Source organism: Sinohyriopsis cumingii, chromosome 4 (genome assembly GCF_028554795.1).
Source record: "Sinohyriopsis cumingii isolate HCF-2022 chromosome 4, ASM2855479v2, whole genome shotgun sequence".
NCBI lineage: Eukaryota > Metazoa > Mollusca > Bivalvia > Unionida > Unionidae > Sinohyriopsis > Sinohyriopsis cumingii.
Window position 1 is genome coordinate 38,132,029 of NC_142964.1, and position 67,751 is coordinate 38,199,779.

At 36.5% G+C, this 67,751-nt stretch overlaps 1 protein-coding gene across 1 annotated transcript; it reads right to left on the minus strand.

The window, feature by feature from the left end:
• Positions 1-10,107: 10,107 nt before the first annotated feature.
• On the minus strand, positions 10,108-57,837 carry LOC149800947 (COP9 signalosome complex subunit 2). Its single transcript, XM_089955021.1, has 13 exons — positions 57,684-57,837; positions 49,177-49,290; positions 40,307-40,387; positions 36,080-36,205; positions 31,080-31,247; positions 29,976-30,080; positions 27,005-27,074; positions 22,325-22,424; positions 19,037-19,168; positions 17,568-17,665; positions 14,291-14,373; positions 13,265-13,323; positions 10,108-11,123 (listed from the first exon to the last, which is right to left on the minus strand). The coding sequence occupies exons 1-13, from the start codon at positions 57,729-57,731 to the stop codon at positions 10,979-10,981; spliced, it is 1,329 nt and encodes a 442-aa protein (XP_089811147.1). The 5' UTR covers positions 57,732-57,837; the 3' UTR covers positions 10,108-10,978.
• Positions 57,838-67,751: the final 9,914 nt, after the last annotated feature.

Below are 67,751 nucleotides of genomic sequence, written 5' to 3' on the forward strand. Positions count from 1 at the left end.
GTGAATTAAATCCAAAATAATCCTAAACGTTCTATCACAAGCCCAAACTTATTGAACGTTCCGAATTATTTCCAATAATCTTGAACGTCCTGATGAACCGAAAGTCTTGTATGTCCTTATGTACCACAATGATATAATCCAGAGTGTCTTTGAATGAATTCGCAATAATCCCAAAGTAGTATTTTGGTCTAAAACTTAAATGAGCAATAATTCCTCTCAAATATAAACTCTGATAATAGATTCCCAAAGATTGATATAAAACAATATTGAAAAATTGTTACCTAATCTCCTTTATATATATATATATATATATATATATATATATATATATATATATATATATATATATATATATATATATATATATCACTTTATCTATGTCACAACAGAGTGCTCTGGAAAAACTGATCATCTTCGCGGAAAATTACTGGGCCTAGTCTTATTGTAAAGAGACTGACCTTTAACTCGTGTTATGTAAACATTTTGTTTCATACTTACAATGATGACAAAAGTCAGGTAGAAATTAATTCCATTTACAACTTTCAATTACGACCACGACAAAAGTCACAATATAAATTAAATGTTCATAACATTTTGTATGTGATTCTTACGTTCTACGGGTCCTAGCCACCCAAAATGTTGGCCAGCTGACTCTAAATTGGTGGATGCTTTGCTTACTTATAAATGCTGTCCATGAATAAACTCCAGTCCAGTTATCGATCGTACTACTTGAAATTAGTTTATCTTTGCATAAATTGTTTATCGTTCCGTACTCATGAATTTCTTCTTTTTCTTTTTATTTGTCTTCCCCCTAAGATGAACCGTGCACATATTCAGTCAAAACTGTTTATACAGGTTTGCAATCAAATGGACCTTTTGCCAAATCTTTTTTAAATGTGGAGAATTTTAGCGAGTTTCTCTTTGTTTACATTGTGTGTGTGTGATCTGGATCTTGAATGTACCTTTAAAAATGTTTCAACCATATCTCTATGATGTCTGCTGTGTGGCAGTGTATAGTAATGTCTAGCACGGGGGCATCATGCCGCAGACATATAGCATCATGTTCCACCTAGTCACATTATCCTGACACAAGGCCGACCAGTCCTAACACTAACCACTTATGCTGGGCGCCAAGCAAGGCAGATGCTAGTACCATTGTTATAAGTCTTTGATATTACTCAGCCGGGTTCGAACCCGCGACCTCCCGCATTCGATACTTTGTTTACTTTGTAAACAGCTACAAAGGCTAGCATGCTAGGTGACAGGGTGACATGAGGTCATTGCTAGTCTAATGGCATCAGGAATCGGGACAACTGTCAAATAAAATTAAAAGATGTTTGTTCGCACTTCCCATAAACATTAGTTAGAAAGTAAATTTGTGTGGGCCAGTATAACAGTAGTAATCTTCGAAACCTAAGGTAGGAGTGTGATTGTCACTGTCTGAGAAATACATAGAGGTTTTGGCGAAGTGAAATAAAATTTCAGAAGCGCTTGTCAGCTCAAGCGGGAATCGACCAATATTTCGAACACTTAACATCTGAAGGAAACAAAAAGAACTTAGCTGCACTGTTCGGTTTGCTACAATATATTGGATACAAAGTATATCTGGCTGCTCTAGTTAGTGAACTGACATGTTTTATTCAGTTGTCATGGAATAGTTTCACTTACTTTGAACACTAGATATACCATTCACTACCCAAGTTTTCATGCTTTCTTTAAACACCTGACAAATCATTCCAAATGCAAATGTTCATGCTTTCCTTGAAAACTTGGTAAATCATTCCCCGTGCAAACGTTTCATACTTACTTTAGACAAACCATTCTGCGTGCAGGATTTGCATACTAACTTTAGACAAACCCCACCAATGTAAAACTGATAGAAAATGATCTTTTAAAGATTCAGCCTGAGGACAATGGACTGCAAAGGACTCAAACATGGCATTCGTGTTCCTGGTATCTGTCATTAAAATTGACTCTGACGGTCACTGACAAACCTAAAGTAGATATTAATGTTTTGGGTGCTCCTCTCCTTATGACCAAAAATTTTAAGTTCTTTAACTCAAAATCCGAGTCTTCTTAATTAATTAAGCAAGTTCGAGACATTTTTCAAATTCAGTTTCTTCTTTACTAAATAAACAAGTTCTTTCTATTTAAAAATCAGTTTTTTTTTCTTTACGAAATGAGCAATTTCAAGTTATATTTCAAAATCAGTTTCTTCTTTGCTAAGATAAGAATTCTTTATTTCAGACTTCATGGTCTTTACATCTAAATGTATTTTAAGCATCAAAGATCATACAAGACACATATGGTTCTAAAGAATGTGCCCGTCATTTTTAAGGACAAATATTTTTTTAGACATTTAAATAGTAATTTATTATATCTATAGACAGAGCATTAAAACAAAATATCATAATTCCACAGAGATTTCAAGACGCAATTCGTACAATTAAATGTTCTTGTCTTCATTGAAAACACATACTTAATCATGAATTCTTCAAAATTAAATACATTATAGTTTACAAACATGGCTTAGGTGATGTTCCATTTTGGAAGGCCTGATAGTTACCGAAGATTGTTGGTAAAACCAACTACTAATTTTCTCTTTATACACTCACTAGAGTTTGTCTACAGTACATTGTGCAGCAATAAGATCTGAATAACCTAATTTTTATATTTAAAGAACAATTTCTAACTTTGCATGAGGGTTTATTCGTTCAAGTACACGAAACATTTTCAGGCTGCTGTTTGCCTGTCAGAAGAGCTCAATATTCATGGCATATGGATCGAATTTAGGATGCTCTTTTTTAAACCGACTTTACAGGAATAGCAGAATGAATGTACTTGTCCCTTTGAACTAGAGTACAACCAGTGCTATTCCTGTGTTCATTCATCACGGAATTTGGTGCGATATTTTGGTTCCTTAGGTTTGGGCGTTTAAGCATTGTAAGATAACGTACGCTTAGAATCTCAAGCACATTTTAAATAAATAAGACAAACCGACCTGCTTTATGGCACTAGATCTCTTTAGTGTTAAGTAATCCAACCATAATCAATTAATGTTTTAATCGACTATGTTTCGAATCATTTCTAATTGTACATAGTATACTCCATCTGTAGAAACATTAATGACCGAAGCAAAACTTACCCTGCCGAAAGAATCCAAGTAGTGTTGATATTTTATACTGCTTGAGGTGTTTTGATTCATTCATAATCCATTTTAGTCTTTAATCCTGTCTGAATTACTGCTGATCATACTGATTATAATTCAAGGACTACTTTCTGGTTAGTGTCTGTCAAATTAGCAATTAAAGTAACATGCGGGTAACCCAGTTCAGTCACGTGTTCACAGGATGTCCTTACCATAAATAAGCAGCACTGAAAGGGGGGCGCGCTCACCAGTTATTACATATTTTTGAGAGTCACGTATGTAAGGTGAAGTTGTTTGTATTTGAAACATGCACAGTGGAGAGAATGTTGGCATACCTCTATACTACTTTGATGTAATGTGGCTGACATTTCTTTGTAAATTATACTTTTGGAAGCTGTAAAGAAGCCAAGCACACTGCTACCTAAAATGTCTCCTCCCTTGTGCTCCAAAAATCAGCCAGAATTTGTCTGAAGTACACTACCCTTAGCAGCTATTAAAACAAAGAAAATGAATTATGCCAGACTAGACAATACCAGCTTCTGAAAGTGCAATGAATTAATTACCAAATTTATAAAATGTAAAAAAAAGTTATTGGCTCTCTTTTTTACAATTTACCTCTGAAGTTTAGGAAGTGAAAATGACCAAGTGAAGCTAGCATTTTTTTTAAAGGTCACATCTGGAGTAAGGCCAAGGTGTATGCTCCATAACCCGTATTACACCCATCAATCATACACCAAAATAAAGGGAATTGAAGGTTCTTTGAACAATACCTAAATTATACAAGGTCTTTTCTAAATAGCCAGTATAATCAGTGAGGAAACTCGAGTAAATTCTTTTTCTTTAAAATAACCGTATGCAAAATACGAAACTGTTGAGCGCCACCAAATTAAAGTGTAAATAAACGGATAAATTTCTGTTCTGAACGTTTCTAAATAACCATTTTGAGTATGAGGGAGACTGTAATGAGGGATGGAAGACATCCCTCATTTAGGAAGGAAAACCTTCCCAGCTCGGAGGTTCACATTCACGACTATGTTTTTCTGATATGACACCCATGCTTATCACAAAATTGGTGAAGTTGGCATTCCAATCTCCTAATAAATACACATTTGGTGCACTAATATTTTCTAGAACATAATTAATTTTACCCAAGTCATCGACAATTTCTCGCAAACTTTCACCTAGATCACAAGATAAATATAAATTTACAAAATACAAAGAGGAATCACGTGTCTTATTAGTAATACCTATTAATCTGGGATAATCTAGGTATTGTACTTCTATAATATTTACAAGAGATCTATGGTGCAATACACCAAGAGGAAGGTCTACATATTTTTATGTGAATGTCTTTCAGAAATTGAATCCGTGATGCACCTGATCCATAAAAATCTTTATTCACTGACAAATGTCAGATATATCACACAATGGTCATACATCTGGAATATTTCTAATTGCAATGGTCTACAATTTTTTATAAGTCGTCTGCTTCAGAGATAAAATGTGCTATTTATTGTGGATTTTGATGTGCTGAACTCAAATATGACAATTAAAACAAATGACTGGCTACTGTTTCCAAGATATTTAATTTTTACATTTTATGTCTATGTAGTTTGTGTAGATAGTAGAGTTTTAATCATAAATTGTAAACCTAGGTCTTTTCATGTGTTTATGGTTATGGTTTACATAATATTTCACCTGTCATGTTTATGTAACACTTTAAAAAACAGCAAAGGGTTATATAAATAAAATTTATTATGAAACAAAAGTCAAAGACTATATATATATATATATATATATATATATATATATATATATATATATATATATATATATATATAAGTACACAGTTTAGTCTTTATTCGGTTATCTACTTGGTGCTTCTTGGCTTGTCTCTTGTATTCATTAAATGGAGCATCTCTTGTAACTGTCCAGCAATAGTCTGCAAGCACTAATGGGCTCCGTTTGCCATGATAGTATTTCTACATTGTTGCAATGTCCTGGTGAAATTGATCGATGTGCTCGTCGCTCACTGCTCCCCAGTTCAGTGGGATTAAAACTAGATGAGAGTGTAAAATATGTATCTTTAATGATATGTTACAACCAATGCTTTTGTATGCCTTCAGGAGGTTTTCCATCAACTTCAAGTAGCTGTCTGCCTTGTTTGTTTCAGAGAAATTTTGTTGCCACTAACTGGAAGGCTTTACATGCTGTCTTTTCCTTGTCACACAATACGCCGTCAAATGCATCAAATCTTCCTTGATTCAACTATTGGTGGACGCTTAACAATTTTCCTCCCAGGCTCCAATGACTGTTGGAGTGGTCAATCTCTCTTGCTGTAGTGGTAATCTATTGCACGATTATCCCATTCACAGAAAAAACAGCAGTACTTTGCATATCCAGTCTGTGGACCAAGCAAGAGAGCAACAACCTTCAAATCACAACAAAGCTGCCACTGATGTTGGTTATAATTTATGTACCTCAAAAGTTGTTTCATGTTTTTATAGGTTACCTTCATATGGACTTCATGAACAAATGGAATTGATGGCAAAACATTGCCATTATGCAGCAAAACAGATCTAAGACTCGTCTTTGATGAATCAATGAACAGTCTGCACTCATCTGGATCATGAAGAATGTTGAGGGCTGACATCACACCATAGATGTTGTTGAAGCCTACAAGATCAACCTTCCATGAAGAAGAATGGGACAAGATCCTTTTGACAGTCACGGAACATGGAAACCCTAACATCACCTGTCAGTAGATTTTTTTGTTGTTCTAGGGTTTAACACCATTTTTCAGCACAAGATAGGCTACACATGGCAGCCAGTGTAACTGGTGGAGGAAGAACCCTGGAAAACCCAGGGAAGAACCACCGACCCACGAGAAGATAATGACAGGCTTTCGGACATATCCACGCTAGCCGATCCTTGGACTCAAACCCACGTAGACAGAGGTGAGATGGCAGTGATCCGGAACAGTGAGCGCTTTAGACCACTCAGCCACTCGGGGGCCCACCTGTCTGTAGATTCCACTGATGTAGTCTGGAGCCCAACAGCTCTGCCTTACTCTTGGATAGTTCCAAATCCCTGACAAGGCCATTCAGTTTGCTTTGTGTTATGAGGTGTGGTTTAGAGGAGGAAGATGGGTGAAAATATGGGTCATGTGATATTTATAATACAGGACTAGAAGTTTCATCCTCTTCTTCATCTGACTCAAGTGAGAATGATTCTGATGCAGTAGGAACTAGCAGTCCTCTGTGGGGTACTGAGTGTATAGCTGATGGAATGTTTGGATAATGCACAGTCCACTTTTCTTCGACACACCTTTCACAACTGTAGGCACCAAGCAGAAGTATCAATTGCTGGTATGATCTGTTGGCTCTCTCCAAAACATTGGCACTGCAAAAGGCAAAAATTTCCTTTTCCTGTTCAACCACTGGTGAAGATACTGACCCAGTATCATATTTTTAAAACTATAGCCAATCAACAACTTTAAGCATCATTTTCATTCTCAGTTACCCAGAATTAGTCAAGTTTGACTACATTTATTCCTGAAGCATTCTGGCTGTAGACCAGCATAATAGAAAGGCAGTAGCAGAAAGGAAATGAGTAAAGTAGCCATTATATGTACAGCTGAACTGAAAGTATAATTCAGAATATTACAATTTGATTCGAACTCAACAGTATTCCATAACCATCATAATTCTTGGCCTTCCATCCAAGTTCATTATAAAACTGGGAATAAGGTAATCACAGGTGATTTTTAAGCTAGCATTAGTATCATATTTTGTATGTAGCTTCCCAACCTTGGTTGGCTTAATTCCCTTATAAAGCAATGAGAGAAAATTATTGATTCTAGAGTTTCAGGGGCATCTCTTGTCACAAATATAAATGTCTAAGCTGTATTTCAAAATCAGTTTCTTCTTTACTAAATGAGTAAGTCCTTGTTCATATTTCAAAATCAATAATTCTGGAAAAGTCTTACTTATACCAAACTTTTCAATCCAAAGACAGTGGGAAAGTGAAGATGACTTAACAAATAGTGATTTAAACATGGTGTAATTCTTTTGTGAGCTGATATAAATCTTTTATTACAAATAACTGCCCATATTTTCCTCTAGTTCTTAATCATTTTAAACATCTAGACCTTAGACAAAAATATATAGAAATCACCTAAAAATTAAAAGCCTTATGTTAAACCTTTACATGTTCCCAATTAATAAAATGTAAGCACAAAAAATAAATACACCATCTGTTTTCACAATAAAAATTTACAACAGTAAAAACAAGCTCACTGTGATTACTTCAGCTCACCCTGTAATCTCTCCAAGCTCAACCTATGATTACTTCAGCTCACCCTACAATCTCTCCAAGCTCACCTTATGATTACTTCAGCTCACCCTACAATCTCTCCAAGCTCACCCGATGATTACTTCAGCTCACCCTACAATCTCTCCAAGTTCACCCTATGATTACTTCAGCTCTTCCTACAATCTCTCCAAGCTCACCCTATGATTACTTCAGCTCACCCTACAATCTCTCTATGCTCACCCTATGATTACTCCAGCTCACCCTACAATCCCTCCAAGTTCACCCTATGATTACTTCAGCTCACCCTACAATCTCTCCAAGCTCACACTATAATTACTTCAGCTCACCCTACAATCTCTCCAAGCTCACCCTATGATTACTTTCAGCTCACCCTACAATCTCTCCATGCTCATCCTATGATTACTTCAGCTCACCCTACAATCTCTCCAAGTTCACCCTATGATTACTTCAGCTCACCTGACAATCACTCCAAGCTCACCCTATGATTACTTCAGCTCACCCTACAATCTCCCCAAGCTCACCCTATGATTACTTCAGCTCACCCTACAATCTCTCCACACTCATTCCATGATTATTTCAGCTCACTTACAATCTCTCCAAGCTCACCCTATAACTCCAGCTCACACCATGATTTCACACTATGATATCTCCAAATCACCTTCTCCAGCTCACCCTATGATTACTCCAGGTCACCCTACAATCGCTCCAGCTCTTTCATTTTGAACGATAGGGCAAGCAATACACACCATTTACTTTGGTCTTGATGGTCAAAACATATTTTGACACACAGCATTAAAGACGGTAATCTTACTAAGGCTATAATGTTGACGAAGATTCTAGACAAGAACAAGCTACTAAGTAACCTGTCTCTACTGTTAAAAAAAGCTCTGACAATATGTAAGAGCTGATCCATTTAAGCATACATTATACAGAATGAAGTCGCTGTTTAAAAAAATATATGCCATGGTACTCTGATTATTCAAAGAGTTCACATGAAAATGATACATCGATGGGTGACTACTCTACATTAAAAGTACCTTCCCTACATCCTAAGTATATCTTGCTCAAACAGCTCCAAAGGTAAAGTCAGTCTAATCATAGTCTGCAATTATTGTAAAACGTGCTCTTTTTTATTCAAGTGTACTAGTGTACAGCAATTGGCAAAGTCTATGTTATACATGTTTACTAGTAGAGCTGGAAACAGAGAAAAATGTTGTATTGCGGTATTTCTGAACATACTGTAATACAAGCCATGGTATACCACAATTATATTAGGGACCAACAATTCAGCATTCTGGGGCTGGGACCTGACACTCCTATGTGTCATCAGTTGGAAAATTATTTTGCTCTGATTCATATGTATGTTAAATACATTGTGCTGACTTTTGAGAGCCAACTGATAAAAATCAAAAGTATTGATAATGAAGCAGAGCATTTATTAGCAAAACCTATGCAAATATAGTTGAAAACTGACACGTAAGTACTGTAAAGATAGGGATAATACAACCTTAAATATCAAGTCTAACCCAATTCAGTGATGAATTGAATATAAAAATAACAGCGATCTTGCAATAAATATGTCAGAGTGAACCACCTTTGGTACATCAGTTTAATAAAAACATACTTTTGGTACATTAATGTAATAAGTATGTCACAGTGACGTACTATTGGTCCATCAGTGGAAAGTTCCTCAAGATGACTGCCTGTACTGTATGAAGTATGATATCAGCTGAGTTAAGAATGTGTCAATAACAGTCCTTGATAACAAAATATTAATTTGCTAATGTTAAGGGCAATACTTTTTTTAAACTGTGATTATTGTTTTGTTGTTGTTCTAGGGTCTAATGCCAGTTTTCAACATAAGATAGGCTATACATCGCAGCCAGTATAACTGGTGGAGGAAGAACCCTGGAAAACCCAGGGAAGAACCACCAACCCACGACAAGCTACTGACAGGCTTTCCCACATACCCATGCTAGCTGAGCCTTGGACTCGAACCCATGCAGACAGAGGTGAGATGGCAGTGATCTGGAACGGTGAGCGATTTAGACCACTCGGGGTACCTGTGGAAAGTTTCAATTTTCATTGTTCCCACTCCATATAACATACCACTTCTAGCATGGCAAAACACCTTCTGTATGTAATATATTACTTAAAACACAATGGAACACTTTAATACTCTGTGTTTGTAATACACAACTAATAAACTTATGTACCAATTTTATTTGTAGTTAACCATCTTCTGTGTGGTGGAACACATTTGGCAATGTGAAGATGCAGTACCTTTGGGTGTGTTGTTACACCATCTATGTGGTATAAACACTGCAAGAACATTTGATATTCCACTTCCAGAATAACGAGTCAATTTTTTTTTTTTTGCATAACCTCCACAATGTATCAAGACTAAATGGTTTTAATGCTGCTAACTCCAAATCAAAGTCAGAGGAAAGAAATGTGTGCAGGACTATGCTAAAGTGATTGCAATTAATTTGCTTTAGTTGATATAGCAACAAAAATATCATCTTTGATTTAGCAAATCTGTCAAAGACAGCATCAGTTGGAAAAAGTGATACTTAGGTTTCTGGTCAACAGCATGAGGAAAATATAAGTTAAAAAAAGAGAAATAATGTGGAAAAAGCTTGGATTTATTCTCCTCGATAACATCAATGACTGTATATACTGACACCTTATTTTTAGGTTTTAGTTTCACAAAATAATTTCAGTTTCAGTAAATAGCAACATCCAAAGTCTGTGCTTGTTAACTGCATGTATCTCTGAGATTCTCTAAGAGAGAAAACTGTTGAAAATTAAAGGCAATTAGCACTTTTTCACCAAACAAGCAGGTAAAGTTGCATAATCTCTCCCTTACCTCCATTTTATTCTAAAAACCTATTTGATCTTATATAACAGCATATTATGATGCTAGAGGTTGAAAGTAATAAAAGAAACCAAATTTTGTCTTCACACTAGGGTGAATATTAGTTATATATCTATTTTTGGAGGCTACCAATTTTTGGAGATTTTATGGCTGCTACAAACCATGAATGTCATGTCCCTCTAAAGAACAAACAATCCTTCTGTGGAAGAAATTGAACCTTTCTTTAATCCACAATGTTATGTACAGACAAAATAATCAATTTCTGCATATACAAGAAACTTTCTACAACAAATAAAATTCACAGTCCTTTAGAACTAGTACTGAATGAATTTTATGGGAAAAGGATGTCTCTTATTACTGACTTAATGAATACTGTATAAATTATTCTATAATCTTATTTTTAAAACAATCACATAAGTAGGCAGATTCAACTGTGGTGAATATTCCAATGCAAGAATACTTTTTTCAATTCTGTATCATCAGATCCATCTTTATTTTTTATAAAGTCTCTTGGATACAAGCACTTGAGTTACTGGAGTACCAAAAGAACTAAACACTGAAAGCTGTTAAGCCCACAGACAGTATACATTTCTGATCAGACTCAGTCCATATTGTCTTCATGCAATCTTGTTGACCACTGCTTGTTGTAAGGACTGAAGCTGGCATGTCCATTTGTCTAGGGCATTATAGCGTGCAATACCAAGTGCCTCTCTGTTAAGCTCTAGAACCTGATTCACCTGGTCTATACGCCCATGGATTGTGCTGAAACAACAAGCATAATCAACAAAGTGTAGTACAATTTCTGATATAGCCACAAACTGGGTTTCATAAAATTATTTCATACATATTTGTATTATCATCTTTTCTTATCAGAGGTCTCACTCGAATTTTAAAACCAGGAGTCCCACAAGCAAAAGATGCAGTCTTCTCCCAGAAGCATGTTGGGCACACTTAAGTTGCTAAATGTCCAGATTAGAAGAACCAGTGGTTGCCACTGAGTTTAATTTTTCACATTCTTTACACCACTGACATATAGTAGGGGATAACCAATGATTTTTTAAACTTTTGAACAAATAAAAAATAATTTGCACCATATAAAACTTTAACAAGGTTGATTGCAAAAAAAGAAGTAATTTGGGCAGTATGACTTCATGCCAGTGGTCAATCCCCCCTCCATAAATATGTTAAATGTGGGATTTTTTTCTTTTTTAAAAACTTATTATCATTCCTTTCAGTTCAGTAAGCAAAGACTTATTTTTGAAGCACATTCTCAAAAGTTTTAAAACGTACAGTACCCCTCCCTCCTACATGGTACATACACACACAACAAACAAATAACGCTTAATTATGTCTAATTTGGCTTCATTGCTCATGCATAGCAAAAATTAATTCCTGATCCTTTTCCTTCAAAAAAGTTTAATCTTTTTTTTTCAGAATAATTAAAATAAATAACAAATACAACTTGCCTACAACTAAAATATTCCTCCTATTGACAGAAGTAGTAGATGGTTTCCTAACTGTTGTACTTGCCTGAATATAAACTCAACTTCACTACAATTGGTCATGTATTAATCTGATCTCAAAATGAATTAATATGGAAAAAAATAAATTGACTAAATACAAGCTGACAGAAAACTCTCAGAATGGGGAAAAATGAAAGACAAGGTTTACATGGGGGCAGCAATACTGAAACTTCGCACTTTTGGTTTTGTCACAGGCATCACCCTATGTGTATCATTTTACTAATTACTGGTTTCTCTCTCAAGTAAATTAAATTTTAAACTAAAGATCTTGATTGATATACTTCTGTTGTTACAAAAATTAGGACTTGTTGATATAACTTGCATATATTTAAGTTTAAAATGTTTGGAATATTTTGTTTTTGTGAGAAATTAATGTCTCAGCAACAGAATCAAGAATGAATTGAAGATATATTAAGAGTTTGTCTCAAGCTTCACCATTGGTTGTTATTTTTGATGTCCAATCAAAAGTTTTGATACAAGAGAATGTAGAAGAAGGGAAGTGTTTCAGCATAAATTATACCCCCCAAAAATGGCAGTGATATATTTGCTACTAAAAGTAGTCTCCCCCTATTGGTTATTGCAACATATAGCTGTTGTTTTTCCACAAGACTGAATTTTGTCAATCTATGGAAAGATCTTATTCCAAACACTAAGCCAGGCAAAACATGCTTTCTTACACTTGGCTACTTTCCCATCCAAACTATCAGTTCTAGCAACTTTAGCACTCTCTGAATCTCATTACAATCTCTGTCCATTTGCAATATAACCCCAAAATATATATATCCAAATCTGCAAACAACATTTGGTCAAAGTCTCAATGTGTCTCGATTTAAAGATCACTTGCACTACTTACTCAGCTACACTCAGAAATTAACACAATAATGAAAGTCAAAGTTGTTCAATTCATGTACTCTTATAACGACCACATGTACATCACTGGGCCTTTCTGTCTCTAAATTTAGTCACTGTATATACAGTTGCTACAGTGTCTATTAATATGGGCGTCTTTTAACTTCTTTCCAAGTCCATATACATATGTGTGTGTGTGATCATCTTTTTTGCAGGTCAAAGTTAATTCATTTATTTATACAACCAGCTTTCTCTCTTTGACCTTTACCCTGTCCATGATTCATAACTCAAAAATTGTTCATTGCCCCACCCTAACAGTACATACACTTATGAAAATGTTTTGTATTTTATTGTACTACTACTGATCATCCAATCACTCAGTATAACTCAACAATTAGTTTATCTCTATATATATAAATTACAGACTGGTTCTTTTGGTTGACAAACAAGTGTAAATTAGAGACTGGTGTATCTCAACATAAGGGTATTTTTGTGGTGGTTCATGGCTAATGATGAGCTTTTGAAACTTACTTGTCTAAAATACAGGATACCAGGAGATTTTCTACTTCAACCGGTTCTATATTCAGTTCCTGTAATAAAATATATGTATTGCAGATGTGAGTACAGTCAAACTGGCTAAAACTTTTGCATGTACAGGGTTCATACAGAATGCTGAATGATAAAAGACTTTTCCCAAACTTTCAAAGACCACAAACAGATTTCCAAGACCAATTTTTGCCAACATTTTGTATATAAGTTATGTTATATGAGAAAACAACGAATACAAAATACTATAATATTGTTTAATGATGAAATTTAAACTATAATTAATCTCCTAAAATTGCTTTATAATGATCTGGAAGATAGGTTAACCTTCATATTTATTTCAGAAATGTGTAATTTAATGCATCAGATTTAACACAAAATAAATTGTTCTCTTAACAGACATCAGCAGTGCTTTAAACGCATTATTACAGTTGCTGTTTTAAACAATGTTTGGGTTCATTTCAATTTTCAAAGACTTTTAAAGACCTCTGTTTAATCTGCCTGATTTTCCCAAACTTTCAAGGCCTTGAAAATACTAACTCATTTTTCCCAAACTGTCAAAGACCTTCAAAGACCATAAGAACCCTGATGTAAATACCATCCTTTTACTAAGATAAGGGACTAACTGTGCCATTATTACAAAAGATAGCATCAGCTTTTATTTAACAGCTAGTTCAGAAAGTGTCAACCAGAAAGTCCTTTGAATGGCAAATATCGACAGATTGATCTAAATATCTAATAGACACTTAATAGGATGGCAGTACAGGATCTATCTCGTTTGCAGTTGGCCTTGACATAAAAGCATGTATAGATAATATTGCTAGCTGTCAAGAAATATTAGCTATAAAGTATAGATTTGACAGACAACAGATACACTCTTTAATAAACATAAAGACATAATCAAAATATTAAAGTGCATCTGAAACTATTATATCCTATTTTTTCTACAAGCTTTGCTAAATACAGTATCTGCGCTTCAGAAGTCAACAGCCCAGAGGTGTAGGTACTTACTTTAGAAATAAAAGGGATATGTATCCTTGTGTAAGGTTTGATTAACTTGATCAGTACTTGGGTCCTTATGTTTCTTAACAAATCTGAAACATAGAGAAAGGCATTTCATGTAAATAACAAGGTCCCTGCATGATTTTATTATGATGCTAAATGTGATGTCTCCCCTTTAGAACTGGTGAATCAGATCCTAAATCTGTAATAACTATTGGTGTCAGCATACTGATAAATAATTGAACTCTAATTATTGTTTTACAAGAATACAAAAGGATTTCAAGTAAATTAATGAACATTACCATCCTACAACAAATTGCATAATTCTTCAAACACGACACTGCAAATAGCTTGACATCTACATCACACTGCATGATCATACAACACGACATTATACAAGCTTGGCTTCCACATCACACTAGACATTCTTACAACATGACACCACAGTAGCTTGACTTCAATATTGCCCTAAATGATTCTACAACATGACACAATGGTAACTTGTCTTCTGCACTGTAATGCACAATTCTTCAACATGACACCATAGTACCCTGGCTTCTACAATATACTAGATCATTTCTTTAAAATGACACTTAAGTAGCTTGGAATCATTCCTCAACATGACACCACAGTAACTTGCCTCAAACATCTACTGAACCATTCTTCAGTATGACACTATGGTAACTCAACTTTTACAATGCACTGCACCATTCTTCAACAAGACATTAATGTAAATTGGCTTCTATATTGTACTACATGATGCTTCAACAAGACACCAAAGTCACTTGGCTATTATACTGTATTATATGATTCTTCAACAAGATACCAGTGTAACATGGCTTCTACATTACACGATTCTTCAACAAGACAGCAACGTAACATGACTTCTATATTGTACTACATGATTTTTCAACAAAACACCAGTGTAACACGGCTTCTACACTGCACTACATGATGCTTCAACATGATGCTGAAAATGTAGTCATTTTCATTGGTGAGGGGACATGGTATTGAGAATTCAGGTAATTGGTATTTTGGATAATCAGAATGGAATTGTGAAGATTTCAAATCATAAGCATAAAAGAACTGATTTTTTATATATAGCAGCAACAGTTTAGTCACTTGCATCTGGAACATACTAGTATGGTCAGATAATTATAAAATAGAAATCTTTCTGCTGCATCTTAAGAACTATAAATTCACATTTTTTGTGATTGGCTTATCATGGGTTGTATGTTCCTGAATTTCTACACTTACATTTAACTCAAAAAGAGATACTGCAAATCATGATAAATGATGATCAATTTAGAAAGCTTTGGAAAAGTAATTCTTTTCCTATTACTGTCCATGCTCACTTATAAGTCAAGTCTAACTGCAAATGCACAGACCCAGATCTGTTATCACATAATATGCCAGTTGATCTGGATATATAGTTTTTTTTTTTTTGGGAGGGGCCAATCAGGAGAACAACAACATAAACCCTGATCTGCTAGTGCATTATGTGATGGCAGATTAGGGTCTGTTGCTTTCTGTTGGACTTATAAATGAGTATATACATTGCTATCATTCTGGGACACACATCACTCACAAATTCTATATTACAGACATGATTTTGGTCTTCCATAATAAAAGCTGAAAAATATTTAAGGGTGGTTGGGGGTTCTCCTTTAATGGGGTCTCAAGGGGCTGCACCCCCGATCTGGGGATCTAAAGTCCCCCTGCTTAAAACACATTTTACACTCATAAAAAACTGCTGCTGGTGGAACTTATGATCATAAAATCAACAAAAACAATCATCTGAAAAACTAATAAACTTACAAAATTGTACAACTTGACTTCAATAATTTCACAATATTTATAGTCACATGAATTTGTTCTCCAATACTACTGATGCTGAAGTTATTTCATGTGCATGTCAGTGTTCACATCGTAATTAAGTTACAATAATTTGTCAATTTTTGCAGCAAATATATAATACTTCTCTCTTTTCATAACAAATCTGTAAAATAAACACCCAAGTACATCAACTATATACAAATAATCCCATATATTCACTTGTCTTTTTCTCTAATTGACACAACCTTTTGATATACCAGTTGAGCTCTTTTTGCGACTTTGGCAAAGATTTCTTTAGCCTTCATTTTTGTCAACAATAACTTTTTTGGCTCAATGTGCAATCATTTCTTTTCATTCCCAATGACAGCCTTTTTCTTTTCAAGCTGGTGCTTGTATTGGCGAGATGCAGTGTGCGTATTCTGACAGAGAGCTACATCTGTTTTCTCAAACAAGAAATCTTTCTTCTTATAGTAATTAACTGCACTTTTTCAAGATGCCTTCTGAACTTCAATTTTTCCATGTGCAGCTTCTTTTGTAGGTGCTGTTCCAAACTCTTCCAACCGCGATTACCGTAATTCAGATATTTCTTGCAGACATCCCAAAATGCCAGTCCTGTAGCATTCAGTTTTCTTACAAACTGAAAAACTAAATTTCCATCAACTTTTCGCTCCAGCCATTCTCATTTCCATACATTTTTTTAAAACCTTTATGTAAACTTTTTGCATCATGGTCTCTCTCAACAACTCAGGACGCCATGTTTTGCAAGCATGCTTCTTCTTTCCATTGCCATTAATTTCCATTACACGATTCATTGAATGAATTTAAACCTATGACCAATCAGAATACTTTGTACGAGAGTCGAGTGCTAACAAACAAATGGAGCAAATAATTTACAAGTGCACATTGCGGATTGCGGAATGGGACTGGAAGACCATTTTTACAAAACTGGATCGGAGATATAAAAAACGGACTATATCAAGTAAAATCTTATTCAAGTCAGGAGAAAAGCAGAATTCCTCTTTAAATCAGAGAAAAATGTCTGATATTAACAAATTAAACTGAATATTTTTAGTATGTTTTAGATTTTGTTACCTTGATGCCGATTTTTCAACAAATCAGGAAATTCGATGGAGACAATTTTCAACAAATCAAGAAATCAGTGGGAGACTGCACAAAATTTCATTAGTCAATAATGTACATACACTAATTTGCACTGTTGGTCACCTTGAAAAAAAAGCAAATAATAACTGTCCATCATACTGTGCCTTAATATGTACTGTTGGTAAACAAACAGCTTTGTTGATGATATTTGAATACTTTAAGCACAAAGATAAAACTGTAAAACACTGATAAAGTACATGAAATATTTTACCTTTCCTAATGTCCCATAATGAACGAGACCTGCATGACGTTACAGCCCAATGTTGATAAAGTATATGAAATATTTTACCTTCAATGTGTTCTCTAATGAATGGGTCCTCCATGATGTTACTTCTATTTGTTTTCAAAATCTTCTCAAATTCACTAATATCGTTGTTCTGGTATGTACTGTAAATATGAAAAGATCATAATTTGTACAATTCCAGAGTTCTGATTGTATGTCATAAATCAGGGGTCTCAAACTCAAACCATCTTGAGGGCTGCATATGGGCATTTTCATTGGCCCAAGGGCCGCACCACCTTTGTTACCTCTCATGACACCTTATGATGCCAATCATATTGCAGTCACCTAATACTACTTGGTGGGCCGCATGTTTGAGACCCCTGTCATAAATAAGTCTAGAAAAATCATTTTGAACAAATTAAATACTTTAATTTTGATATTGGTCTCAACTTGATTAAATTAGAAAATGATATTCATACCTGTAGAAAGTGCAAGGTAGTAAATGATAAGTGCAGTAATTCAGACAATGGTAATGTAAAACCTATCCCCTCCCACCTTACTACCAAGTCTAAAGCTGCTGGTCAGTTTAATTCTGCTCTTCATTAATAAAACAGCATCATATTACTTAAACTTTTTGTAATTGTTAATCAGAAAGATTAAAATAAACCTTCATGATACTGACTCATCTAATCAGGGTACACATAGGAATCATATGACATCCTTCTTTTTCAACTGTGCAAACATCATAAATTAAAAGTTTTTTTCAATTATACTTGACACAGTTTGTAGATAAAGGTAAATTCCACCTTCATATAACAAAATAAGAAATAAAAAAATTACATTTATTTACTTATAAACATAAAGTCAAATATATCTTTGAAACTCCTTTCCTTTCCATCTGTTTCTGATCAAGGATAGTAACTGCAACCTAATTTAAAGTCTGATGTTTCAGAAAAATGTCAGAAATAACTTCGAAAAAAAAGTAAACAAATTTAATTACGTATATATGATTCAACTCATTATATCTTAAATTCCCATCTGTACACGTGAAATTAAAACAAAAAATTGTGACCACCTGATAAAATATTGTTAATAAAATTGCGCCAGGTGGAAAAACTTCCTCCGTTTTGTTTCAATGAGGAATGATGTTAAGACCCCATTTCAATATATTATCAAACTCACCTTCATACGGTGAATTTTTATTCAATAAAGGATTTTTTAATTTAAAAAAAAAACAATTATATTGTTAGTCATATGAATATGTTTTATTCAATAAAGGATTTTTTAATTTAAAAAAACTATTATATTGTCAGTCATATGAATATGTTTTATTCAATAAAGGATTTTTTAATTTTAAAAAAAATGTTATATTGTCAGTCATATGAACATGTTTTATTCAATAAAGGATTTTTTAATTATAAAAAACTATTATATTGTCAGTCGTATGAATATGTTTTATTCAATAAAGGATGTTTTAATAATTAGAACATATTATATTGACAGTCATATGAATATGTTTGATGTCAGACAGTTACCTGACTAAGTTTGTCATGGCAAGAATCTCAGGGTCATTTTTGTAGGGCTTGGTTTCCTGGGAATCAAAGGGATTGATCCCCGACTTCATTAACATGTTGGCCAGCACAAGGTACTTCAGGCACGTTGTCCTCCTGAAAGAGGAATGTAGACAAATGCTTATATACCATACATTAGATTTCAACACAATCTATAGGTTCACAAGAGCTTGTCCATGACGTTTTAACTGAGTGTTACATACAACATGGTGTTCAGGTTGTTGTTGTTGTTGTTGTTGTAGGGTTTAACGCCATTTTCCAGCACACGATAGGCTATACATGGCGGCCAGTATTAATGGTGGAGGAAGAACCCGGGAAAACCCTGGAAAGAACCACCGACCCACGAGAAGCTACTGGCAAGCTTTCTCACATACCCACATTGGCTGAATCCAAGACTCGAACCCACGCAGACAGAGGTGAGATGGCAGTGATCCGTAACGGAGAGCGCTTTAGACCACTCGGCCACTCAGGGCCCCCCATGGTGTTCAGGTATAACATTACATTAATTTATTCTGAAGTACTGTCTCAAATAACTAAAATAATTCCAATAAATAGGACATAATTATATCAATAGGAAAGAACATAATTATATCAATAAAAAAAGACATAAACAGTATTTTCCATATTTCTGACAAGACTATAAACAGGAACAGATGCAGTCTCCAAACTCAAAAGAAAACAGACAAATAAATATGCCCTGAGGTGTTGTGAACATGTTATATAGGAAAGCATTGAGGACAAGGAAGCCTGGATGAACAAAGAAATAAGGGGAAGATATTTTAGATCCATTTCCTTTCATAGCTATTTATTGTGTTATTACCTGATTTATTAAGACTGACAAATACACAAACACAAAACAAAACTAACTGAATATATATTAATGCAATGTACACACAAATAATTTTCCAACACAGACAAATCTCTAGATCATATTAATGGTAAAAGATGACTGCCCGTTTTGAAATACATTCAATAAATTATCCAAATTGTTGAAAAACCTCTTTTCATTAGTGTCCATTATAGAGTGTGAAACAAACAGGATGAACTTTCAAGAATGTTTGTTTCAACTATTGTGAATGCCAATTTTAGATGGTGCAATGGATTTTGAAGTTCAATCACACAAAAAGGCATGGTCATATGAGAAAACAATAAAGTTGAAAATATGGTAATTTTTCAAAAAATTCATTATTCATACTCACATGCAACTCTCCATTCTACAAGAAACTTAAAAGTTTTAAAACCATGCAGTTATTACTGGAGAAACATAAAAAAGACACAAACTAGAGACCCAATTATGGGAAGGTCACTTAAAAATAGGGGCAATTTAAAACAATCTTACTTAGGTTCAAAAATAATTTTGCATTCCTCAAACTGCACTATACTTAACTCAACTGTCTCTGCAACAATCAAGTAAACTTTCAAGGCAATGCATTAAAAACTAAAGGAGCTGAAGTAAATAAACAAGAGTCCTTCAAATGGGGGTGATGCTATACTGGCAGAAAAGAATTTCCTGGAATCAACGGGAAGACTGTTTCTTCTTTCTACCTGCCAACTGTTGAAACCATCTCTGATATACTTGGATTATGTATGCAATGCAACCATCCATTCACAAAGAATAAAAACAACAAGATTTTCCAGATGGTCATTGTAGCAACCATATAGAATGTCAAATTGGCACCATTTTCATTTAGGATCAGCTAGTTATCATAGGAACAAGGTTTTCAAGATGACTGCCAGAAGCCATACTGTATTAGCAGACTGGCACCATTTGTATTTAATACTAACTGAACACCATAAACACTCTTCTGGTAAAACGAAATGTCAATACGACTTTTCACGTAGGAAAAGTAGCCATACAAAAATATGACTGACATGGCAGCCACACTGTATCTCCGATAAGCACAGTTTTCATTTAGACCAATCTGACATTTTGTTGAAAACTCTGTATCAGCCTGACCCTCTGAGATTTTCAACATGGCTGCCATGGTAGCCATAGTGGAGGTCAGATTGCCACCAATTTTATTTATGACCAACTGGACATCATACTCTACATCAATATGACCATTGGTTGCAATAACAAGATTTTCAACTTGACCAATGTTTCACTGAGGATCAACAAGATCATGGGATGAAAGTGTGTGTAAAGTCTTATAGCAATGTTCTGAGTAGCTTACAAGCAGAAGATAACAAACTTTTACTAACAGATGGATGGATGACAAATGGATGACAGATGAGGGACAAAAGACCATTCCATAAGCTCTTCTGGTCTATGAACAGTAAAGTTAAAAAGGATCCCTAGGATATGGCTTCATAAAGGACAGAAGGAAGGAAGGATATAAATGTGGAATCCAGTATTTTCTCCCACCAGATTTTGGAAAGCGGCAGAACTATTTCCAATCAACAGGTTTTTAGGGTAACAGGTAGAGAATCTCTGGTTCAAGATATAAGGCATAGGTGTAAGATATAAGGTACAAGTGGTACAAGGTATAGGTATAAGGCATAGGAAATAGGTGAAAGACCTAAGTGTAAGACATGTGTATAGTTGTGAGGCATAAGTTATTGGTGTAAGACAAAAGGTATGAGCATGAGACATAACTTATAAGTGTAAGACATAAGGTATAAGTGTGAGACATAAGTTGTAAGTGTAAGATATAAGGTATAGGTGTCAGACATAAGGTATATGTGTCAGACATGTGCATAGTTGTGAGGCATAAGGTATTGTGTAAGACATAAGGTATATGTGTAAGACGTGTATAGTTGTGAGGCATAAGTTACTGTGTAAGACATAAGGTAAAAGTGAGACATATATTATAAGTGTAAGACATAAGGTATATGTTTCAGACATATGGTGAAAGTGCAAGACATGGTATGGGTGCATGATATGGTTTAGGTGGAAGTCACAAGGTACAAGTTAAGACATGTATAGCTGTGAGGCATAAGGTACTGGTGTAAGACATAAGATATATGTGTAAGACATAAGGTATACGTGTCAGACAAAAGGTGCAAGTGCAAGACATGGTATGGGTGCATGACATGGTTTAGGTGTAAGTCACAAGGTACAAGTGTAAGACATATGGTATCCTAATGGGTAAATTGTAAGCATTGTTGACAACACAATGTTTATATCATGGATGAAGCTGCCAGTTACAATGCTGGAAAAATAATGTTTGTAATAATTATGGCAATGAAAACTGACATGAATGTCAACCAATGGAGAAAAAAAAGTCACATAGTTTTGGAGTCTTATCTTACCTAGGGCTTCCTGATTCATCATAGTTTTTAAAAGCTTCAAAGAAATCTGTGTGGGCCTTCTCATATTCCCCCTCTCGGAGATGCATCTTACCACCACACTCTAGAAAGAAAAAAAAATGAAACAAATAATGATGCTGCAACATGTGATTCATTCTATTTTTTAAAGTGGATTGAAACAAAAGCCATCTAGGGATGATGTATCACCCCTAATCTAAAGACTTCACCTTAAAGAACAATATAGTCCACTAATCTCAAATTTTATACTACTTGTGATAGTACCATATCAGTGCTTCTTAATATAGGATCACTACCCAAAACTGGGTCACCATGCTGTTTTCAGTGTGTTGCCAAGATCAACCTTAATAATTTGACATTTCCTAACCAAGTGGTTTTATAGTATCTGATAGGTGGCAAGATTAATACCACAAACCTAATCTGTGTTGCAACCAAAAAGATTAAGAACCACTGTATTGCATGGTCATGCACTCTCAATTTGTGTACTACTTAAGCTATACCTTGATTCCATGATAACATTAAAACAAACTGAATTTTGGAGAATTCCAAGAATAAAAAGGTACCTAGCTTACTTGACAGGTGTACCCAGTTGGGTTCAAATAACCTGAACAGTTAGTTATGCTCCAGAAGAGAAAATGTGTATGCCCAGACAGACAGACAGGAAAAACGAGCATTCAGAAAGAAAGACAACTACACATCATCCTGTATTATACACCAGAGAAAAAAAAAAAAGCTTCAAATCTTCCAGAAAGCTAAAATATGTACTGAGCATAAAGGTTAATGGGAAAATTTTCTGTACTAATTTAGGACTGGAAAGTATAGTGTATATGTTACAAAGGCACCAAAACTGCCCTGGTGGCCTAGTGGTTAGAGTGTCCGCCTCGGATGTTGGAGGTCATGGGTTCAATCCCTGGCTAAGTCATACCAAAGACTTACAAAAATGGTACTAACAGCTGCCTCACTTGGCACTCAGCATTAAGAGGTTAGTGTTAGGACTGGTCAGCCTGGTGTCAGGATAATGTGACTGGGTGGGACATCATGCTACATGTCTGCAGCATGAAGCCCCAGTGCTAGACATCACTATAAACTGTCACACTGCAGACATCATAGCGATATGAATGAAAAATTGTTAAAGCTACGTTAAAAATCCAAATCACACACACAAAAAGGCATCAATGCATTAGAGAATGCAAATATCATAGACACACAGTCTGGTGCTACCCACATACAGTGATGTCATGTAGTGACATATATGTCTATGACTTGTGTCATAAGTTCTGGTGATAATGTCACTTTGAGGTACAGGCAGCAAGAACCATCTTTAATATTTTTAAGAAAAAAGAACGTTTTAACTGTAGCAGTAATAACACAGTATATATGGGCCTGGACAACCTCACAAGTTGGCATAAAACTTCACAACATCTCAGTGACAGATCTACTTTAAACAAGCGAATTTCTGTGTTTTGGTGCAGCAATTAAAAGACTGATCTATGGATGAACATTTTTAAAATACAATTAATTAACCACATTTCATAATTAAAATTAAATAAAGGACCAAATATATTTGCTTTTTTATTGACAGAACTGGATTTGAAAACATTAAAGGTTATCAGCATTCATAATTTATCTTTTGAATGACACTTGACTGAGAACAGTCGGAGGGAAGGCACAGACCCAAAAGCTGTCCCAAATGACCGACAGAACATCCACAGCACAAACCTCTGCATCCAGGACTGGCCAGACAAAGGTAGGCAGTTTGTGATTCCACCTCACTGCAAAGAGATCTATCATTAGACTCCACCAAATTACACAAATGCAATGATGGATGAGGAGATCAAACAATGTGAACATCTTGACAATGAATTAGCAAGAACATTAAGTTGGAAAAGAATCTGTCTGATTTGGAACAGAACATTGTGCTGGGAATACCGGCATTGAAAGTCCCAGACCAGGACACAGAGATCAAGTGATTCTTCTACAAAAATGGAGGAGATAGGTGACTACTTCCAAATTGTCCAATATTACAAAGATTACTTTTCTGAAAGCTGATCTTTCCAGAAATCAAGGACATTCATCACAGCCTTTATTTCTAAATTTCTCCTCTAGACTCTAGGTGCTGTTGATGACGAAGTGTGAGTCTCCCAACCATATGAGCTGCCATCCATACAAACCATATTGTCAATGACGATTAAGTGTGAGTCTCCCAACCATATGAGCTGCCATCCATACAAACCATATTGTCAATGATGATGAAGTGTGAGTCTCCCAACCATATAAACTATATTGTCAATGATGATGAAGTGTGAGTCTCCCAACCATATGAGCTGCCATCCATACAAACCATACTCTCAGGTTGGGACTTCCCCTGAGGAATTCCTGCCCCAAGACACTGACGTCATGTTACTTAATCCAGAATCATTTTATGTTGGTCAAGACTGTAACATGATGAGCTAGCCAGAAAAACCATCTGCCTTGAGAGTGCTTAAAAAGACAGCCAAGATAGATCAAGTTTGCCACTGCATCCAGCAAACCAAGCAGTTGCAGAAACTCTCAAGGAAATTCACTCCTTGTTGGAAACTGGCGGTGAAAACTTGATACTTAATATAATGGCTTGGAAGGGAGAGGAACTAGGTTGAGATGAATAACAAATTCAACACCCAGATAGACAAAGGGTTCAAATGTAAATGATCTGACATCTGAGTTCACTAGAAAGCCCAGCATTGGTAGCTTGCAGGTCTTCCGTCAATGGCTTAAAATATTCCAGAGCTGAAATCTGCTTTGAGTTCTTAATTTTCCCAACATCTATGTGGTTTTTGCTACCAATGTGCTTCCTCACATCATCTCTGCCACCATGACCAATGCTAAAATTTGTGGCACACTGCATGCAAAAAGCATTATGAATATCAGTGTATGATGGCTGAACGCATGGCCTATTTTTGGTACATTCCAAACAAAACTTCACTTTTTGTACATTTCTTTTTCCTTGTTGGTGAAGACATTTTCAAGATGCAGTGCCGAATGGTAATCCAAATCAGTGTTTGCGGTGCATGCATGGTGCGAAATTCCGGTTAGGCCCCAGTTTCTCTCAAATGCATTTGTAAAACTACTCTAATACATATAGATTAAAATATTCTAAAATGCTTGCTACCGGGCCAACTGTACCAATCAACTATAGTTCCACTAATATCGCAACCATCAGTAACAGACCATTTCGGCAACTGCCAATATCACAATTAGTGCTTAACGAGAAATCCATTATTTTATTAAAGATTTAAAATAATTGAGAAATGGGGAATTTGTGATTTTTTTTGCATGCGGCATGAATCCATAAATTGCTGAAAAAGTCGTGAAATTCACACCAAAATCATCAGGGTTGGCAGCTATGCAATAGGATGGTGCCATTATCTCAGCGATATTTCTCAAATGGATATGCCACCAACATTGTGCATACTGGCTAGACTGGAAGTTGGGCAATATATAAGGTATATGTTACTTGGACAGATGATTGATGATGACTCAAATGCCAGCTTGATGGACATCTGGAAAGTAGGTCAGCCAGTAAATCCTGTCAAAAGATTACTGCTTGGTATGTATTTCTGGAAGGAGGACTGGACTGGCAGATTGTCAATGAGATAGCAACAGAAGGAGAAGATGGCTGGTAAAGCACATAGGTGAGGTCAGTAATTTAGCCCTGGTTCCCTGACTTACAAGCACTAAGGTCAAGCTCAGGCATGTAAATTGAGAAAACTCTCCATTTAATTCCAAGCCTGTACTGGAATGATGTGACAAGTAGCAGGATAAAAACTCACCAAAGCTTGTAAATGTTAAGTATTCTCCTGAACAAGTCTCCACAATTTGAGCATTGCTTGGTAAGGGTGTAGCATGAATACATAAAAACTGCCACCAGATGCTGTCTCTATATAATAATAGTTGTCCTAATATAATAACAGTTGACAGCAAAGCAAGAAAATTTTACCAGGGGTAGGTGTCACTGAAGTATCCCCAAATACACAATTCAAGGATGGTGTTTCTAGATGAAGTCTAAGGATGTCACAATGGATTGACGTGACATCTATTTCAACCTTTCACGCTGTTATACAGTACTGTACACCAAATTCCTTACGATGAAGAATTAGAATGGCTGCAAAGCAATGAATTGTGCATTCTATGCAGAGGAGGCACATGGCAAGATTGTTCTCGCTGACTTAAAATTTCTTGCACTAACACGTTTCATTACCATGGTATATCTGAAATTACAGCAAACGACAAAAAAAGCATCAACAAAATAAAAAATCACGATCATAATACAAGTGAAAATTTCAATCAATGCTTAAAAGTAAAAATATACTACAAAAACCAACGTCACCTTCTGCAATTTACCAGGTCAGAATAATTTAGTCTAAAATCAGGGAAAATGTGAATAAATGTCAACAAATATTAACAACCAAAGTTAACAAAACCCTGCATGATCCTTAATTAACAATGTCACCAATTTTTTTTTACTGATGGGGTAACATTTTTTATTTCTCTAGGAAGGCTAGATTCAAATGTTAGTGGAGCTTAAATTTGAATGTTCAAGAAACATATTCAATCGAGAAACATTAAAACCATCTCTCTGTGCCCTTCTTTGGTGGAATTTCAATGCAAATAATTAAACTGTCTCACCTCTAATAACCCCCATGATGAGTGGGTGGGGAATAGCAGACTTGATATGCAGAGACTGCTCATACAGTGCCTGAAAAAAAGAAGAAAGTTCCATTTTTCTACCTTGAACAACTGGATTGTTTATTAAATATTAAATTTCTTCTCAGCATCAATTTCTGGAAAATAATCTTTGAAAATAGGTTTCTTTGAAAATATTTACATGATCATAACATGTAAGAACATTCATTGTCTTGCAAATCCTAACCTCCCAAAATAAATAAAAAAATGCTAGCCATATCTTTTGACATGCTTTAGGCATGGATTAGCAATAAAAGAGCAAAAATGTTGTCAGCCATGTAGTTTCCCTACAAAAGAGTGATTGGTACGATATCCCCTGAATCATCTGCTACTATTATACCAGAAGTACAGCTGGGATGGCATATTAAAAAAAAGCATCATTGAGGAAACTGATTTTACTCCAAACATTAGTTTCTTCTTCAAATGTATTACCCAATCATAATAATTTCTGAGACTTGGTCACATGAAGATTGAGTTACTTCCCTTTACTCCAAGTTGGCCCAGGTTATGGTCACCAAATGCAATCTGAAGAACCTTGACATCTCATGTGAAACATTGGCTTGAGTTAGTGTAGGTCATACGAATGGATAGTCTTAAGGACAAGTCTCACTTCCACAAATCCTCTAGAAGGTGAGTAACCCACATCGTCACAATGCTGATGAGTGACCTGGAATGGTAGTCTGAATTGCTGTTGAAAAAAACCCTGAACAGTTAAATGAACTAAATCTGCATTTTATCTGTATTTCATATGCACTTTATTTGCATTTGAAATGCACTCTGAATTCATTCTGACTGCATTCCATTTATTTTTGACTGCATTCCATTTGCATCTGCATATTAGCTACCACCTCATCATTTTTCATTTATGGTCTAGGATATGCATATTGATTTTAAAGTTATCACTAACATTTTATCATCTAGTAAATGAGTGAAATACTTCCAGTCAGTCTAGAGAATTTAATCCCAGATTATCAGGCAAGAGGGCTCTGAACATGGAACTTTAGTGGCAGTATGAAAATAACTGATTTTTAAATCCAGTGATGAAACACAGTCAATTTTATAAACTTTTTTGTCGATCTTTCATCATTCTGCATTTGTGCTCTCCATTTTATTTGGATTCATTCTGCATTCTGCTTGCATTCCATTTTCATTTCTCTAATGAAATTACCAATGTCAGGGTCTGTATAGATCCCACTATGAAATAAGCTCCTTGGGATGAAAGGTCATGGAGATAAAAGCTGAAGAATATCTTATCAGACCTCCATTCCACTGGTTGAATCATATTAGCCAGGCAGCAGTTTTGCTTCAATGACATGTTGGTGGTAACTGCCTCAACCTTATGAGCTGATAATTTTGCCTTCTAAATATAGTCACTAGGAAGCAAGTCTTGTACTGAAGAAAAGTCTGCGAGACTCCAGACAGTTGTTCAAAGGGTGCCTTGTTCAACAATGTCAGAGAACAAAGTAGGTTCCATTTTGGACAAATGGACCATGGTCAATGGTTAGGACAAGTCAAAATTGCATATATAATCAAATATATATATTTGTTCTGGTCTGTGCCATTGATCTGGGAAGACCAATCACTAAACCCACTCCTAATGATTGAGAGTAAAGGTCAAAGTGACGGCTGATGTCTTGTGACGAATTCCGATACCAATCATCAAGAGACAAATCACACAAAGGTCTATATACAGTGATTAATTGTCCAGGTCTGGTTTACATGGGTTTGCTTTACTGTGTCAGTATTGGCCTAGTCGGTTATTCAGTACTGGAATAATTTGGCTTTGGCACTATCATCAGCACTGGCACTAAGGCTGCTTGGGAGGTTCAAGATGGCAAAGATTGCCTGACCTTCTTTATAATTGGCAGTCTTTCTGTCTTGTGTAACTGGGATTCAAAAAAGTTGGCAACTAAGGTAGCATAAGCAGCAATACTGATGGAACCCAAATCCTTAGGAGAGCACATCTTGGCTCTTTTGCTAGCCCAGAGTAACTGTTTGGCCAAAGCCATTACCCAATGCTATTCAGACCAGTGTAAAACAAGCATCACAAGTATGATCTGACCGACTCCACAGACAGCTATTAAAGGTGGAGTGATGGTGCTGGTTTGTGGGCTTAATGCCACTTTTCAATATATGCGAGGCTATACATGGTGGCCAATGTTTCTATTGGAGAAGAAACCCAGGAAAACCACATATGGAACCAAACCCAAATGGCCCAAAATCGAAGTCAAAGTCCATCCATATCAAAGTCATGAGACTTATCCAAAATGGACAGTATCTGCAAGGGATCTTCTGTGACTGTGCTGACCAGACACAAATAGAAATAATAACTAATAATTAATATAATTTGGCACCAATCCCTCAATCCGTGCAGAGACAACTCATTTCTGACATGTCTTGCTAGGCAGATGGCTGTTTAACATTATATTGCAAGAACATACCAAGGGACATTTTTAGCTTGGGATGGCTGGATTGCAAGACAGTTGATGATCTCCTAATGTACTATGATTGGGTTATGTATCTGAAAAACAATCATGAACTTTATGAAACTCTGATTTGCATTTTACGAGTTAAAAGTATAAATAAGAAATCATGTAAGTTTTTAATTAACACTTATACCTATATGAAAACGGATGTTAAATAACTGTTGTAATGTGATCCATACAACAGCATGGATTCATGTCTACATATTCTGTTAGTTGCTGATGCAACCAATTAAACTTAATGATAGATTTATTATTCCTAAATCAAACATACCTTGATAATGAAATATATATATATATATATATATATATATATATATATAATATTTAGAAAATCAGTTTGCCATCTTCATTTGCTAATTACAAGATCATAATAATGACATTATTTAAGATTTAATATTGTTACAATACGTTCATCTGATCGTAATAACCTTCAACTTTTTGTTATTTTTCTGAGCTGTGTACATCTGGATTTCAAGGGCATATATTTCTAGCAGCTGTGTTCCCTTCTTCAGATCATCCTCACCCTCATCAGTCTGAAAGTCAACACAAGTCATCAAGCTTACAAGCTGCAATACAGTAATGTGAAACATTTTACAGTAAATTTTCCAGAGGAATAAATCTGAAGATTTGACAACTATTATAGTCTCATTAAATGAAATGATGGACCCAAGCAATTTTCTCTACACTTTTTAAAGAGTCAGTTTATTAGAAAGAAAGGAAATATAATTTTCCATACTTATGTCTTACCATGCCTATACAAGTGACACTACAAGCAAATGAATACCATAATGTGCATTGCTAATATTAAAATCCAGTCAGCTAATGTCATAAGAACATTTTAGCAAACATTCACAAACAAATAATATTCTAGTTAGCTTAAACCAGGGGTATCCAACATTTTGTTGGTTGGTGGCCAAAACAGATAAAATGCTTAAGGTTATGGCCTGCATAAGCAAGAACAGTTCCTTGTCACTAATTGAGCATATTAATCAAAATGCATATTTCAAAAGAACTGCATACATGCCATAGGGCCACACAGTGTGAAGGACTGGGTCGCATGCAGCCCATGGACCACTGGTTGGACACACATGGGCTAAAAAATAATTTTGGATTTATTCTGAATTTGAGTTTAAAGCATTTGTTGTACTCCTCAAAGTGAGACTGGTTCCCTTACAAACTCTACTGAACCTAATATGAAACTCAGGTCTGGATCAAGCATGTACAAGCCAGTATCCAGATTCGATCTCAACTATTATATTTTCATAATTGTTGCTATTATGCCACAAGTCCACAATTTAAGGGTTACTTTGGTAAGATTTATGGTCAAATCATAAGGGTTGGCAGGTCTGTGAATGTTTCCAGTAATAATTTCATATCAGTCAATGTAACAAATACATTAATGGCACACAGATTTATCACAGTGCACATAAGAAATCTGCATACATACATCAGTAAATTCTGAATAGCTTGAGCCACAGTCCATCATTCTAAGCTTCATTCCATGCCCCACCCACACCCCAAACCCAAGTTACCTGACAGGATATGTGAAGCTGTTTGAGGATCTTCTGAAGCTTTGTGTAATCAGCCCTGTCAAAGTAAAGTTTGCCCAACTTTGTATTGGTCTTGAACCACAGTCTCTCATTCTTAGCTTCCTTCAGGGCATCCAAAGTTGTCTCATAGAAGTCCTGCAGTAACTCCATCTGAAATAGTGATGAAATATGGTCAACATGAAGAATCTGTCAGTTGTTACTGTTCGTTTACAAATGTTTAAAGTAGAAATGTTTTCTAATGATATGTATGCCCATACTTCCCCTTTCCTCCCCTCCATCTCTCTTCAATAAGTGGTGTAAGTATATAAAGGGGATGAGATCTGACAGGAACCAATGCAGCACGTGTATGTATAGCAAGCATGTGCAGCTTCCTCCAGGGTGCAGTCTAGATCAGATATGTAATTTTCAAAAACCAAAAGCTATGATGTTAAAAAGCAGATAAAACCATGTAACTGGATGTAATTCGCACACACCTGGTGTATCACCATATATACACATGAATATTCCCAGCTGATGAAAGTAATTGATGTTCTGCATGTCAAACTCAAATAGTGCCATAGAATTTCATAACATAAAGTGTTATAGTCATAAGAAATCACAAAAGTATGGGTAGTATGGGGTAAATTTATAATGCAAGAGGTATGGATAAGTCATCCCTCCGTATCTCCATCATTATTTACAAAGGCATCATAAATACATGTCCTCCAGAATTGCACCAAGGATCCTGAAGGCAAGAGACACTGTGCTCCCCACCTTCCAAATCTGGGAAATGTACAACAGATAAAGGTATATTTTGTGTACATAATACACAAATAGGAAGAAAAAGATAATCTTAATTGCTCCAACAGTTTTGCCACCTTAACACTGTCACCTGTACTTCAAGTAACTACCTGTAACATATTTGAAGGTACCATACCATACTGAATAGTAAATTCAAGTGTTGTAATATGTATCTTCAGTATTTTAGAGCTCTTCAGGGCTCACAATGTATCTTTAGTATTGTGGAGGTCTTCAGGTGGCAACTGTAGGGGGTTGGCATTATTGGGCCTTAAGGGTTCACAATGTATCTTCAGTATTTTGGAGCTCTTCATGTGGCAAGCCTAACACTGTACTACTGTATCATATTTGGAAGCTTACATTTTTGCAATAAACATGTTATGTGCTCAGGAAACTCTTGAAAGCATTAACATGTTTGAATATCTGGTCAGCCTGAAATGAGCTTCACCATGGAATTTTCCATTCTGAACCTGGCTCTCATTTAATGTTAGTGTTCACTAATTACTATCAGCATTTATTATTAACTTTTCATTTCAAATTAATAAATCATGAAATAACTGACAAATTGTGCATTTGCATGAATTTAGTCTCTTTTGTCATTAATTCAATCTTTGTTGTTGTAGGTGTGACATTGAGCTTAAATATTTATGTAAACTAGAGGTCATCAAAGAGTTTACATTCCATTTGGCTGACAATCACAAATCTTTGATGTTTTCATAGCCAGATACATTGTTTTAGTATGGATATTCATTGCCATTTTACATTTTTTATCACACCAACTTTTTTCATTGTTGCACCTACATAGATCTGAATGGATATAAAGAAAAGTTGAAGGCATTTATTTTTTACTTTTTCCTGATGAAAAAGTGAAGGGCACACAGGTCAAGATTTGGGGGTCATAGGACCTAAAACTGTGGGAAACCAGTGATTCAACACTCAAGATGCAACACTGTGTCTTGTGATTTTAGGCACTGAGGAACATCAGTTTTGTGCACAAAAACTTTGTGCCAGTTAGATTTGAGATTAAGTTCATGGTCACCGTCAATGTCGGCAGCTCTTCAGCAAAATCTCTGCAAAAGCACATGCTTGTTAATTCTCAAAGCAAGTAATTTTGTTGTAAGCCATTCATGATCCAATTGTCTACTGATTTTTTTTGTACATCTTATTTGGTGTTGCCTGATGCTGTCAGTTCCGTCATTCTGTTTGCTATTTATCTGTAATGGGTTTGAAAATATTGAGTTTTGTTGATTTTCAATGTTGGAGGGAGGGTGGGTGGGAAAATAAATGAGTGACATAACCAGAAAAAATGTTTGTCACGCAAATATTTTATTTACACATTTTCACATGGTATCAATCACAGTAAGCTGTGTTCATACTCATCATGTGGAGGCTATTGATAAATTTTACTGTGCTGTTATAAAAGTCTTTGCGGATGCTGTTAATGCTTTTCCCACAGTGCTAACTGTAAAAAGTGAATGGCACCATGATGGAATAACTATATAAAAGATTTGCATACAGAAACTAAGTACTACATACAATATTTACATAAAGAAGCTAGGTATTGTTATATCTTATGGTGTGACACTAGTAACTGTAGGCATGGTTTTCTCTGTGATATGATGCAGAAAACCAGGGTACAGTTTAAGTATGCCTCAAGATTAAACAAGATGAAAGAAACTTGATGCAGGGCTGATTCCTATTCCATGAAGCTGAACAGTAAACATGTTGATTCAATTTGGAAAGATTGCCAAGAGCCTAAAAAACGCTCTCCCCATTGCCAATTCTGTCATAATATGATAGGCCAGCAAAACATTGCCAAAATGTGGCAAAGTCATTATGGTGCAATTCTCAATTCAATTAATGGTGAAACCCATAACAGTAGTGTATTGGCTGACTTAAACATACTGTATATGGAGATATTGAGTTTGTACATCGGCACGAGGTTAAGGATAATATTGTTAAAGTTAAAAACTGGTAGTTAACAAGGTGCTGATTCTCTTCAAGCCTATCACCTTAAATACGCAACTAAATGGACGCAAGTGCTACTTAGGTTTTGTCTTAATAGCATGCTGTTGCATCACTTTATCCCTTCCGACCTCACTAAAATAACTAATGCCAATAATCAAATCCAAGATGATATGTCTAACAAAAAGAGTTATCAACCTATTGCAATGACTACAGTGATATCCAATGCTTAAGGAATAATTTTGTTTTGAAGGTGTGAAACAGAGCTCCAAGCAATCAGTTTGGCTTTTGATGACATATCTACACTAATGTGTGTCTGTTTGTCTTCTATGTCAGGACTTGAAAGTCTGCAAATCCCACACACTTACATATAACATGACTAAAATGAATCCCATATATTTACAAATAATAGGATTATAATGTAAGTGATAACAAGCTAAAATATGTAACTAGTTATTCCCTATTTGTAAAAACTTGCCTCAAATAAGAACCATTTCTGTTATCATAACTACAGAAGATAATCTGAGACTGACCTTGGCACTAATTATGTATCATGTTAAATGAAGGATCTGCAGATTAATGTGACTGTGGACATTTATGTAACAGAACCATGCAGTACACATCAATACTAAATAATTGTGCTCATATCCATACTGTGGTGAGATTGTAGAGTATGAAACATGTAGAGCCAATCTGATTTAAATCAAGATCACCACAATGGAAATCTGATGGACACTGATATAATGTCATGTTCTGTTGACCTTTTCATTCACCAATCAAAATACAGCTTTCACATTAATGAGCTGAAAACTTACTCAGAATGCATCATTTCTAATGATACCGCTTCCAACCATGAAATGCAACACCTTATTGGACAGGAGAACATGAATCTTTATCAATGCCTAGTAGATCTGCATTATAAGTAGAACTTGATTTGAATCAGACTACTTGCAGAACATAAAGCAGTACCAACTGAACTCTAACTTTCTGCACCTACTTGCAGGCAAGTACCTTGCAAACTGCCTTGCCTGAGCCAAATTTGAGCTTGCCCTGGATGTTGGCCCTGTGGATTTGACCTGATAAAGTTGTACCCATCTGATGGTTAGTTCCCTGTCTGGTGGCAAACATGATATCTGGGACCAGTTTTTAGACAGATCTGTATACAACTTAAAGATAGCTACCTTTTTGGATGTGATGATGGAACCTATAACAGCTCAATATAACTTTTACCTGTTTAGATGTGAATATGTAGTCCAAGATAAACAAGTGATGGCTAGTTGATGTCGTGATGTAGTCCAGATAGTTATACCCAACCAATGATTAGTTACCTGTCTGTATGTAAACATGTAGTCCAGGATAGAGTTGCACCCAGTGACAGTTAGGTACCTGTTTGAATGAGAATTTGTAGTCTCATAGAGATCTCATATGTAGAGAATATGTACCCAACTGATGTTTAGTTACCTTATCGGAAGTAAATATGAAGTCCGGGATAGAACTGTACCCAGTGATGGTTACTTACCTGTTTGGAAATGAATATGTAGTCCAGGACAGAATTGTACTAAGTGAAGATTAGTCATCTGTTTGGAAGCAAATACATAATCCAGGATAGATCTGTACCCTTTAATGGTTAGTTACCTATTTGGAAGAGAATATGTAGTCCAGGATAGAACTGTACCCAGTGATGGTTAGTTGTTGTTGTTGTTGTTGTAGGGCTTAACGCCATTTTTCAGCACAAGATAGGCCATATATGGCAGCCAGTATAACTGGTGGAGGAAGAACCCTGGAAAACCCAGGAAAGAACCACCGACCCACGAGAAGCTACTGGCAGGCTTTCCCACGTACCCACGCTAGCCGAGCCTTGGACTCGAACATACGCAGACAGAGGTGAGATGGCAGTGATCCAGAACGGTGAGCGCTTTAGACCACTCAGCCACTCGGGGCCCCGTGATGGTTAGTTACCTACTTGGAAGTGAATATGTAATCCAGGATAGAGTTATACCCAGTAATAGTTAGTTAACCGTCTGGAATAAATAATAGCCAAGGTTAAGCCTTATCCACTGATGGTTTGTTACCTGTTTGGATATGAATAATTTTATGCAGTAATTAACTTATGGTTAGTTACCTGTTTGAATGTAAAGATGAACTTTTGGATACCATTGTACCCAAGTGATGGTTAGTTACCTGCCTGGAGGTGAATATGTAATCAAAGATATAGTTGTACCTAACTAATGGTAAGTTACCTGTTTGGATGTGGAGATGTAGTCCAGTATAGAATTAATGGATTTTTCAGAGTAGTTTCTGGTGACAGCAGACTTAATGTACGTCAGCAGAAGTTTGTAGTGCCTCATCATCTCCTCAAAGTTTCCCTGCCAAGGTAAAGGAATGGAATCAACACAACAAATCTATGTTCTATAAAGTCATGTAAGAGGAAATGGGAAAAAGATTTAATAGATCTCTTTGAGTTAACAGATTTTTCTGTTTCCATTACTGAGTTTTTTTTCTGTATCAAATAATCATTGTACAATATGACCTTTGCATGAAATTCATTAGATATATTTGATATGCCATTCAAATGATTTTCAATGAATAAATCAGACCAATAGTTTTTAAAGTAAGTAAATACCACATTTACAGTGATTAGTAAGTAGAAAATTTAAATATTTATAATGTATGCTTATATTATTTTATAGTAAAGCTGAGATGGGTTGGGTAGGGGTGTCTGTTATAAGTCATCTTAATTATTGGTATAGTGATAGAAAGTATTCTTGACTGACGCAATGAAATAACATAGTGATGAACTCATTTACAAGTATCTGATTAAACATAATATTTTCTTTTGAAAAAAATTAATTTTTTTCAAGACAAATTCTAAAGTGGCTCCATGACCAGTAACCACCTACTTTTTGTGGCTATAATCCATGGCACTAACAAACGTTTGTTCACAAATACCCTTCTAGGATGGCCATCCCCTAATGCTGCCAAAATATTAATGCAAAAAAATGTCAAATTTATCCCTTAAGAGCAGAAAAATAATGAGATTAGATATGGAATTATCATGAACATTTGCTGTTGTCTAAATTCAACACAGTTGTTCCAATATACCTCTTAAGTACCAAACTTTAATCCATACCAAGATATATTATAAGTAATCCTTAGCTGTCAAATTCTGTTGCTTTGATAATTACTAGCTATTATTACCACTGGTTATTATCACAATGTCAAAAGCTAACAGCTAAAGAGCACAGTATTGTTCAGCTGAGGTCAGAAAGACAAATGGCTACCATAAAGGAAGAATGACATTTTAGTGATTGTAGCCTCTTTCTTGCAGATTATGAAATACATCTGAAAGGGTTCCAATCTAGACCCAGTCAATTATGTAACAAGTTCACTTAAATTGTGAACACAAAAGCATTTTTGGGTAAGACCTAGATATACAGTTGCCAGATATTCTAAGTTTAGAAGAAAAAGCAAAAGCAATTTGACTAAATGAGAATAGTAACAGTCCCTTGCTCACTACTGAGAAATTTTATATAAGAAAAATTCAGTTAAGTCTCATCCATTATACATTCTGCAGCAGTTGAATTTTTTTCTTCATTATATGCAATTGCGACTATAGAACTTTGCAATATTAACAAAGACATGGATTTCCTAATGTAATTGTGCCAAAATTAATGAATGTTTGGTCGGTAGTGAATACTATAAATTTATGTAAAGCACATATGTAAAATCACTTGCTGGAAATTGTGGGCAAAGCTTCTTCCATATAATGATATGTGATTACGAAAACATCTAACACTGCAAAACTAAACCGTTTGACTAGAAGATACATGTAATCAAAATATCAAATAAACATTGGGTTTTTCTGTTGGTTAAATATTTTTTTTTTGTTTTTTTGTTTTGATGCCATTTCTCAGTGCAAGATAGGCTATACAATGTGGCCAGTATAAATGGTGGAGGAAGAACCCAGGAAAGCCCTCCTCTAAGAACCACTGAAACACTGAAAGCCACTGGCAAGCTTTCTCACATAACCATACTGGCCAAGACCAAGACTTGAACCCATGCAGACAGATGTTTCTCCCAAACATGTGGTGCAAGATCACTGTATCCTGCTCACTTTCATCCATCCTATAAATCAAATCATCAATGACTCTTAAAACAAGAGTCTCTTGAAGGTACAAATGCTCTACTGGGCAATTCCAAGGATTGATAAGACTATTTCTTCCTTTTAACTGTTGAGATCTGAGACCATCTCTGATATTTTTCAGCAATAACAAAATTTTAAATTTAGCTACTGTGGTGCACATACCGACTGTCAGCTTGGCACTATTTTATTTGAGTCAAAATATACATCACTAGAAGTTCTTTGGTGAACATCCATATCTTAATGATTATCCATTCAGGAAGAATAGTGACAAAAATTATTTGTAAGACAGTCATTGTGGCACTGTTCAGGTAGATTTTGTGATAAGATTTTTGTTATATCCATAATGGATAACAGATCAGCACCATTTTCATTTAGGACCAAGCAGACATAAGAAGTCTTTTAGTCACAAAAGATTGTCAATATGACCATCCTTGTACAAGGAGTAACATTAAAAAGATCTTCAAGATGGCTGCCATAGTGGCCATATTGGATCTCACATTGACACCATTTTTATTTAAGATCAACTAGATACCAAAAGAAGTCTTTCTGTTAAAACCAATGATGATATGACCATCCATTCCGGAGAAGCAGCAAGATTTCAAGATGGCTGCTATGGTGGTCATATTGAATGTCAGATCAACATGATTTTGATTTAGGATTAACTTGATATTATGAGAAGTCTTTTAGCGAAAACCCCATGTTGATATGACCATCTGTTCCGGAGTAGCAGCAATAACAAGGTTTTCAAGATACTGGATGCCTGAGCAGCACCATTTGCCTTTAGGACCAACCTGACCATGCAATGCATGTGTGTGTAAAGGTTTATGGCAATCCTTTAAGTAGTTCAAGAGGAGAAGCGGTAACAAACTTGTGCTAATGGATAGACAGACAACAGACCATCCCATAAGCTTTTCTGGTTTATGACCAGCACAGATATAAAAAAAACTATTAATCTCAGTTGTGTGCAGCATAACAAGACATTACGTTTACTAACAAATGAGTACTTAAATATTACTGTGAAAATGAGGACTCTTTCATCTCATTGAATCCACGTTCACAGTCTACAGTGCTGACAGGTGACACCAGTAGTCTCTCGGCAGCCCCCCCTCCCTCTTATGGCTAGCTTCACAAAGCTTGAAGTGAATTGCTTCCTAAATCCCAAGAATGATCACTGAATGCTGTATAAATTTTCTCGACAAGCAAACTAGGATCTCCATTCCCACAAACGAAACTTACATGAATCAACACCTGGCAATACTGGACCGCATATATAAGCATAAATTCACACCCAATTTAGGGATTCTTTCACTCCTGTATTTTGAGAAATAAATAATTATTATTAATTATGCAAAACTGTTTTTTTTTTTTTTGCTATTTCTTGTCGCGGAGTTTAAGTCTCTGCAGCCATAACACGGATTGATGGCAAAAGGAAAAGATCAATGAGTAAAATGCTGCACTAGCGATAGATATAATTGTGATTGAGATTTTTTCCATTTGCCTTGTATTTATACGCAATAGTCAGTACTTCAAAGGTTATCAGTTTTGTATGAAGGTTCAGCAAAACTATTGGATTGGTATATGTAAAAAAAAAAAAAAAAACAACAACAGAAGGATTAGCCATTCAATTAATTGTATCTGTTCTATTCGCATCTTCAGAAGTCGGTCAGTTGTAGGTATAGTTCGGTAGCATGATTGACTGTATCACAGCATACAGTACTCAGCCCAGATGTCAGCATAAGCAGATTATGATGTAACAATGCACTCTAAAGATGGGGTTGTCAATACGAACAAAGGATCGTTTGTGTAACAGATTGATTCCAATGCATTGCTTAGTCAAGTTTGTGGCTTCCTTTCATTCTCCCTTTTAATTTATCCAGTCAAAATCCATGATTGTATGTACAAATTAAATAACCAAAAAGTCTGTCGCCAAAAAAATCGCCAGATGGGATATTTTTGTTGCCAATAAGGAAAAAAAAATCACAATTTGCGACATTGGCGAAGCCCAGGACGATCCCTGGAGTATGGTGAGTACAAATAGATAACCAATTCACATGATATGTGTTGATCTAAACAACACATTTCTCAGGAAACAAACTTTTCGTCAGCATATGCAGAGTGGCCACTGTCAATATGCTCCAGTGACCACCATTATCTGGTTAAGATAACCCTGGACGCGGACTGTAAAAGAAAGGTGACCATTATATACATGACTAAATAGGAAATCTGCCAGGGGGATATAAGAATGGCTATTGAGACCAGGTGACTGCTTGATGAAAGTGGCCATCTGAATAGTTCTGACTGTATTTACACATTTTCAACTTACAATTTTGAAGTTAATCTTGATCATCTGTTTGAGGGCTTTGAAACCCCATTCTCCTTTATCCCTCCCCTCCAGCTCAAGAACCTGAAAAGATTCACAGAAGATTTACCAAACTATGCTCCTGTGAAATCCACAGATTTATTTTATATTCCAAAATCACAGAAATACCATGTATATCGAGGCTGTTACATCAGCAACATCATGCATATCAAAACTGTTACATCAGCAACATCATGCATATCAAAACTTACATCAGCAATATCATGCATATCAAGACTGTTACATCAGCAACATCATGCATATCAAAACTGTTACATCAGCAGCATCATGTCTATAAAGGCTGTTACATCAGCAATATCATGCATATCAAGGCTGTTACATCAGGAATATCATGCATATCAAAACTGTTACATCAGCAGCATCATGTCTATAAAGGCTGTTACATCAGCAATATCATGCATATCAAGACTGTTACATCAGCAATATCATGCATATCAGAACTGTTACATCAGCAGCATCATGTCTATAAAGGCTGTTACATCAGCAATATCATGCATATCAAGGCTGTTACATCAGGAATATCATGCATATCAAAACTGTTACATCAGCAGCATCATGTCTATAAAGGCTTTTACATCAGCAATATCATGCATATCAAGACTGTTACATCAGCAATATCATGCATATCAAGACTGTTACATCAGCAATATCATGCATATCAAGACTGTTACATCAGCAACATCATGCATATCAAGACTGTTACAGCAGCAACATCATGCATATCAAGGCTGTTACATCAGCAACATCATGCATATCAAGACTGTTACATCAGCAATATCATGCATATCAAGGCTGTTACATCAGCAATATCATGCATATCAATGATGTTACATCAGCAACATCATGCATATCAATACTGTTACATCAGCAATATCAGGCATATCAGGACTGTTACATCAGCAATATCATGCATATCAAGACTGTTACATCAGCAATATCATGCATATCAAGACTGTTACATCAGCAATATCATGCATATCAAGACTGTTACATCAGCAATATCATGCATATCAAGACTGTTACATCAGCAATATCATGCATATCAAGACTGTTACATCAGCAATATCATGCATATCAAAAACTGTTACATCAGCAACATCATGCATATCAAAACTGTTACATCAGCAATATCATGCATATCAAGGCTGTTACATCAGGAATATCATGCATATCAAGAATGTTACATCAGCAATATCATGCATATCAAAACTGTTACATCAGCAACATCATGCATATCAAGACTTACATCAGCAATATCATGCATATCAAGGCTGTTACATCAGCAATTTCATGTACATCAAGGCCATTACATCAGCAACATCATGCATAACAAAACTGTTACATCAGCAATATCATGTATATCAAGGCTGTTAAATCAGCAATTTCAAATTAAATGTCAGAAACAAGTCAAATAATTTCTATCGTTTGTGAACCTTAAAAAGTGAAAGATTAAAACTAGGTATGTGTTTCACAAATCCCATTTCAAATGAGCTCAAATGTAAGGTTGTATTTATCACATGATGAAAAAAATGTATTTTATCTAATGGCATCACACAGTGTTCTGACAATTTTGAAATACATTGGAATGCTATGGTCATAAGGCCATTGTCTAACAATGTCATGATGCCAATTTTTACTCATTACAGATACTATCTGGTACCAAATAATCTACAATTATTACCAACTCTTTTAAGTGGTTTTATAACTCTGCACTAAAGTAAAATGAATGGCATTAATCTACAATTAATCATACAAGGAAAGCCTTTTTGGATGACTGCATTATAAACAATTTATTAGTGAAAAATTTACTTCTAATAGCATCATTATGCATAAAAACAAGCTAAGAAATATGTAGAGTCTTCAATTCAATAACAAGTACTACCTTTGAGCTTTGTATAAATCTTAAATGTGCAGCAAGTTCACCAAACATATTCATCAATCCTTATTTAGAAATGACAGGGGGGGATTAGGAGGTTTAACATACAATCTTCTCCACAGAACCATATAAATAGTCCACTGAAACTTATCAATGAATGAAGGAAGGAAAATTTACAATGCGACCATTTCACCTATTACTCTGCATTAATAGCCTGCAAAATATGGCTTCATCCAACAATATACTGTGACAATTATATCAAAACTGTATAACGGTCAACACATCACTGAAATTCTGCACTACAGTATTTATAGGTTACTGCATTTGTATGGGAAAAATATGATCAAGTTTTTCGGATAGAAATGCTCCACGACCTTTTGAGTGCAGTATATCCATCCAACAAATGAGTTCATATTTTCCTACACAAATGCAGTAACCTTTATATTATATGTTCATTTTCTTATTCTACCTAAGGCTTAATTATATAAACAAAACTACACTACAAGAAACAAAGTAACTGAATGTATGCCATATTCCAAACTAAATACACAAGCGCAGATTCATCATTACACAAAAACAACATTATTAATGCACACATAACTCCACCCAGATAAATTTGAACTTAACTGCGCTCAAGACATAACTTTTGAAAGAAAATAGCATTTTGGTCTATTTAAAATTGAAATTTGGGGTCATACTGTGAATAAATGAGCATTGCAACAACTTTTCCATTTGATCTGGATAATGCATAGCTGCCAACCCTCCAGGCTTGCAATTTGTGAAAATAGGGATAAAAATTAGTGAATTTTGACATGGATTCATGAAGCGATCTTCGAGTCTGGCAATATTTATTGAAACAAATGTTTAGAATGGTCTCCAACTGATAAAGGTTGACTGTGTTCAACAAGAAACGTCAAAAACTATGCTTCAGCGTTAGTAGCTTGCAGGTCTTCCATCAAGAGCTGAAATCTGCTGCAAGTCCTTAATTTTCCCAACCTCTATGTGGTTTTTGCTGCCAATGTGCTTTCTCACATCGTCTATGCCACTATGCCCAATGCTAACATTTGTGGCACACTGCGTGCAAAAAGCATGATGATTATCAGTGGTTGATGGCTGAATGTAAGGCCAGTTTTGGGTATATTCCAAACTAAACTTCATGTTTTGTGCAATACATTTCTTTTTCCTTGTTGGTGAAGACATTTTCAAGATGCAGTGCCAAATGACAATTCAAATCAGTGTTTGTGATGCATGCGCGGAGCAAAATTCCATTTAGGCCCCAGTTTCTCTCACAAGCATTTGTAAAACAACTCTTATACCTACAGACTAAAATACACTAAAATACTTGCTGCCAGTCCAACTGTACCAATCAGCTATAATTCCACTAATATCGCAACCAGCAGTACTGGACCATTTCGGCAACTGCCATTATCATGACTAGTGCTTAAAATGAAATCTGTTATTTTATTAAAGATTTAAAATAATTGAGAATTGGGGAATTCTTTATTTTTTTGTATGCGGCGTGAATCCATGAATTGTTGAAAAAGTTGTGAAATTCAGCCAAAATCATGACGGTTGGCAGCTATTGGAATGAACAGATTTGGGTATTTCTGGCGATTCTACGAAATTTCATGATTATGAACTGGATTTATCTGTGCCAATTCCACATGAAGTACATCAGATTTCAGCAGCATGTTGACATCTGCAAGTGTGTTTCTGTTCTGTCATTGAATGTTTGAAATCATAATGTGGGAAAAAATGAAGTCTTTCAATTGCAATTATCAAAAAGATGCTATGGAATATAATGTTTATTTCCGTTTGAGTGCAGTAAGGAGGATGTAATTGCACCTGGAATATAATTGAAATTACAGTACAATTTTGAAATGTGTAATCAAGCTTGAGAACCCATGACATGGCTCATGTAATTCAGATATGCAGAACTAAGAAAGTATATTTTGAGAAAATTCAGGTTGTAAAACTGTAAGTATATTTTTTGCCATTCTTATTACCAGCTAAAGAAGACAGTTTATGCCTTGTCCCTTACATGTTATTTGTAGGGACCCAGCAATTTTATGAAATATGCGTCTATCGCTAGCCTAAATCCGAAACATTGTATCAAGAAAGTTAACAGACAATAAGAATGAAATTTGATAATTTGATAATGACATTGACAGGATACTGTGAATGATATAAATGTGGACTTAACTTTCATTGTTTATCTGTAAAACGTATGGAATTAACATATTCAGGGATAGTGTGAATTGGATCATTCTGTACTACTATTTGTACACCGGTATGTGACCTAAAATTAAAATCATATATTTATCATATGAATGAATTTAAAATTCCAAGAATTATGGATTTTAATAAATTTTATTTTATGGAGATTAACAAATATGTTGTTGATTTATTTATAACATGTTCCACTAAATACTAAAACTGCATTTTAACACTGGTTTTGTCTTTATTTTTCCTAACAATCTATCTATCCAGTTTAGCTTGTTTATATTTCCAAAATGCAACTCTCACCAATGACAAGTCACCCCTTTAGACAGATCTGACTTGCAAAATACACCCTGACTTAAAGGACGGTCAAAGAGAAATTTTTATTTTTGTAGTCCTCAAGGACTGACTTATAATCGAGCATATATGGTAGATCTATTTAAAATGTACCTACTTAAACAAAAAAATGCTAAACACTTGGGTGAAATGATTCATCAACATATCGATTCATCGATACTTTTGCTATAATGATACACATATCGATACAAGAGACAGAGAATCGACACAAAATGATACTTACTCTATGCAAGTCATTTTAATCTTCAGCAGTCATGAATAATTATTATTAGTTTGCTTTACTGTTCTTTAAAATTAGAATTCATCTGAAACAGCATCTGCAGTCACAGGCACTCATTTTTATTAGTAAAAACAAAAAAAGACTGTTCAGAATACTTGCTCGCTGTCTACAAATTAACACAAAGTGACATGGTTCGTAATTTGCCCCCCCCCATGCTAATTATCTAATTAGCAGTATCTTCAACATATACTATACATTCCATATGTGTTCCACGTGTATAATGAAGAACTACCAAGAAACCCCATGGTTCAATACGATTTCATTTAGCAAATACTGTCTGATGGAAGTAATGATGGCAATAATTTTTAAAATTATGAAGTATATTGGATTAATGGAGTTAGGAAAGTGTTAACCCTTTACCTCATAAAGCATAGTTACAAAGTGCAGCGCGCTATAAATAGAACACCTGTTACCTATTCGATTCCATACACATAGGCCTGCCTGTTAACTGTTAAGCAATGTAGTGTATGTTACATTTAACAGCAATTTTAACCATTTTACATTTTTGGTACACATCTATTATGTGTGGAAATGTTTAAGAATAAAGTCAGATTGTTACAGCTGTGTAATTATTTTTCACAGAATAATTTTTTATTTGCTTCAAAATCATGAGAGAACTCGTTTACCATCAAGTCAGTGAGACCGCATGACCAACCGTAGCTGCCATTTCTCATACTCGAAATCTACAACATTTTTATCTGCGTCTACATCACTAAGTCATCTAAATTTAATAGTTTATAAAAACTAATTGCTGCCTACAACAATATCAGAGCCTTTACCTAAGTTATTGAAGCTTTCATAGTTGTGATTCTAATCGTGAAAACTTCGTAAGTACTGAATGAGATCCGCGACCTCCATTTTGGAGAGTGTAGATTACAAACCAGTTACTTTAAATAGCAGATATCGACCAGAGCATAAACAGTGACCATGTGATCTGATGTAATTGTCATTCACAGAAAGGAATGTATTGGTTTTCCCCAAAGGTGGTGCTACAAAAACGGCTTAAAATGGCTGATGTTTACAGCAGACGTCAAAAGGCACTTCCATACGAATGGAGTAGAGACGTCAAAAGGCACTTCCATGCGAATGGAGTAGAGGTGTCCAAAGGCACTTGCATGAGGTAAAGGGTTAATGGAGATACCAGTAAGAGATTTTGAGGTCGAAAATGGTGTTAAGTACAAGTCCACTGTACATGTTGTATGAACAAAAATAGACAGCATGATGGTCAATCTGTCTTTAAGCAGTATTTCGAAATTAAATGGCAGAATACTGAGCCTAATTAAAAGACAGACAATTTATAAATATAATGCAATTTTCTTTTTTTGTATCAATCAGTTTAGCCTTGCAAATCATATGCTACAAAACCATATATCCACATCAGGGTTAAGATAAACTGAACAAATAAAGGTATTTTAAAAAAACTGAAAAAGTAAATATATTTATTTGAATACAGTAAAACCTGTCATAAGCGACCTCTGTTATGAGCGACCACCTGTCATTTCCGACCACAATCATAATGCACGGATTGATTTTACTATATAAACGCTCTGTTATGAATGACCACCTGCTGAACGCGACCAGCGACCGCGATTTCTTGGCAAAATATGCATTTTGACACTGCTATGAACGACCGCATCGCCAAGAAAACAAAACAGATTGACACCACTGACCTTAACTTAATCCTTTGTAAACACTAGAGCTCGGGATAAATGTAGTATGCAAATAAAGTGCACATTAAATAACACTATAGTTGAACAACCATATATCAAGATAAACACCTCTAACCATCATTTAATCCTTTGTAACAAAGACTGCATAAATAGTAAAGATTGCTCTAATAAAGAACTTAAAAAGAATTTGTTTTGCTACAGTACCAGTTTTGTGAATTTTACAACTCCAGCGTACGGTGTCATTTGTAAACTGCAGTAAACCAGACTAAAGTACATGTCACAAACCGGCCTTGTAGTGCTGAAGTCATGTGAATAGCCAGTAAGAGTAACATCAAAGGGAGTAATGATGGATATACTCAGTCAATTTATAGGTTTGTATTTTTTCTTTATCTTTATGAAAACTCACAAAACGCCGGTAGTCCTTATGTCCCAGTGAGAAATCATTTGAAAGGGCTTCAGTGTAGGTTTGAGTACATTGTTTGTCTTTCCAGTTAATCCATAATGCCTGGAGGGTGAATGAGCTCATTGTCTTTAATACTAGTAAGTGAGAATCATTTCTGGATTTTTTTAAAATTATTTTTTATTTCTTTTGTTAGTGTTTCACCAAGCCACCATCTGTTTACCTGGGTGCAGATGGTTGCAACCTTTGTTTATCGAGCTATAATGCTGTTGATTTAAACTTCGTCTCAGAATAAATGTATTGTTTCTTGATGAGTTAATTATGTCTTTTGGTTTCATTCATTGGTACATAATATATATTTATTCCACATTTCCCCAAAACCTGATCAAAACCAATAGTCTTTATAACATCAACACTAATAACAATGGCAGAACCTCCGCTGAGGAATGCATGCAATATTTAACAAGATTTATGAATAAAGGATACGATACATGTACAGTGAGTATGGGTATTATTTATTTTTCAACAATGCTAACTACTGACCCTGAAAACCAGTCAATTTTCACACACCTCTTATGAGAGACCACCTGTCCTGAGAGACCACTTTTGGTTGGCAGGAGGGGTGGTCTCTCATAACAGGTTTTACTGTACCTGGGTCTGCACAAGCAGACAATGGCATTGATGAACTAAAAGCTCTAATACAGCATTATGGAACAGATAGGAAATCTGACATAGTATAGTATTCAGTAAACCACTGATTCAACAAAGTTTATTTTAGTGAAAAATCCTATTTTGGAGTAGATGTATCCAAAAGATAATATCTGTGAGCTCTGGGAAAGAGTACAAAAGAGTCATAATGATCAGTTTCCCAACATATTCAAGCTGACAAAGCTAGCTATGTATCTGCCCCTTCAGAAGGAATCACAGAACAATATTCATACACAGATAAGAAACAGAGTATGCTCAGAAATGATTAATAGATTAATGCTTATACCACTGAATGTGACATCTTTAAAAGACATCGATTTCAGTACAGCTCTAAAAAAGGTAGAGCAGGAAGAAAGAGAGACATATACTGAAGTGTTGGGTAAATACTGAACTATGGCTGTTTTTTCCTCCCCCTCTCTTTCTTCCACTCCCCCCCCCATTTCTTTTACAAAGGGAGAGGTCTCATCTCTCCTTAACTTTTACATGGGGACAAATTCGAAATTTCTCTATTAATGCAGAGATATTTAACCAGTGAATGAAGGTGCCGATGGAATTAAAAAAAAATAACACAGATTCAGCAATGGGGCAGATTTCAAACTGCTCAAGATTATTACCTTGTGTCAATTTTTAAAAAATTATATTATGGAACTGAGTGTTGTCAATAGCTTTCCTTCTTCATTAACAAATACAAGTACCTGTGGCTGCAGCAGTCATTTTGCATCTACAGGAATTACAATGTGATAGATTTTGTTGGTATTCATCTTCATTCCCATGCCGAGATTTGTTTTTAACGAGATTTTCTTTGCGCAAGGAAATTTTATTATTTCTGTTTTGAAGATAACATCGTAATGTTTTCCAAGTTTAAGTAAGACATGAAACTGGTAATAAGATGTTTTCAAAGCATTCATATTGTGCAAAACAAAGGGCTTGGTGGCTAAAGTGAGGTAAATGGAATAATCATTAAATGACCTAAAATGTAGACATAAAACTCACTAACAACCAACAGGTAGTCTGTCTGAAAGTATTTTTTGTTATTTTGTCATTAACGAGAATAGCGTATCAATATAAGATAACTATATGTCTATCTGTAACCTGCATACTGGAGATACAACCAAGAATGTCTACACATATAAAAGGGCACCACCTACCTTCCAAAGATGGAAAAACCATCAAGTTCATATGTGTATCGATATGTAACGTATCACAGGCTGTGTATCATGAAAGATATCGATATGCGGCAGAGATGTATCATTTCACCCCTAAAAAACACTCTCCCTCCCTCCCTCCCTCCCTCTGCCAAACCTTATGAAAACTGTCCAATGCTGCCTGAGGGTCATCTTCTTTAAGTGCCTTGGAATTATAGTATTGGTTTTCTAGGTCAACATCTGGCTCAGAGTTACTCTCTTCGGAATACTCCTGAAAATCAAAACAAAAGAAATAATTCTTTTAATCCTATCTGACCACACTATTTGTGAAAAAGCATCACACAATTAACATGACAGTGAAGTGTTCTCTCAGAGCTGCACCCTTGCACCTATTGGTACAGAAAAATTTACAAGGATGCAAAAAAACATTGGCAGTGCAACAACAAAATGTTTGTCTGCAAACTTGTACTGTGTTTAAAATAGTAAGCAAATCCCTGAATCTAGTCATTAGGATGCTAGTTTGTATTCTTCAGGTCATGTAGCAAGCACCTAATTAATCAATATAATCCTGTGCTCTGAGAAAAGGAAAAAAAGAAAATTCCCTAAAATATTTATATGTCAATGAAGATGATAATAAGTGATTCATTTATACAAAAGCAAGTACATATGCATTTAGACGCCATGGTAAATGTTTAAATTTAAATCAGTGACAATTATATGAATACTGCTTCAGCATCTGATACTGGAAATTACCAAGGGCTGAACATTTATACTTCTTATGCATGGTTCAAGACCTTTTTGGAGAAATTTTGGTTGGGTCCAGCCTTAATGTGGCCAAAACCAGTTAAGTTTCGGAACTAAGTTACACAAACCAAAAAGTAACTATCACTGCTATGCATTTCCTTGAATTTATGTGTATTTTAAGTGTGAGAGCGAAACTATCATATTTGAATAAGACCAGAAATGAAATAAGTTTTACGTTTCATTTACATTTGTTACTCCATTTAATGACAGACATGTTTCAATCCTTGCATTCTTATTTAAATGTCAGATTTAAGACAACACGATAATTCTATCAAACCTATGAAACGAATGACAAACATCTTTAGTCTGCCCTGATAATCACTTATTCACTGTCATATTCATGCTTTATTCACATCTGAAAGTTGCAAAAGTTCCAAAGTTGTATTTCTTTCATGACCAGACAGTTTTGTGCACTGATCAGCTCTGATGTAATTTCAATGGGTCAGTTTTTAAGTCTGAAAGGCCCTTTGTTAAAGCAAGTTTCTTCATAAAGGTGAGGAAACATTCTAAAATATTTAGTCCAAACATTTAATCTTTTTCCAAATCATGTTCAATCCTGGGCAATTTTTGAGTTCCCGTGAAGGGCAATTTTTTGTATACATTCCTCTTTTAATGTTTTGTATATTTGCTCAAATGCTAATTGGACTTGTTGCAATGATTCAACTTTAATGCAAGTGAACTTGTAGTTTTAATCTTTATTAGCTGGCCTTTTCAAAAACATCAAAAGGCTCTTGATGAGTTAGGGTTAGGACAGTGGTCATAAACCTCAAAGGACTCAAGATGAGAGTTTGAGTTTGGGGTTATGCACAGGTCATAAACCTCAAAGGACTCAAGATGAGAGTTTGAGTTTGGGCACAGGTCATAAACCTCAAAGGACTCAAGATAAGAGTCTGAGTTTGGGCACAGGTCATAAACCTCAAAGGACTCAAGATGAGAGTTGGAGTTTGGGCACAGGTCATAAACCTCTAGGTCCTCATGAAGAGTGATCAGGTGAATTTTTCCAATCACATGCTGCCATTCTGTCATCACTATAGTCTCAGCCTATCTAAAATGTATGTCAAGACAGAACTGGCAGGTATCAGTTAGCAGAAATCTTAGTAAAAGCTGGGTCCCACTGTGGACAACACTAACACCCAGCTAATATATTTTGATCAAAATCATTCAGCAAGTGTTGACATCAATGATATTATCATCCTAATGTGCAAAGGATCAAAAAAGATATCAAACACGCACCTAAATGGATCTTGCAACATTCTCCCTGATTTATATGAATCATACTTTAATCAAGAAGGTATAAACTGAAATATTTTTTAATTATTTAACTTATTTTCATCAACACTCACAGTGCAGTCGAGTATCCCAAGCTTTTGGTTACCTTGTTTCTTGTTCTTTTCCACAGGCAATAGGTTGGCTTTTCGAATGTATAGCAGTGAAAGCCAAAGCTGGCTGTGTGACTGGCATGTTAAAAGGTTGTTGTTGTTGTTGTTGTAGGGTTTAACACCATTTTGCAGCACACGATAGGCTATACATGGCGGCCAGTATTAATGGTGGAGGAAGAACCCGGGAAAACCCCGGAAAGAACCACCGACCCACGAGAAGCTACTCGCAAGCTTTCTCACACACCCACATTGGCTGAATCCGAGACTCGAACCCAAGCAGACAGAGGTGAGATGGCAGTGATCCGTAACGGAGAGCACTTTAGACCACTTGGCCACTCGGGGCCCCCTATATTAAAAGGTAAAAAGGACATACCTTCTACAAATCAGTGCAAGAATAAATAAGGAGTTAGGGCAAGGCGAACATGTATTCCTTGTATGACTGCTGATAAATGGGACTTACTACAGCTTCCTTCCTTAATCCTAATCAAAATTGAAGCTATATACATGTTTTGTATCAAAAGTTTTAGACTATTCATTTTCATGAAATTATGTGGGAATATGTTTTTCTTAAAACTGAAAATAAAACATATTTTTGGAATTGCATACACCCACTCATTTCAGTTGGAGAAATTATGCCAAATCGTTTTGTCATTTTTGGATGTATCTGCATTGAGCAACATTCTTTATTTTGTTGCATAAGCTAGTACTTCATATTTCATGTCCTACTGGTAATGCACAATTCAGTGGGGGGAGGAGGAGGGAAGCATTTTATGACGAAAACAATAACATAATTCTGCAAGTATTTTGGTCATAATAATAATGACACAAACACTGTGTGTGTGTGTGTGTGTGTCTGTGTCTGTGTCTGTGTGTGTGTGATTTGGATTTTTTTTACATAGCTTTAACAATTTTTCAGTCATATCGCTATGATGTCTGCAGTGTCACAGTTTACAGTGATGTCTAGCACTGGGGCATCATACCGCAGACATGTAGCACGATGTCCCACCCAGGCAGCTGTTAGTATAATTTTTTAAAGTCTTTGGTATGACATGGGCAGGGATCGAACCCATGACTTCCTGCATCCAAGGCGGACGCTCTAACCACTAGGCCACTGGAGCAGTCCAAACAATGTGATGACCCCCAAAATGAACCGCCTGGAATACATTCACATTCTTTGCTCACAACTAACTAATGGCAAGTACTTTTTTTATCTATAGACATGTATTATTGCTTTTTTTTCAACATCATGTTCACGTGGAGAACCTATGGTGAAAATAAAATGCCATTGACACTTATGAATAAGCCATTTAGTGGCACTTTATTGTGGAGAAACTGAAAATAACTTGTTTTTTTCTGCACATGCTGTGTGCAAATTAAATGGATTCTTGTCAGTCCTGAAAAAAATAGACAAAAGCTCCTAAAAGAAGATAGAGAGCCAGTATTAGCAATAAGCAGCATTTTACTTTTATGAAAATAACAGAACTCTCCATTTGCTTTGATGATCCCCAAAATAAGCAGTCTGGAATATTTTCATATTCTCTGTTCATGTCATTCTGTACACATGGTGCATCTATCTATCAGTCGATCTATCTATTTATCTATCTTGAATGAAAATGTATTAAGCTAGTTTTTTAACTTAACGTTCAATGATGCAGGTCACCATTACTAGATTTCAATGACTAAAAAATGGTAATAACAATAGCCCAATAATAATTAAAATTAATAATATGCATGCTTTACGACTAAAAGTCAGACATCACTGTACGCTGGCTGCAGCTAATACTGAAAGCCTAGTTGAGGTAGGTTGTATTTAAGCAACAGTAACATTTCTCCCTTCTCGCCAAGTAACGATCCAAGATGATCCGAACAAATCTGGCCTGAGCCACTAAACAGCTGCTTGCTCTGAACTCTTGAAGCTGGTGCAGACAAATAGCTAATTTGGCCAAGATGGGGAACTGAAACCTGTGAACATTCAACCAGCCATATATGTCTTCTTCTCGTGGCAACAAAGGACTGACCAGAAACAATTTAAGCATCACATCAGCGTCTTCATCCACGTTGGTTGTTTCTTTGACGGTATGGACAGGTTCATCACAGGCCACATAAAACAAATCCCAGAGACGTGATGTTGATGGTCCAGTGGCATTTATTTTAGTTTCAGTTTGAATTTTTTTTGTCGGGGTTCCTCCTGCTTGTCAGCTTGAGCAATTATGATGCATTCTGCTCTAAACAATTCTTTGGATCTGGTCACAAGTAATTCTTCGCGGAATAGGCAATGTTTGAATCATGGATCCAAGATGGTAGCCAAGATAAGCCTCTTGTTGCTGGCAAAATCAGCAAAGCGTGTGTTCAGTGACGTCAACATATCATGTTGCATTGTCTGAATACCTTGACTTGCTTCATGCCCTCGAGCCAGCAACATTTGGAACATTTTCAGCACAGGAAGAATGACAGATACTGACGTTTGGACATCACTTACTTCCTTGGTAATGTCCGCGAATGGGCCTAACATGTCCACAATATTGTTAATCAAGACCCACTGTTGGACTGTTAGACTAGGCAGGTCGCAGAGAGTAGTGTAAGCCCCCAAGACTTGTTTTTGTTCATATAACGAAACCAACATATTGTATGCAGAATTTTGGCATGTCTGGACATCCTGGACAAGTTTCTTATGGGAAATGCCAAATTTTTCCTGCTGCTCTTCAAGCTGCTGTTGTGCCAGGATGGAGTGCCACAACTTGCTGACTATGGATCGCGAGATCGCCAAAACATCTTTTACAGCTCGTTGTGACAGAATGACATCACTGACGAGCTGCAGCATGTGTGCAAAACAGCTGATGTTGTTGATTTCAGCCAGATGCACTGCTTTAACCATGTTTGCACCTCCATCACGCAGAAGAATATGGATATGAGTATTGGGAATGTTGTATTCATTGCATAATTTGTCCAGTTTGCTCACCAAATATTCTCCTGTGTGCGATTCATCAACAGGTGTTGCTGCTAAAATCACCTGTTTCAGCTGAAAGTCTTCCGTCAGCCAGTGTGTCGTAAGACTGAACAAGGCTATGCCAATGGACAGGTCTGACCATGCATCAGCGGTCAAACTAAGGTCACGTTGGGCAGAAACTAAATCATGCACATTGCTTTGTATTGCCTTATGCATGTCAGGTATCAAAGATGTGGAAAAGTACTTCTGACCTGGAAATTTATCAGACATCGAAATCCAATGTCTTCAACAACGGAAAATGGTTGCACATCTACTGCCATGAACTCTGCAACAGCTTTGTGCCAACTAATAGCTCTCGGGTTGTCAAATGTAATTGGCTGCTTCCAGTCCAGCATGGCATCAATAGTCAGAGTATGAGGAGTTGCTGCAGCTGCTGAGGTTAACTGCGCAGCATCCTTTTTTTTATCTGCAAGAAACAGGCCATGTTCGATGATGTGCTTGCAGTGCAAGTGTTGAACAAGATTTGATGTGTAGTTTTTAGAATCCTTTCCATCATTGGAAATGCATGCTTTGCAAAGTGTGCAATTTACTTTGGATTCATCAACTGCATTTACTTTGAAGTAATTCCAGACTAAACTGGAGTGTTTCGAGTTTGGCATTATGCATAGACTTGGTAGTATATTTAATAGTGTACAATCGCTACTCATTATTAATAATCCAATCGATTTGCCCTCTTGAAATAATGTTTTAAGTCAAGTAAGTTACTACTAAGTAGTCCACATGGCTGGCTGGATGCACGAACCACTCTGCGAGTCACGCGCAGCAGCAGCTCAGCAGCTGGGGTAATGTCGCTGCACTGTCATGCCAATATCAATGCTGCATAATATTTGTTATGTCAGCATTCAGCTGCTTCAGCATGTGACCGCTATTCATTGATTAGCAGTAATGCAGGACTGGCTAAAGAACAGATTAACTATAGTGAGTCACAGTTTCGTAGTAGTTGGAAATTTCGCTAGCTATCTGCCTAGCTCTCTGCTAATGTGTATGCTGGAAGTTCAACAGCCACACGAGGCCTCATTGGCTGGTTGGCTGCTGTGATTGGGATGAGTGCATGAATGGCATTGATAATTTGTTGTGTGCAGACAATCAGCAGTAGTTTACAGGAAGTGTGTTAAAAAGTATTAAGAATATATTTGTCTTTCAATTAATCCCCAAATCAAATGTTTATTCCTTAATTTCCACTATTTAATTCTGATTTAAAATTCAAGACATGTCAAGATGAATGTTATGATTGAATTTATGTTTTGGAATTTTTTTTACATCGGCACAGATTATTTCTGACAATACCGATTATACCGATTGTTCTAATAATCAGCCTGATTATGAGTATGGCCAATTAATCGGTACAGCTTTACCCATGACCCAATTATGACATGACACTGTCTATCATACTATATAAGAGACAAGGATAGTAACTTCCATAAACTTCAATGCAAGCTTGACTCTTGATTTCCTTCTGCTGTTTCTATCCCTTAAGGCACAATACCATAATCCATGACTTGTTTTACACCTGAGGTATCTTTCTATTCATCAAGCCATCATTGATTTTTCTGAGTTATACCAAAATGAAATTACGGCTGGGAAAAAAGTTGAGCTCCTGTACAGCAAGCTATATTTTACTGAAATGCTTGCAACTCTACGATACATACATTTCTTAATCTGAGAGCAGTGGTAATGTAAAAGTAAGTTCCATTAACTTATTTCAACTTTAAGAATCCTGTCCCATAGAAAAATTAGTGTAAGTCCACACAAATTGAACACACGTTACACTTATTTTCTAAATATCCCATCCATAATGCACATATGTTGATGGTGAAATATGATTGGCTCAATGGGTAATACTCAAATAACAACATGCATTTAGTTCATGATTTGTTTACCTTCTGAACCAATCATATTATGTTGCACAGGAGTGTAACTTTATCCCAGCCAGCAAAATTCGCACAATTCATGTTTCGGAAGCTGTAACTTCAGTTTGGTGCAACTCAGAAAAATCAATGATCACTTGGGCCATGGGAGTAATCCGAGGTAATTTTGTCATTCTGTATAATTTTTTTCCTTAAGATTATTGTTGTTTTTTTTCAACATTTTATTCCATCAGGATAAAAACAGCACAGTAAGTATATTAATTACATATCAATTTTTGGAACAATGTTGATATGGGATGCCAAATGTAAGAGATATTCCTGAAACTTTTACTACTCGTATCGATGTTAACTGACATCGGAACACGCTATACAAGGCCGTTATTTGGGTAGACGGATGTAGCACTAAAACATAAATAACATGTAATACATCTTTCACTTAGTCCTACAATGTAAGACACAGCACACGTTGTTTTTGTTTTTGGTGCTGTAAGACCTTGACGCCCACAACATATATATCAGCGTCGAGGTCTTACATGTAGGACTAGTCTTTCACTGTGGAGCTATAGCCTGATAATACAAACCCGTTTGTTTGTACCCCCTACCAATTTAAATAATGGAAACCTTTAATGTTATAAAAAGTGCAAGGAACTTAGTCAATTCATTTATTGATTTATAGTTTCTAACTGACTCTGACTAGTGTGGCCCTAACACCGTCATCTTATGCACGTTTCATGCTTAACGGAAGTTTTCAGTCCAATAGACAGACATGCTCGGATCCATTTCCAGTTTCTGGACAAGTCCATTTTCAGCAAAGGGGTGAATCACGACTACATATGTACATATGTAAGTCATCTGCTTCCGATATTTACGATGTCAAATCAAGCAAAGGAAAATGACAACTCGCTTTTCATGTGGATTTAACAAGCTGTATAATTTCTATGTTCATGTATGCAGAGGGGTATAATTCCAAACTCTCAAAGTTATGTAATTTACACAATTATTCAGCATTGCCGAACAGGATGAACTACGTCATTATGTTGTCTGATGGAAACAAACTAGCCTATAGTGTAGGCAGTATGGCGCCGTGCTAGTATGGAAAGTCTGTTAAGCATGAAATGGTGAAAGGGATGCCAGCATTAGTGCCACTCTGGTCACAGTCAGGTTAGAAATTATAAATCAATGATTCAATTGACTTAGTTCTGTGCACTTTTTATCACATTAAACGTTCTCGTTTTTGAAATCGGTAGGGGGGTACAAACAAACGGGGATGTAGAGTCAGACTATAGTATTACCAGAAGTCCATAAATGCGTCAACACTAAGGACTGCAAGATAAAAACAATTTACTCTTGCAGTTAAAAAAAAAAAAAAAACGACAGCGTTATTTTTTCTTCGTAGGTAGGATGCCGGCCATGTACATGAGCCATATAACTGATATGTAATTTTAAAAAGACGTAAAGCAATTGGCACCGTCTGCATAGCCGGCGCATACTACTCATGGACAAACGCGCGTAATTATGCTAAATGTAGTTTATAACAAAATACTTTCATGACTTAAGTTTAACAAAGTGTAAGTAACTGCAACATTTAAATGCAGTTTAACGTTACCAAATCGTATTCCTCATCATCGTCACACATAAACTCGTCGTCCGACATGTTTGCTTATGGGCGATCTTGATTTGATAAGAAAACAATATCACTTGGAGCAATTCAATCACTATGCCTGGTCCGCATAATTAAGTAGCTGAGCGACTAATATCTCCACTTCTTGTGTGAGTGAATACGTAATAAATATATTAATGCATAATCTGTGACCAAAAAGACAGGGAGAGACTATCAATAGTGTATACGAGTTTATTTTTGATGACTTTCTTTTTGTTCCTTGTTTCCTTCCCTTTAGCACACAGGGATGAATAAAACACATCCCACTTTACCACCATAACCGGTGTATCTTGTATAGCCGATGCTCCGCATTCGTCAAGACGTTAAATAAATTAAACATACAAAATAACAAAATAGAAATAATTTATACACCTTAACAGAGAAATCGGGTACTTTTATAAATGTGGTCGTAAAATTCAAAATACATTTGTGTTATAAAGCAAATGAGATTAGATAGAATCTCAGTTGGTCGCATATTTAAACAATAAATAATTTTGCTTGCACGTGAGAATGAATATGTGCATTTTTTTAAAATACTTTTGCACTTCCACATCTACCGCGTATCCAGTCAAGAAATATATTAAACTGAAAACAATATATCAATATTCAAACCATTTTAAAGGCTAAGTTTACAAACCTGTTGGTTCAGGTATTTTGCTAGATGGCATGTGTTACACGTCACTAATTTGTTTTTTATTACAGATTGTACGGTTTACATTTTTTAAATATAATTCTTAATTAATCGTGTTTAATAGTCGATAAAAAAGGGAGGAGTTTTTTATATAGAGTTTATGTCTAGCTTTTGCCAGCTTTGGGGACATCCGTTAATTATGTCAACAATTTTTAGGCAATTTTTTACCCCTCCCCCCCCCCCCCCCCGTCAACAACTGTCAAACTTTCAGTGACCCCCCTAATAAAATTTTAACAACCAACCCCCCCCCCCCCACTACAAACTAACAATATTTTATACGGATGGCTTTATGCTAAAAATAGAATTATGGAAATTAAAAGGTCTACAAATAAATTTTAATACATTTTTTTTACTTGTTTAACAGATTTCAAATTGACTATAACAATTTTACAGCACATGCAAATGGGGGGGGGGGGGGCATTTGCCTGAAATGAACAAGAGTCTGTTATCAAAGTGTACAATATTTGTAAGGCATTAAGGTTACTGCATCTGGTTGAAGAAGTTGTATGCTTGTGTAGGCTACATACTTTATTTTATGTATTATGTTGTCGATGACTGTATAATAGTCAAGCTCTCAAGTTTCCTAGGCTCAATTATCCATCCTTGGAGGGATAGCTCATGGACTTCAATATATATAGCATCTATACATATAACATAGATGCTATTTAATAGAAGTCCATGGATAGCTATACTATTTAGATGTCTATGGCTCAGTGCAGTCTTTGGATTTAGTAACAGCTTCCCTTGAAAATCTGTCCACAGTCTACAATCTACATTGAATAAAAACAAAATATGATGATGCAAGACTATGACTTCCTTGGCAAGAGCTCAACCGGTTTAGGATTAAACTGGTGGGCTGTTGACGGGCGAGCGAGTGTGTGCCATATCAACGCACCGACTAATTTCCTATTTTGTATTTATTACATTTATTGTAAAAAAAATAATATTGTTAACGTCAATTTATCTTGAACTCCCCCTCCCCCATGTCAACAATTGTCAAACTTCTTCAAACCCCCTCTCCCCCCCCCCCCTTTTGTTGACATAATCAATGGATGACCCCTTTAGTAAGCAGCAACCTGAATATTATTCTACGAGTTTCATCAATTTAATATTAAATCATTATCCGTCTGAGATTATGTTTATAACATAGTTTTTATTTTCATGGGATTAGTTACAAGAGAATAAAGAAGAAATAATTTCATTCAATTTGACTGATGCCGACACCTTTCACTTGTTACGCGTAAAAAATAATATTCCCAGACTAGTTAATGATGAACAGTTCTATAACAATAATTTTTTCTTTATTTATTTATTTTTACAAATTTGTTATAAATTATAATCAAAAGAATAATTGTTCTTCTAAATAAATAGAACATTTGACACAAACGGTATCATTTTCAACAGAGAATGCTCAATGGAAATCCCGTGCGATGTCACATAGTTTGGTTACTTTTGACGATTAATTGTGTCAGTTTCACTGCTGCGGGTTCCACTTGTTCGATATTCATCTGAAGGGACGATTACTGCATGCTAAAATTCCTGATATATTGTACTTTATTGGTGAACGGATATTTGCAGTATTTTATTTGGAACAGTAGTCTACAGTAGACATAGACAAATTTTATTTAGAATCGAAATTGCGCCACATAATAAGAAACATTAGTTTAACTGAGTTATTTTACTGCACAAAAATTATGTGGTTGGATAACTTTCTGTTAGTTATGAGACCGGTTTATGTTCATATTATTCTATAAACAGATTAGGCCGATAAACCAGCCCTTCACCCGTGATGATATTGATTATCTTCCTTCAGTATCGATACAGATTGGGCAGGGGGCTGATTTACCGGACTACGAACATATGTGAGTTTATTTATTCATATAACCAAGTTTGTCATAAGGTGGATTCCATTTTACAGGTATACCTTTCACTACGACCCCAATCCCCAACCCCACCTGCTATCCATTGACAAACACCCATATTTGGTATTTCATCTACTTTTTTCAGTCTGCAAGCTTTTATTGCATTAAAAGTGTTTTAATATCTGCTTAATCAAGTTCTGTGTATCTATGATCGTTCTCTTAGTAGCTCTTTCATAACCAGTCTTGTATACACTGTTAATTTATTGTATATTTATTCTTTCCTATTATTATCATCCCAAAGTCTTACGTACCTGAGTGTCAGGCTGATTTTGTAGTAAGGTTTTACTAGCTATATCAAATGTTTGTGAATAGTGAATGGGGCCACTTTAGCGACAATGGGAATTAGCATTAAAAACCACCCTGGGCCACTTTGGCGACAATGGGAAATTTAACATTACGTAAACCCCTGGGCCACTTTAGCGACAATGGGAAATTAACATGGGAATATATTTTGGGTCTGTTGAGCGACAAGGGAAATTTAACATGGGAGAAAAAAAGCAATTCTAGGGACAAGGGGAATTTAACATGGGATTTTTTGTTTGTTTGTTTTTCTTTTTAAAAAAATATAAAAAAAGGGGTAGGCAATTGAAACTCTATCTCTATTCGAGAGATGTGGGTGGCCCTGAATAGGGCCTTTGGGTTTTATGTTAATATTAAGATATATTAACATAAATGGCACCGCGTTGGTCTGCAGGACCGTAAATCAGGACTCTTTTGAGGCATCCTTGACGTTCTACATAGATCCTACGTATCCAAAGGCTGGTGCCTGTCCTATGGACAACTGTCCAGTTGTATCGGACATACATTGGTATGTCCGTCCGGAACATCATCGAAGACACAAGCGTGGAAGATTGTACGTCGGTCCACATGTTGAGGCGCCGAGAACAGGTGAATCAATGCAGTGAACTGCACTTATTTATAGGGAAAGGAAGGATTGAAACGGATTGAGTTTGTTGACCATTCCAAACACGCGTTACAAAATTCAGTTAGCCCGCATCCAATCCGAAGAGAGCAGTCTGTGACGTCACGTGGTCTATATAGATTCGCTAGCGCCTGTGCGCAGTCAATTCATGCGACAGTTATTCAACATGACGGAAACTCAGAAAACGATAAATTGGGGTGCACCAGCAGTGGAGACCACCCAAGGGAACCCGGACTTACCTTCAGAAGAGGTGAATTGAGATTTTGTGAATTTTCGTACCTCGCAAGAATTTGTTCCGGAACCTTCGTCACCCTCTTCATTACGGCACGTGGAGAATTTTAGACAGAGACAGAAAGAAGAACTGGAGAAATTTATACAACAGCAAAAGGAAGCGGAACAAGCTTTTCTTCTCCAGCAACAACAGCAAGAAGAAGAGGTAAGAAAAAAAAAACAACAACAACAAGAAGCAGCAGCAAAGAAACAAGGGTGTGAAAATCAAACGGTCACGGTACTGTTAGACACTTTAGCGGAGTTAAGAAGTCTGAAACAAATGTATCAGACTTCTTTATTACGACCGAAGAGAATACGACCTTCCCGAGCTAAACACTCCAACCCTGTGACTAAGCCTACCGTACCACCCTTAGTGATTTCAACCAAATCATCATCAGCAACAGTACGCAGTCCAGAAGTAGGCCTTGGCCGTGGCAAAGGCTTAAGACAGTTAAAGTTGATTGCTTAAACTCACCCCTACACCAAAAACCAAAGGCCCTTTTCAGGGCCACCCACGTCTCTCGAAAAGATATAGACTTTCAATTGCCAATAACTAAAAAAAAAAAAACATTTTCCCCTATAGTACGTGTGTATGAATGTGTGAGTGTACATTCTTATTTTAAAATCAAAACCCAAAGACACTTACCTTTTTATGCCTAATTTATTCTTTTATAAATATTTACAATCCAATTCATAATTCACAACAGAGAACCTTAGAAAGTTCACAGACTTCTTCTGTCTCCTTGTTTAGTCTCTCTGTTTTTTCAATTTCTTCACCGTCACAGTCTTTTCCTCCTCTTCCTCCTCACTTTCTTCCCTTCTTCTTTTCTTCTCCTGTTTCTTTCTCTTCACCTGTCTGCTTTCTTCCTCCTCTTCTTCTTCCTCTGAAGAATCCCTCTCTTCTTCTGACTCCTCTTGTTTCTTTTTTGGGCAATCTGGAGACCAATGTCCTTTTTCTTGACAATAATAACAGGTATCTTGACTTTTGTCTTTTCTAGCCCCTTTATTTTTTTTTTTTGACGGTCTGGACACTCTGAAGACCAATGCCCTTTATTCTGACAGATATAGCAAGTATCCCGACTTTTATCTCGCAAGGAAGGAGAGTAGTCCGTAGGCTAGTCTGAAGAAAATTTTCTAATGACCCCTCGCAAAGCTCTGATGAAACGTTCGATTTGGTTAGTCTCTTCCATTGTTGTGCTCGGTTTGAGAGTGAAATGAATAGTGAAAGGACATGACACACACCCTTTAATATACGCTGGTCTGCCATGACTATAAATTAGTCCATGGTGTTTAAACGTTAGTCATTTGACGTTTTGCTATCAAGATGAAACGATCCAATTCATTTGAGAAGAAAGAAGAAGAAAGTAAGAGGCAGAAACGTGACCTATCGCCTCGTACCAGGGCTGAAGTCTAGGCACAAATTCATGCCAGTGATTTTGAAGAGGACATGAGTGAACCAGAATCCAAACCCTCTAAACAAAGTTCACCACCCTTAGTCAACCCTGAAAAGTACTATTCCATTCAAGACACGGAAAAGCGTCCCTCTAGAAAATTTAGAACCACGGCTTACAAATACACGGTGAAGTTTAAAGATTTCAAGTCCGAAGTACCGTTAGAGAAAGCAGAAGGGTTCATCACCGAGATGTGGGATTCTTTACTCACCACACTCAAGCGACAATGTCAACCCAAAGAAGACGATCGCTTGAGACTTTCCATACAACACAACGGCTTGAAATCCCCTGTTTGGATCGAGTTTAGCAGCCCTGCAGAATTGACCCCTTCCAAAGTCATGGACAAGATTCAACACGTGCAACAATCCAATGACCAGTTTGACATCACCGATGGAAAAGCCACACTGGACATGACCCACGTCTCTCCTCCTCAAGGGACTGGCCGCAAAAAGATCTTATTGGTGAATGACCTTCGCATTACCAAAAAGAGTCTCGTCCGAATTAACAACCCTCAAGACCAGATGTGTTTAGCCAGGGCTATCGTGGTGGGACGAACCTATGCCAACAAGAACGACACGGCAGAATGGAAAAGAGCCTGGAAAACTATTCAAAAATCGGACCGAGTCAAACAACGAAGTGAAGCAGAACTCCTGTTACAACAAGCTGGCCTGTCCAAAGACACACCCTGTGGCATTCCTGAAATGTAAACATTGCAAGATGTCATAGCTCCACGCTACACCTTGAAAGTGCATCCTGAAGAAATGCGTGGGCCTCTGTTGTTTCGAGGGAAAGACTTTAAGGATGGAAAACACATTCATGTCTGTTATCACGATGACCATTTCGATACCATTACTAGTATCACCGGATTCCTGGGATACAGATATTACTGTGAGAAATGTGACTATGGCAATAACAATCGAGAACAACACAAGCATTGTGGATCGAAATGCTCAGGATGTTTGGCCTCTCCACCCTGTCTGAACGAAGGGCAAGAACCAGTGCATTGTTCTGCTTGTCTGCGCACGTTTGTCAGCCCTGTCTGTTACCAACAACATTTGAAGACGCAAGGTTCACAGAAGAAATGTGCTTGTCAACTGCTGAGATTGTGCCCTACCTGTGGACAAGGCATACGTACCAATACTGCCAAGGCACACGGATGTTCAGGAAAGAAAAAATGTCACATTTGTCATCACATCGTGGACTTGGAACACCAATGTTACGTGCAAAAATACCAATCCCAACCAGAGAAAGAGGATGGACACAAGAAGAAAGGCAATTTCATCTTTTTCGATTTCGAATGCATGCAAGAGACCGGTATTCACATTCCTAATTTCTGCGTGGCTCATCGAACGTGCGAGAAGTGCATTCAAGAACCTATCTTCAGTCATTGCCCTCACTGCAGTAAGATTCCCGGAGGGCGTGAAAAAATCTTTCGGGGACCGAACACGCTAGCCGATTTCGCCCGATGGGTCTTAGACCCCATCGACAAGACGTGGAGCCAAGAGGACATCGAATGTTACGGAGATTGTCATCGTCATGCCACGGTGATGGCTCACAATTTCTCCGGATACGATGGACAGTTTCTTTTGAGATACTATACGGAACAAGGCACCGAGCGTCCTAAAGTCACTTTGAACGGATCCAAAATCATTTTCATGCAAGTGGGACAAGTACAGTTTAAAGATTCGATGAGTTACTTGGCCATGCCTTTGAGCCGAATGCCTAAAACATTTGGAATGAGAGAAATGGCTAAAGGGTATTTTCCTCACTTTTTCAATACCGAAGCCAATCAACACGCCGTTCTACCCCATTTACCTGAGTCTCACTATTACGAACCTGACAACATGCGTACCGAACAACGAGAAGCTTTCTACGCTTGGTACCAGGCTCACGCCCTTTCCACTTTCAGGAAGAAATGTTAAAGTATTGTCGTTCCGACGTGGACATTTTACGACGATGCTGTGGAAAATTTCGAGAACTGTTCATGGAACACGGAGGGGTCGATCCTTTGAAAGAAGCTTGCACCATTGCCAAAGCGTGTTCCTTAGTCTACCGACAACGATTCATGCCTGAAAACACCGTGGCTGTCATCAGTTCTCAAACGACCAACTATGTCAAACGTCAATACTCGGTCAAAGCCCTACGCTGGGTACGTTACTTGTGCGACAAGGAAGACAAATGGATTCAGCATGCCCGCAACGGAGGGGGCGAAAAGACCATCGGAACGCATTCGGTCGATGGGTGGGACTTAGAAAACCCCAAGATCGTGTACGAGTTTAACGGTTGCTTATTTCACGGATGTCCCGTCTGTTACCCTGACCGTGGCACTAAAAATCAGTTTTTACAACGAACCATGGAAGACTTGTACCAGGCCACTTGTCAGGGACGCCTAAAGTTAGAACAGCAAGGATACCAAGTGGTGGAAATGTGGGAACACGAATACGATCACCGTTTGAAAACCGATCCCGAGTTTAAACGCCTCGTGGAAAGTTACCAGTTCATGGACCCCCTGAACCCGAGGGATAGTTTGTATGGAGGAAGGACCAATGCCACCTGTTTGCTGTACCAAGCTGACGAAGAGAAAGGAGAAGAAATCAAATACTTGGACGTGTGTTCGCTGTATCCCTACGTGTGCAAATATTGTCGCTTTCCTGCAGGGCATCCGCAATAGCTAACGAACACATCGACCTGAAAAACATTCGACAATACGAAGGCTTGATCAAGTGCAAAGTTTTGCCTCCCACGGACTTGTACCATCCCGTCTTACCTCACCATTGTCAAGGCAAACTGATGTTTCCTTTGTGCCTTACTTGTGCCGAAACGTGCAATCAAGATCAGCCTTGTCAGCACACCCAGGAAGATCGGGCCTTGACGGGGACGTGGGTCAGCGTAGAATTGTTCAAAGCTCTGGACATGGGATACCAACTGTTAAAAGTGTACGAAATTTGCCACTTTCCCAAGACACAACAATACCACAAGGGTGATCCCACGCAGAAAGGCATTTTCGCAGACCACGTGGATGCCTTTTTGAAACTAAAGCAAGAAGTCAGCGGCTATCCTTCTTGGTGTCACACTCCCGAAGACCAAATACAATTCAAAGAGAAATACTGGGCACAAGAAGGCATCACTTTATACCACATCGAGAAAAACGAAGGCAGGCGATCGTTTGCCAAAGTGATGTTAAATTGCTTGTGGGGTAAAATGACACAACGACCGTGTTTACCCAAGACGGAATATTTGACCGAACCTTCCCGCTACTTCCAGATGATTCACGACAAAACCAAATTCATGAAACACGTGGACGTCGTTCGCGAGAATTTGATCTTGGTCAATTACGAAGAAGATCTGGACTTTGTACAAGACGACCCCTTTGGAAATGTCATCATTGCGGCTTACGTGACAGCCCATGCTCGCTTAAAATTGTACGAAGCTTTAGAACTGTTAGGGGAACGTGTCCTGTACTTTGACACGGACAGTTGCATTTACATCCATCACCCGAGTCAACAGCACCCTGACATCGAAGGAGACCGTTTAGGAACCTGGACAGACGAGCACCCCGACGACAAGATTCTAAGTTTCGTCAGTGGTGGTCCAAAAAATTACGGCTACGAATACCGGGACAAACAAGGAGAAGTGCACACGGCGTGTAAAGTGAAAGGATTGACTCTGAATTATCGTACCAGTCGAGTGGTGAACTTTGGGGTATTGAAAGAAGCCTTGCAGTCTAGAGAAGATGAACACTTTAAAGTGACCACCTATCAGCCCAACAAGATTGTATGTTTACCCACTCACCACATCGTCAGTCGACCCTTGGAAAAAGTCTATCAAATCGTGTACCAGAAGCGAGTGCGACTTCCCAATCATTTCACCTTACCGTATGGACATGTCGGTATTGGTCTGTACATAAAAAGGAACCCTAGGCAAGATCGATAGTTCATTGGGACTACCAAGACCAAGCGAACAAGATGAATACTTTCAGAGAAACGCAAAACAAGTTCAGACAGGCACAATTCAAGTTTGGGGTCCCTGAATTGGAATGCGATTGTGAGTCTTACGATGGGATCGATGCTGTACGTTGTGACCTTAGCGATTCCGTAAAGCATCATGGGAACTTTGTTCTCACTACCCCTATCATGGAAAGTGATGCTGTGCGTGTCAAACCTGAGGGATGCGAAAGCGATGCCGCTTGTCCTCTTGGACACTTTACTGGGTTTCGTTTTAAATGTGGATGTCGACCTTTACGTTTACCTCCCTACGGATGTCATCCAGCCCTGAGCAAACTCCTGTCCATGTCACCCAACCCTCATCGAAACGAACCTGTGAAAGACGAATATTCGTTTCCTGTGCGTTTGTCGGAATACTGCGACTTTGAAAATCGTCTTCAATCGTTCAAAGGAAAATGGCCTAAGTATCTGGGAGGACCGACCCCCGAAGAATTAGCCAGAGCCGGATTTTTCTACTTGGGCGAAGAGGATAAAGTCAAGTGCTTCAGTTGCGGTGTGTCACTTCACCACTGGGAACCATAAGATTCGGCCTACCTAGAACATGCTCGATGGTCACCGAATTGTCATTACTTACCCTTAGTGGGACCGAGACATTGAAACAACTTACCATGTCGTTGACGAAGAAGAAACCAGATTGGCTAGGAGTCAAATGTTGGACATCACCGAGACCAGTATTTAAACTTCATTTCAAAAACGATATTGAATCATTACCTAAAGAACTGCAAGAGAAGATTTACAAGGAAGTTTGGCAGGG

Bases quoted from the DNA above. Each gene is read 5' to 3' on its own strand.
- LOC149800947 (XM_089955021.1), bottom strand. From the start codon at position 57,731: ATGTCGGACGACGAGTTTATGTGTGACGATGATGAGGAATACGATTTG. The intron at 14,374-17,567 runs GTAAAATATTTC...TCTATGTTTCAG, and splicing joins CATTAGAGAACACATTGAAG to ATTTGTTAAGAAACATAAGG. The intron at 11,124-13,264 runs GTAAGTTTCAAA...TTGTTGTTTCAG, and splicing joins GTATCCTGTATTTTAGACAA to CACAATCCATGGGCGTATAG.